The sequence below is a fragment of the Alnus glutinosa genome, chromosome 11 (genome assembly GCF_958979055.1).
Source record: "Alnus glutinosa chromosome 11, dhAlnGlut1.1, whole genome shotgun sequence".
Lineage (NCBI taxonomy): Eukaryota > Viridiplantae > Streptophyta > Magnoliopsida > Fagales > Betulaceae > Alnus > Alnus glutinosa.
In genome coordinates, this window is record NC_084896.1 from 8,001,071 (window position 1) to 8,072,248 (window position 71,178).

Sequence of the window (71,178 nt, forward strand, 5' to 3'; positions counted from 1 at the left end):
TGAAAAATTGAAATGACTTCTAAAAGTAAAGTGTGTGCATAAGTGTCAACAAAAATTAAGGCACAGCGGAAAGTAAATGACACAAGGATTTTTGTTGACGAAGTGGAAACTCAGTTAAGAGAAAAACCACTCCGAGGCAGCCAAACCCAGGAATTCTACTATTCAGAAGACAAAGCTAAATACAAGATAGTAACACTCACATGTACCGATGCAGTGGTCGTACCTTGATCTCTGACATGTAACCCAACACGAACGCTTCCCAACCAGGTTCACCTACCTGAATGGGTCTTCAATAGAACTCCTTACCTTAGAGCCAACCTCTAAAATAGACTTCGATTTATAGCGCAGCACACTTGAAAAACGGCTTTAGAGGAAATAACACGTCTCTAAGCTCTAATGGAATTCACACCGAATTCTTGCAGCTCTAAGTGCCCAAGGACCCCTATTTATAGTCTGGGGGTCAGAATGAGCGTCAGGCAAAATAAGCCTGTGAGCCGTCCGGACGGTGGTCCATGACCGTCCGGACGGACAACTATGCGACAGGATTTTTTGAAATTTCCGCGGAGAAATCTTTCCTGTATAAGAACATCGTTCGGACGGGATGGCTCGATCGTCCGGACGGACGCACATCCGCTGCAAGTAATTTCCATAATAGGCTTCGTGCGTCCGGACCAAAGGGCAGGAGCGTCTGGACGGCTAAACTTTAGCACGCAATTTCCATATCTGATGCGTGTGCATCCGAACCATAAGGGGGAGACGTCCGGACGGCTAAACTTCAGCACGCAATTTCCATATCTGATGCGTGTGCGTCCGAACCATAAGGGGGAGACATCCGGACGGCTAAACTTCAGCACGCAATTTCCATATCTGATGCGTGTGCGTCCGGACCATAAGGGGGAGACGTCCAGACGGTTAAAGTCGAATCGTCAGTTACCATATACGATGCACCAGCGTCCAGACCACAGCTATCAAATGTCCGGACGGTTCATTTTGAACTGCGATTCTTGCCTTACGGAGATACACGTCCGGACGGTATACCACATCATCCGGACGGTTGATTGATCTTCCCTTTCTTGGAACTTGGAAAGAATCAGTGAACCGTTCGAGAACTGATAGGCGTCTGGACGTGCTGCTGAAACGTCCAGACAGAGCAAGCTGGCACAGAAGCTTCTCGATACAGTGAAGTGTCTGGACGGAAGAAGCACGTCGTCCGGACGGATGATGCTGGAGTGTCTGGCGTCCGGACGGGATGACACATCGTCCGGACGGCTGATAGGGAACTTTGAAATTCTTCTGACTTCACTCTGAACAATGGAATCCCTGTTTGCAGCATCCTTACAAAAATAAGTGATTTTGTCCAAATACAGAATGAGGCCAAAATACTAACAAAAAAAAAAGGGAGGGGGGGTGGGGGGGGCTCAATGCAAAGTAATGTTTATGAATTCTAATCAAATTTTGGGTAATAAAAGTATTTGGATACTATACTCCAGTACTGCTTCCTGATATAGTGATATATATCAGCCAAAAATAGAATAAAATAAAAAATAAAGGTAAATATATGATAAATTCATGAGTCAACACGTGATTTTAAATCACTTCATCATTTTTTTTAAAATGAACTTTCACACCTTAAGTTTTTCACGTAGTTGAAATCACTCATTCCATGAGTTTTTCTTCAAATTGTTTACATCCGTTAGTGTCGCATCAACTTCCTTACAACATCACCTTAAAATAAAATATTTTTAGTATTTTATAAATGAAAATTTAAAATACAAATTTAAAAAATAAAATCTAAAAAATAAGGAAGAAAAGAAATCACTCACCCAAAGAGTATCCCCACCGCTGGCCACCCTAATAATTGTGGTGTCCCATGAGGGTGGCCTGCGAGCCTCTCCCAAAGGTAGTTGTGGATGGCTAGTGGCCACCCAATGGACAAGTGTGGCTCACGGGCCACCCTGCATCTCTCTCTCTCACAGAGAGAAAATTCAAGTTCTTATCAAAACATAAAGAAGAAAAGAGTAAGCTCCAACTGGCGTTTCCTCTCTCTTCAGATGCACACTACTTCCTCTTCTTCCTCTAGCTTAGAAGCAACACAACCCATGCCTTCCCTCGGTGAAGTTTGAGGTTTCTCTTGCTTCACTAGCTAGGAGGTGGGATTGAGGCTCCTTTTTAGAAAAATGGGCTAGGGAGAAAAGGTCTTCTTTTCTTCTTTTCTTTTCTTTTCTTTTTTTTTTTGTGTTTTTTTAAGAATTTATGTATTCTTTTCTCATAAAAATGGATGTCAAAAATTTTGACAAAAAACCCACAGAAAGAGTGATTTTAAATTTATAAAAGCACATTTGAGTGTTTGATTTTTTAAAATTTAAATTTATCTATAATTTAGTGTACGACTTTCAAGGCAAATAAAATTAAAAAAAATTATTTAAATATTTTGACTTTTTAAGATAAAATTAAAATAAAAAATACTATAAAATCAGATTTTTTTTTTGAAGAACTCAAACCCTGTACATTTTTCTTGTTTTCGTATCAGTGAAAGTTGTTACTGTTGACGATTTTCTTTTTGAAAATTCTCGCTAGTCAAATTCATGGCCGACAATAAAGTGGGAAAAAGTCACGCCATCTGAAAATATGAAGCCCGACTATGTTGACCAATGCTGGGCGGCCTTGAAATTTCAATATTTTTTTATTCGTAAAAAAAGAAACGAAGAAATCAATTTTGTAGCAAAATATTTATTTTATAAAATTAACTGGGTATACGATGTTAAATATATTATAATATTATTTAAAATAATATAATATTTTTTTCCCGTTAAATAAAATAAAATAAAATATAAATTATAAAGTAACACCTCTCTATTTATGTTACATCCCTAACCACATAACAGATAAATAGATAAATAAGAGTAGTTTAAAAAACCTTAATACTTTCAAAATCAGCTTAAGAACTGAATATTAATAATTTTTACTTATTTTATTCATCAACTCAATAAATTTATATAGAGTAACAAATAAATAAGATAAACATAAACTACTTTCATAAAGAAATATTATTTTACTAATACTTCGTAGAGATGTATCTTATAATTATCTTATCACTAACGACTATTAATAAAAATAATAATAAACATAATAATAAAGATAGTACACAAGTACTTATTCTTTCTTATTATTTACTACTAGAATCATAGTAGAAATAATACTCTCATTAGATAAATAACAATTCTTTATATATGAATGTAAACTCCTAACAATTTTGCTTAAATATTAATTATAAATTTTTAAATATAAAAAATTAAAATAAAAAAGCTTCTCAAAACACATTAAGAAAACCTCCTAATAATTTCTGACAGTTGCATTTTGCACTTAGAGATGCACTATTTTTTTTTATTATTTTTTTTTTTGTAGTTTTGTGCCTTTTCTTTCTTTTATCATTAATAAGTAACAATTTTCCCAGATCAAATATTATTGAAATAAAAAATAAAAGAAAATTAAGAATTCCGGATTGAAATTGTAATCTATGCAACTTCTTTAAACTGCAAGGGACCTTAATTCGAAGGATCCTTCCTAAAATATTGTAAAAGAAGGATGGATGAGCACTAGACTGGAAAATGAATGGCAGAATGCAAATTTGGCAAGCTTTTATGGGTGAATTCAATTTGCTAGTTGTAGGTTCATCGGCAAATTAATTAAATACGCAAATGGAAATTGAAAAAAAAAAAAAAAAAAAAAAAAAAAAAAAAAAAAGGGAAAATTAAAAACGAGAGGATGAGGATCTATTGGGACAGGACTTGTGGGTAGCTTATAGTTATACTCAATCACATTTTTAACGAGCCTATTAGATTCAATTCTTTCACATTCCACAATATTCTTTTTCAAATTACCCACAAATAAAGGGTGATTTAGGGATGATTTAGGTCCTACCTTCCACTGCATTCAAAAAGTTTTGAGAAATGGTATTCTGTACACTTATTTATCATATTTATTTTATATTAGTTAGCGTGATATGTTTGAAGTAGTTTTTTCTTTTCTCCTTTTTTCTTTTTAAATAGCTGATATAGAAAATCAATTATAACATATCATGTTATTTTATATGAAATTAGTGTAACAAATGAATATTAAGAGTAACATATATTATTTAAAAGTTTTTTTTCTTGGTTCAATAATCGCATGAGTGTTATTGTGTTAGTCCCGCGAAAAAAAGGATTAGGATCTTCTATAATTTTAAAGAAATTTTAGATTCTCAAATTATGTGAATTCAAGATGTTTTTTTACATCAAACGGCGTAAAAAAATGCTACCTATTAAAGATATGACATGTTAATTACCGAAACAACAAAAAAAAAAATATCATTTCAAAAAGTTTTTTCTTCACTTATGAAGAGACAATACTTTTTTACTAAACCAAAAGACAATTTTTTGCTAAAAGCTTTTCTATGATATAAAGTGTAAGAACCTGATAAAAATATACTCAATTCTCATTAGTAACATGTCACATTTTTAATACTTAGTATTTTTCATGTCGTTCTATGCATGAAGCGATCTAAATTCATATAATTGAATAATTTAAAATTTTTAAGAAATTTTAAGAAATTCTGATCCACATGTAATTAATTGTTCATCAACTTTTGCGTTATTAATTTGTTAATGTGAATCATATAAGGTTCCTGATGGGCTTCATTAAATTCCTCTTATGTGTTTCTTAACTCTACAATAATAGGAATTCTTTGAGCCCTTTTACAAGCTCTTACTTAATTTATCAATAATGACCGTTTATAAGAAGTACTATAGTAACTCAATTAATTGAGTTTGATTTTACCATCCGCCTGATGGGTTGGACTTCGCCAGACAATGGCCTTTGTGTTAATAGGGAAATAATCATTACACAAGAGAGTAGCCAAAAAATAAAACATATTGACAAGTGTGATAGGCTAGGGGTGGACAAAATATTCAATTACGGCATATCGATTGCAACCAAATTGCCACCAATCGCCTACTAACTTCCAATGGTTGTTTGCTGAAATAAAAAGATTGTTTCAACATCGGTTCGGTTCGGTAGGTAGTAAAATTTTTGTTTCACCAGTTAACCGAACCGAATCGACTTAATCGACTTTGATCCTCAATTTTTTTGCATTACTTATTTATCCCAAAAAACATGTCCAATAAACACTTTTTTAGCCCTCCAAAAAAAATTCATTTGCACCCAAACAACCTATTTTGGCCCATAAAAATAGGCTTGGCTCAATATTACAAGTTCACAAACGATCCGACTTAACCAATCGACATTTAACCGATTTTACCGAGTTAACTGGCCGACATTTAACCAACTTCACTGAGTTAACCGAGTTAACTGAAGTAGTAGAAATTTATTTTTGTTGGTATAAAGTCGGTTAATTAACCAACTTTTTCAGTTCAGTATGCAACAATACCCTAATTGTCACTGATTTAACCGATACCTAGCCCTATGATAAACCATGTATATGTTTGACCAACCAAGGTCAGAAAATCAGACCTAAGAGTTTAGGACTTTAGGATCTAAGTCAAGGTGATAAAACTCGAACCACAAGTCTGGACACTCTGAGCCACGAAGGCCAATTACGCAAAGGAATAGAACATATAATGGACAATAAGACCCAAGTAGGAGGAAAAATCCAAGTACCTCAGCCAATCATGTTTGCATAGCGTTTAATTTACTTAAAAGGATGTTGGGATTGTAACATTAAGAATAACCATCTCCGCCTGAATTTTGGCTAAGGCCATAACTTGTCGGTGAATGCAAAATTTGGCGAAGGCTATAACTGTGATGACCTAGTTCAATACATTTTTTTTTTTAAACGGATCATCACAGTAGCATGATTGCACGCCATGAACCTAATCATTACAATAACCTATATACACCTAATAACCTCTCATTACATGAGCATATCACATCAAAGATTATACATAACAGCGAAAAACTTCTAAACATATAATGTTGAGAAATGTATACAACACATAGAGCTGACATGAATGTCTATACCAAAAGTGAAGTCAGTTAAATGTCGGTTGGTTAAGTAGGTTGTGAGTGAAAAAGTGAAGAGCACATACCTCGAGTAACTATATTGGAATGGATCCAGAGTGGTCTTTAGAGAAAAGAAATGTTTCACGTGCTCATACTCCTAAATGCGCATTCTTTGACATGTTAGTAAAAATCACAATTAAATTTAAATATAATAGTGATTCATCTAAAATTTAATAATGATTTTTATTGACACGTAAAAAATGAAAGTGAACAGTTGAAAGTGTAGCATTTCTCTTTGGAGAAGCAATGGGAGACACTAATCCCAATTCATCATAACGGTATATTAAGATTTCATTAAAAAAAAAAAAAAAAAAAAAAAAAAAGGGGTCATACACGGCTACAAGCTGCGTTCTATGGACCGAAAGGCTTGTTAATTAAAACGGCATGTCGTGTATACGGCGGAAAGTTCCAATTCACTCGGATGTTTTAGCCCTTGGAGGCAGAACGACAGATTGAGCGATGAGCGTGTTCGGAGGAGATAGCTGGGCAAGAGAGGGGCAACAGAGGAAGCGAAGAGTGGAGGATCTGGCGCTGGAACAACTTGATGGGTCTTCCTACAAAAGGCTCCCCAGCGGCAAATACGCTTGCCTCATCTGCCCCAACTCTCCCATCATCGATTCCCCTCTCATGTTCTCCGTACGTATCCACCTTTCACCCTTGTTTTATTTGCTAGTTTTTTTTAGATGATGTGATCGTGTTGGGCGTGGTCTAAACATGTGGTTCTGCAATTGAAAAGGTCCATCAAGTTGCAAAAGCTAAATTGGGTGCCGGATTTTGTTATGTCTGAGAATAAATTGAAGAATTTCCTAGCATGAGCTTAGGCAAATTGAACTCACTGCCTGAATCAGCACAAATTTGGGGCTTTTGAGTCGCTTATGTTGTCACCATGTGTGAAAAAAATTGTGTGGTTGTTACGAGTACAATCTTAACTGTAGGGTGGTTGAGGGAAGGGACCACCTCTTCTTCCTTTGCAGTTTCAGCCGTAGGTTCTGGAGGCAAATTTTAAATCTTTGATTGATTTCTGATCCTGTTCTTAATTGGGATGATATTCTCTTATGGGGGGAGTTTGATTTGAAGGGTCATTCCTTAAAGGCTTCTCTTTGTAAACTCAGCCTTGGAGCTGTGGTTTATAATGTATGGAGGCACCGAAATGATATCAAGCATAGTAATCATATTAACGCACAACACACTCCTAACTCTTCTCTAACACATAAGAGTTCTAGTGAGTGTATTGATAAGACTTCCGGTAGTTCACAACTCCTAGTGACAACCGGTTCCTAGAGATAAGAGTCCTTCTTGTATTGAGTGAAAGAGTTTTACTTGTATTTAAGTTAGTTTTAGATTACTGATTACAGTTTGTATTAGATAAGACTTATCTCTAAGAGATAGTATTAGATCAGGAAGCTAGAAGCTAGAAGTTAGAAGTTATCTTGTATTCTATGTAATCTCTATATATATTGAATAGACGCTCACTAGATGAGCAAGCATTCAAAGCCAAATAATCTGTGTTTCTATATGGTATCAGAGCCACTATAGACTCACGTCTCCATTTTTTTTTCCCGTTCAATATCATGTCTGCTTCCAGGACTTCTTCCTCCAAGTCTGATTCATCCAACGCCCTGTTTACCGTCCCAAACATGAATCATACCCTGCAAATCAAACTCTCCAATGCCAATTTTCCTAGCTGGAGAACTCAGATCATGGCTTTTGTTAAAGCCCAAGACTCTTATGGCTTCCTGGATGGTACTTCCACACCTCCAGCCTAGACAATTCCAAATTCGAGCACTACTCCAAATGCTCCTGCCACCATAGCAAATCCAGAATTTTTAGCTTAGTGCCAACGTGATCAGATGCTACTCAGCGTGCTCATCTCCACACTTACTGAACCACTTGTTGTTCATGCTGTTGGTTGTGCTACCGCGCACCAACTTTGGACTACCTTAGTGTCCATGTTTGCCTCTCAAGCTCGGTCCCGGGTAATGCAGATTCATTATCAACTTGCTACCTCCAAGAAGGGTAGCGCATCAATCACGGAATATTTCCAAACGTTCAAGGCTTTATGTGACAACCTTGCTGCTGCCGGCCAACACCTCAACGACTTTGAACGAACATCCTATTTCCTAGCCGGTCTCGGGATAGATTACGATCCGTTTGTTACCTCCATCACTACACGGCTGGATCCTCTGACTCTCGATGAAATCTACGGTCATCTTCTGGCGCATGAGATGCGAATCGAACACCATCTCACTCCTTCTGAGACTGTCGTGCCCGCTGCAAACTTTTCATCACGAGGTGCACCTTCGCGCGGTCGGGGCTATCGCGGTCGTGGTCGCACCAACAATTCCCGTGGTCGAATTTTTCTCTCCTGGCCGCGGCAGAGGAACCTCCTCTTACCCTGACTCAGGCCAATCTTCAAGGCCCATCTGCCAGCTCTGTGGCAAAATTGGGCACACTGCCCCTAGATGCTATCAACGTCCTGACCCTGCACTTGCTGGACCTCCCTTAGCCCAGTACCAGCCTGCCCAAGCCTATTACTCTTCCCCTACTCTTCCTCCAGAAGAGAATTGGTACCCGGATACTGGTGCAACACACCACCTGACCAGCAACTTGCAGAATCTGAACATATCCTCTGAGGAGTACTCTGGTCAAGATCAAATCCGAATAGGTAATGGAATAGGTCTGTCTATCTCTCACTCTGGTTCTGCATCTCTTTCTTTATCTCGTCGACAATTTCTCCTCAAACAACTTCTTCGTGTTCCTCATATATGCAAGAATCTCCTCTCTGTTCGTCAATTTGCCCTTGACAATGATGTTTTCTTTGAGTTTCACTCTTCTTTTTTTACTATTAAGGATTGTAAGACCAAGCTCCTAGTTCATCACGGCCCGCTTAAGGATGGCCTTTATCACCTCTTTCTGTCGCCAGTGCATTCATCTCCAGTGCATTCATCTCAATCACAAGCACTCGTTGGTGAGAGGACTTCTCCACATAGTTGGCACCACCGTTTGGGACATCCCGCTCTTCGAATGGTCAACTTTGTTCTATCCAAATTTCAACTTCCTGTTTTATCCAATAAGGCAACAGTGCCCTGCCTGGTTTGTCCACAAGCAAAGGGTCATCAATTGCCCTTTTCAGTTTCTCAAACGTCTATTTGTAATTCGTTAGACTTAATTTATTCAGATGTCTGGGGTCCTTCCCCATCTATTTCAATTAATGGAAATCGATTTTGTGTCTCTTTTGTGGATGCTTTCAGTCGGTTTACTTGGGTCTACCCTATTTAGGCCAAATCTGATGTTATGCCAGTATTTATCAAATTTCAATCCATGGTCGAACGTCTTCTTAATGCTAAAATCAAATCTGTCCAAACTGATTGGGGGGGCGAATATCGCAACCTCCACCAATATTTTCAGTCCATTGGCATTCCACATCGTGTTTCTTGCCCTCACACTCATCAACAACAAGGGTGTGTGGAAAGGAAACATCGACACCTCATCGATACAACCTTGGCTATCCTAGCAACAAGCTCACTTCCAAAGAAATTCTGGGATGATGCGTGCTTAACTTCATGCTACCTCATAAACCGACTGCCGACTCCCCTACTCAAAAATCTTTCTCCTTTTGAGAAACTTTTCTCCCAAACTCCGAATTATAAGTTTCTTAAGGTGTTTGGTTGTCAGTGTTTTCCTAATCTTCGAGCATATAATTCACACAAATTCTCACTTAGATCCAAACCCTGTGTCTTCTTAGGATATAGCACAAGTCATAAGGGCTATAAATGCTACCACCCTGAAACTGGCCACATATTTATCTCTCGGGATGTCATCTTCCATGAAGATGTCTTTCCCTTCTCCACCACTACTTCAGCTCCAGTTCCTTCCTCTTCCAATTCTGTTTCTGTTTCATTAACTCCATCTATTCCCAACACCCTAGCACTCTCAACTCCACCCACCAACCCTGTTCTCAATACACTTTCTTCCCCTACTAGTGTCAGTATTTCTAGCTCTTCTATTTCTTCTGATTCATCTCTTGCAGAACCGGATGTGTCATCTATGCAGCAACCTCTCCGTGTACATCCTATGCGGACCCGATCTCAAAATAATGTTAGGACCATCAGACAGCTCACTGATGGGACAGTGCGCTACCCTCTACCTCGGGCATTACTTTCTGAAACTGCTCTTACAGAACCTACATGTTTCACCAATGCTATCAAGGTTAGTGAATGGCGCACCGCCATGCAAACTGAATTTAATGCCTTGCTCAAAAACAACACTTGGACACTTGTTCCTTCATCGGTTGCGAAGAATGTGGTTGGCTGCAAATGGATTTTTAAGCTTAAAAGGAAGGCAGATGGGTCTATAAAACGTCATAAGGCCCGATTGGTTGCAAAGGGTTCTCACCAACATGCGGGCATTGATTTTGGTGAGACATTCAGCCCTGTTGTCAAACCAACTACCATACAGACTGTGTTATCACATGCATATTCTGTTGGATGGTCTATGAAACAAATTGAAATCCAAAATGCATTTCTGCATGGTCTTTTATTCGAGGATGTCTATATGGAGCAACCTCCGGGGTTTATTCATCCTTCATATCCGTATCACATCTGCAAACTGAAAAAGGCTCTCTACGGCTTGAAGCAAGCACCACGAGCATGGTTTGCTCGCCTTAGTGGGAAATTGGTTGACCTTGGTTTTATTGGCTCAAAAGCAGATTCTTCTCTGTTTATCTATCATACCACAACAGTCACTATGTATTTACTTATTTACGTTGATGATATTATTATTGTTTCATCTGTTCCCACTGCCATTGATGAACTCTTACAGCTATTAAGCACTGATTTTGCTGTTAAAGACCTTGGAAAGTTACACTACTTCCTTGGAATTGAAGTTATACCAGTGAAAGATGGTCTCTTACTTTCCCAGCAGCGCTACATTCGGGATTTACTCTCCAAAACAAATATGACGGAAGCAAAACCAGTATCATCTCCCATGTCGTCTTCTGCAGCCTTATCCGCATTTACAGGTGATCCTATGGAAGAACCCTCCTTAAATAGAAGCACGGTGGGTTCACTTTAGTACTTATCTCTTACACGCCCAGATTTGGCGTTTGCGGTTAATCGTGTGTGCCAATTTATGCATCGTCCAACCAAACTTCATTGGCAAGCTGTCAAGCGAATCCTTAGATACCTCAAATGTACCATCACTCATGGTTTGCTGTTACAAAAGACCTCAACAACTTCTCTTCAAGCATACTCGGATACTGACTGGGCAGGATGCTCGGATGATCGACGTTCAACTGGTGCTTATTGTGTTTTTCTTGGCTCAAACTTGATTTCTTGGAGTTCTCGTAAGCAGCCTATTGTTTCTCGGTCTTCTACAGAATCTGAATACAAATCTGTTGCTAACACGGCTGCTGAGGTGATCTGGATCCGATCTCTACTCAAAGAACTTGGTCTTACACTTTCTACTCCACCGAAGATATGGTGTGACAACATTGGTGCAACTTATTTGTCAATTAATCCTATTTTTCATGCTCGCACCAAACATGTAGCCATTGACTTTCATTTTGTTCAAGAGCTGGTTGCGTCCAAAGACCTAGAGATTCTATTTGTTCCAAGTGAAGATCAACTTGCAGATGTTCTCACTAAGCCCCTGGTTTCAAGGAGATTCCATCATCTATCATACAAGCTCAACATCCGTGCACTCCCGTTGAACTTGAGGGAGGATATTAACGCACAACACACTCCTAACTCTTCTCTAACACATAAGAGTTCTAGTGAGTGTATTGATAGGACTTCCGGTAGTTCACAACTCCTAGTGACAACCGGTTCCTAGAGATAAGAGTCCTTCTTGTATTGAGTGAAAGAGTTTTACTTGTATTTAAGTTAGTTTTAGATTACTGATTACAGTTTGTATTAGATAAGACTTATCTCTAAGAGATAGTATTAGATCAGGAAGCTAAAAGCTAGAAGTTAGAAGTTATCTTGTATTCGATGTAATCTCTATATATATTGAATAGACACTCACTAGATGAGCAAGCATTCAAAGCCAAATAATCTGTGTTTCTATAAATCCCATTAAGACTGAGGATCGAATTGTTAAGAAAATCGTTTGGGAAGTCGGGACTCGAATTATGAGTTAATAGTCGTTTTGGGATGAGTAGAGAAAATGTGGCACTCTGCAACAATTGGAATTTGCCAAGAACTCTCCTTATGTGGTGGTTCTATAGTGCTATTTCCGTGTGTGTTTTGGTTGTGTATAGCTGTAAGGTGTTGATTGTAAGTTTTTCTTGTGTGCTTCCATTTCAGTTTAGCAGCTGTTTTGTTTCTGTGTTTGTCTGATCTGTAAGTCCTCTGTTGTTTGCAGAAGTTGGGTTTGGTGGTTGTTTGTTGCTGATTAGAAACCGTGTTCCAGTTTTGCCTGGAGTGTTTGTTGTATTGCTTTGTTTGGTTATAAAAGTTTGCTTATTCATCCAAAAAAAAAAAAAAATACAATCTTAAACGTGTATATAAATTCTTGGGCACCTTCTTTTGTAAGTCGGTTTTCAAGTGAATTCTACTGAGGTTTGTATTATTTGGTATCAGAGTCAACCACCATGTTGAGTATGGGATTGGACGCATTTTGTCAAGTACGGAATCGAATGGGTTGCAGCTTTGTGGTCGAGTCACGGAGGGAGTGACCTGTAGGCTGGATTAAAATGTATTAGTGCTATGTTTGGGCATAGTGTTAAGTCATTGATTACTAATAGATGAGTAGAGCCGCCAAAAGAGAAATGGCTACCATCGGGTCAGTGTCGCTAGAGTGGGCCGCCGTGGACATCAGCTGCCAAGCGTCGTGATATGTTACGATCTGAAGTATCCCACGTGACTTATATACAATACTAACCATGCTTATGAAAGCTCTTGGGCACTTTTTTTATTACAAGTCGGTTTTCAAAAATGAGTTCTACCTTGATATTTGTATTAGTGGTGAAACATGTTGTAGTTAATAGTTGTTGGGTTTATTAGCTTAATAATCGTATGGGAATCTTTTTGGATCCTTTTATAGTGAATGATTTTATCTTTATGTGCATATATCTCATATATACTGTTGAATTGCTCTGTTGAGGGCTTTTCTAGCATACATATATATGTATATATATAAGTATATATTGTTCCTTTTCTGCATAAAGTTGTCCCTAAGTGGAAAATCCATATTGCAGATGCATTGCAAGGGGTCAAGCCACCGCAATGCAGAGTTGAAGATAAAGGAACAAGAATTGATGAGACATGATGAGATAAATAAGCGAATAGCATTGTCAGGCTCTTCTACTGGCACCGCAAACTGTAATAGTCACCACCAAAATTTTAGGTCAGTTGATAAACCATTGATTGAACAGTCACGCAAGGTCGCTTCAGAGATACGTTGTGGCCAAACTACTCAGCCTCAGCAGAGTTCTAGTAATGCAAACCGTGATGTTCAACGAATTTTGGATCACATTACGAATAGGCATTCTAATCTTAGTCAACATAGCTCTTGTCCTGCAATTGAAGCAGCTGACAAGGTAGTCAAGCAGCAGCAGCAGCATTTGGATCTCCAGGAGCGTCGAGAGAGGGAACTAAAGTTTACAGCTGCAGGTTGGAAACGTGATGGTCATGGGAAGTGGTTCAGAGATGAAAATGTGAGTCTATGTTTTGAATGAATGGTTCAAACTCTGATAGCTATATATGCTGGCCAATTGGCAATATTATTGATACTGCTTGTGGGTCATGGATACTAGCTGTTTGGACATTAGGATATATTACTAAAACTGATTGATTCTTTTTCCTGATGTCAAGTGCAGTGATTTATGCCTATTAATATTTGCTTTCAGGTTGAGTTCGATTCTGATGAAGAAGATCCAAATACATGTCTTGGTTGAAAATATTTTGGAAGGCTGCAGCTGATACATGCAATTTGATCATGATCGAGAATGGCAGGCCGTGTTTGCTAACTTGGCATGCACACTGAGTGCTAGCTTTGTTACTGAACAACCTGGAACACGGATTTTTTCTACACTGATTTGCCTTGAAGGAGTTGATTAGCGGTGACTTTGCACAAATACAGGGAGCTGGTTTGGCATGTATGCACTTGCATGATGCACAGTCCCAAGAGAATTTTGGTTTGAAGGTGTTGCACCCAGTTATAATACTATGTACCACATCAATTCTGGCAGGTGTGCTGCTGTTTTTTATTCTTGAGGTCATAATGGGAGAAATATTTATCTGTGAAATGTTGTTGTCTTGACCTTTGGCAAGGTCTTCTGGTGCTGGTTTTACAGCAAATTTCTTGTAGTTTTTCAAACGTCTAGATATAATTTTACTCTCATTTTTTTAAATTTGCTGTAATTTTTTTACGGCTCCTAAGCGAGATAAGATAAGTATACCCGAAGAACAATTGAAGCACAAACCGGTTAAGAATGAATGAATGAATGAACCACAGAAGTGTCTTTTTCCATGAAATATCATTTTTCAAATCCCAAGTGTCCAATCTCAATAAATCTTTTTCGTTTGTTGGCTGTCGGGACATATAGATGGGACCATTTGTGATTATTGAAGACGGGGATAGAACTTGAATTTTGTGGCTAAGTTTTCTCTGCTCCTAGGCGGCGTTGCTGCGAGTGGTAAGGTTCCAACTTCCAACAAAACATTGCTCTATCAAAGTAGGTGTCACAGTATGAGAAACATCCACCATATGCAATGGATTTTGTTGCAAATTTAAAGCACATTGCAAATGGGCTTTGCATGTACCTTTCTTTCATCTCTTCGCTTCTGTTTCTATCTCACCCATCAACTCCTTCCCGTCTCTTTCCATGGAAATTGAATATATTTGCAAATCAGCAAATTGTGTACCCAAGCATATTGAAATGTCCGTAATGGCCTCATTATTAGGGATTTCGAAGGGGTTGTCTTGGCTGTGCCGGAGCACTACCAATAATTTTTTAGTTACACCTGAAGTGGCTGAAGCGTTGACAGCTTTCCATGCTTTGAAAACATGTAAAGAGATGGGCTTCCATGATATAATTCTAGAGGGAGATACTCTACAAATTGTCAATGCGATTACAAATGATGTTAATTAACCTAATCCTTATTTATGATAAAGATTTGGAAAAACTAGACATATTTTTCTCAAACTACCGCTCTATCGTCAATTTTCAATGAAATTTGGCAAATTATTGAATTATTATGTTGTGTATATTTTCTAGATTGCTTTTATTATAAAGTCGGAATAAATAAATTTCTTGTTAATTGCTGTGATGTGCGATTTACGCGGGGTTTGTGCATCACACGTATGTCCATCATTGAGGGGCCCCATTGGTGGACATTTTGAACGATGATCATCAAGTGGATGTGGACTGCTCTAGTTGTTCATTTGTGGAGGGAGAGGTGGTGGTTGTTTACTTGTTTTCCTCAAGCTCAAGTATCCATCAACCTTACCCCTCTTTAATTAATTATCCTTCTTTTTCTCCTGGTGTGTTAATGGTATACTTAAGAGAGATGACTGAGTCTTTCACAAAAATAAAAAGAAAAAAGAAAAAAAGAGAGACGACTGAGACCCCGAAAGCTCTCTTCGGTTAGATTCTGTCAAAAATTTTAAAATATTTTTGTTTTTTTACATAAAAAAAAAAAAAAAAAAAAAAAAAAAAAAATTAGGCATGAACATTTTTACAAATTCCGTTAAATCCTGACCAATGCCTAAATCCTTGCAATTTTATTTTCCTAAAAAATAAGAAGGGTATTTTGGAAATTTGACACCTTTTCATTAGAATTTAACGGACATTCCTAACGAATATGTAATATTAAAAAAAAAATATTAAAGATATATACACTAAATTGAGAGTTTTTAAGGGTCCGTTTGGGTTTACAATTTCAAAAAGTGCAATTTAAAATAATGATTTTAAAATGTACGATTTGAAAAAGTGAATTTTTAAAAAAACACAGTTAAGCGTTTGGAAAAATGGCAGATTAGCCTTTAAAATTCTGCGTTTTTAAAAAAGCATCATCTTACCTACAATTTGAAAAAACAAATTTTCTGTGTTTTCAAATTATAATTTTTAAAAATGCAGTTCCCAAACGATTTATGTTCTGCAATTTGATTTAAAATTGCACTTATTGCCTACGAAATCACAATCTCAAATGCACCATAAGTTTAGAGGCGTAATTGAAAATATGATAAAAATTCAGAAGAGTTAAGGCCACGTTTGAGATTGCGATTTCGTAGACAATAAATGCAATTTTTAAACGAAATCGCAAAACATAAATCGTTTGGAAACTGCGTTTTTAGAAATTGTGATTTGAAAACGCAGAAAATCTGTTTTTTCAAATCACATATATGAGGGTGCTTTTTTGAAAATGCGAAATTTTAAAGGCTAATTTGTGATTTTAAAGGGTAAACTGCGATTTCGTTTTTAAAAATCACTTTTTCAAATTACACATTTTAAAATCGTTATTTTAAATCGCACTTTTTGAAATCACAAACCCAAACTGACTCTAAATAAATGTTTACCAAACTTATATTTAAAGAAGTCCTCTAAATGGGATGGAACCAATAAGGCAACAACAAATATTTTACCTAGAGGCAAGAAATCATCGTTCTTTAACTAAGTGCTTTGATTAAGTACACCCACTATGGACGTAGGTCAAATTTGGGTAGAATATCAAAAACATATTGATGAGAAAGAGATTGTGTAAACCCTAAAAATGACGTTTAGTGGGGAACCCACTCATATACATATTGGTATACAATGATGATGGTACAAGGAAAAACATATTTTAACCTTGAATGAATAATTTTGAGGACCCTTTAAGAAACAAAAAGTGGTGGTAATTAAGAAGGGTGGGAAAGGAGGAGGGAAGAGGGGAAGATTAAAGGATGGTGGAGTTTTATGTGGAGAGTACTAGGTATTACATTGAATTTACTAAAAGTTCTAATCACCATTTAAGGACGTGGTTTAAAGGCTCAAGAAAATCTTAAAAGTGACTAGATATAATTAGGGCATGAATTCGAATTTGGCAATGAAAATCTTGATGCTTTTATGGGTTGAGTCAGACTATGGCTCGATCTCTTGAACTTGAAGGTAAAACTATACAGTTTTCACCGTTTAGACTCCTCCTAATCGCATTCAAAACCATAATTCTTTTTGGAGGTAGTGGTTCAATGGCTCAAGAAAATCTTAAAAGTAGTTAGGTATATATTAGGGCATGGATTCGAATCCGGCAATGAAAATCTTGATGCTCCAATGGTTTGGGTCAGGCTATGACTCCCTCGAACTTGAAGGTTTTTCTATACAGTTTTCACTGTCTAAACCTGTCCACTCAAAACCATGATTCTTTTCTGATTGAGATCAATTTTTGACCATTTGGATGGCACAGCTTCAACTATAGGGGGTGAAGTCTTGGGTGAAGTCTTTGTGTGAGTGCTTCCTGATGGTGCTACTAATGATCATTTTTTGGGGGGTGTTGATAATTGTGTTGGTCATATTATGTGCAGTGAAAAGGCACATTTGGTTTCTTTACATGTCCTTATTTGAGGGTCCTGGAGGCCTTTAATGCAGTGTAGGCCTGTGCCTTTAATTTGCCTGCAACCAATTTTGAGAAACAGTAACGTAACTCACCAGTCATGTACGTGTATCTCCACCCTAAAGCTTCTACTACTTTTTGAGACAGAAGCTTTTAACAGTTTTTGTTAGTGATTCAAACATTAAATGTGCAAGTGTCTTTGTAGGGTTTATCCGTCCCAATAGATTTCAGACAGCCCACCGACTTATATACTGAGGCAGATAGATCCCATAAAACTCTCTCATATTTGTTGCTCAGATTATTAACATTTCGGACAACAAACTAATAGGAATCAGACTCCTTACTTTGGGGCTTTGGCTTTGTAGTTGAGAAAGAAGAGTTCTTTGATCTTGGAGGGAAACTTTTTTTATTAAGAACGGTAGAAGATGATTCTTGTCCCACAATAGTGAAAGCAACTATATTATTCTACAATGTTTAGACCAAAAACAAAATAAAAGTTAAAAAAAAAAAAAAAAAAAAAAAAAAAAAAAAAAAAGACCAGTTCAAAAAATTAAAATGACCATTTTACCATTCTTAAAATACACTAATCGGCTCCTCTCCATTTCTAATGAAATGGAGAGAATTCGTTTCCAATTTGAGGAGTGTGTTTTGCTTTTGATTTGAAAAAAGTTTTTTAATGCGATATAAATGTGAAAATAATATTTTTATTTTAATAATTTTTTTTTTAATTAATGTTTTGAGTTTTTAATTATTATTTGTTAACGTGTTTGCCATAGGCAAAATAACTGCGACCAGAAGTGTTGTTAATGACTGCTTTGCACCGATAACTCCTACCATACTTGACAAAACGAAAGTTTGTGGGAATATCATCTCCTCCAATTTCAAGTTAAACGATGAGAATCTATTTTATGGTTCATACTTTGTTTAATTTATTGTATGGTTCATATTTTGTTTCATTTAATGAATAAGGATTTTTAGCAATTTGCTACCATTAGATACGGATTGGGATAGCAAGCAACTTGCTTTGGCAGCAAATGCGAAAGAATTCATATGGTAAGTAAGAATTCACATGGGACTTACTTGATTGATTAAGTGGTCAAACAATTCAAAATTTATTTGGACAAGTGAATTTCATATAAGCTTTCTCACAATGTGATGCGGATCACAACAAATTATTAAAAATCTCACTCTATAATATGTAACAGTGTAGATTAGAGGTGAAAATACGGGCGTATAATAACCGTCTGCATTTGCTATCCGTACATGTAGATGCGAATAACAGTTTCAGGGAATGCGGATGCGATTAATATCCGCATTCGCATTCGCATTCACATCCCTTTATATATATATATATATTAGGTTTTTTTTCATTGTCATCTCAAAGTTATACCTCATTGCATTTATTTATTTTATTTTCCTTGGTAATCCAAATCTCAATTACTCTATGAGACAATGACTTTCTATGACTTTTAATCTCAAATTATATAACAAGTTAAATCTTAATTAATTTAAGCTTGCATATAGTAATAACTACATTATTTAATTTTGTAAATAATTTAGATAATAATTCAAAATGCCAATTACTTCATCTGCGGATAGTGGATAACAATCGCATTTAATAACCGCACGGATGCGAATAGTAATCATATAATGCGGATGCAGATGTCTAAAAGTGATAATCACATTTTGCAGTTGTAGATGCAGATATTGTTAATAACCGAATCTGCATCCGCATTTTCACCGTTGGACTATAAATAATGCTATATTCATGACAACATATTCACTTTATACTATCATATAACATCACCATATAGTCTTTGAAATAACAAGTCCCAAAAAAAAAAAATAAATAAATAAATACTAGACTAGTGAAGGAATGGCTTAAAAGCCCAAGAGAAAGATTGAAGAATTGGAGTAAAATAATAGGTGTGGTTGTGTTTGGTCAAAATGTGCATTGGGATGCCAATTTGGTGCTCTTTATCCGCGTCCTTTTGTTTAGAAAGTTGGGGTGGGTTTTTTAATTCAATGATGTAATAAAGAATTGTGCATATCCTTTAATGCAAAAACTATAACTTTAATTTAATGCTTGATTTGTCAGGTTTAGTTATCAATCTCTAATTATCATATTTTTTTTTTTTTTAATTTACTGGACTAATGATTGAGATAAAGCATGTGTACAACTTTTAACATTATTTATTTTGAATTTGTCTCCTTCCCTCTTTTATAACCAATAAAGGGAAGAAAAAAAAACGAAAAAAGGGGAAAATATTGTCCGGCTCTTTGTCTTTTTAGGCTATATGTGGAGGCCCTAAAATTAATCCAAAAAATATAAAACTTTTTATTATTATTATTGGTTATTCAAGAGTTGTTTCTTATAAAAAAAAAAAAGAAAAAAAAAAAAGAGAAGGATAAATACGTGATAATGCTTAGAGAAGAAATTATGGTACCAAATGAAGATGCATTAGTAATAATTGTTGCAATCAAATATTTGTATATGAGCAAGTAGGCATTAGTAATAATTGTTGCAAATTATGGTACCAAATGAAGATGTATCTCATTCGTTTATGATCGAGATTAACCAAGGTTCAAAGCCATTGGGATCATTGCTAAATAAATGAAGATACAAATCTTTTACCATTGCTCTATTCTATGCACCTTGTTCTTGTAATTCTTCATATTGTATTCTTCTTATAGAACTTATAAAATAGGAAGAAAAAAAAACCGAAGAACTTACAATTAATGTTTAAGTTTTATGTTATACGGATGAAGTTAGGAGGAGATTAAAACTTGTGTTAAAGTAGAATTTTATTTAATAAAGATTATTAGTTATCAATTAAGATTAAGTTTAGTTTTATTTAAAGGCGTTGAAGGTCTCTATCCCGAATTTTTCGAGATAATCTCACATCCCACACCAGGGGCGGAGCTATCAAGGGATTAGGGGGGCTTGGGTCTCCCAAGACCCAAGATTATCCCGGTAATTTTAGTTTTGCCTCCCCAATTTTTTTTTTTTTTTTTCTCAAATGCTAGCTCCGCCCTTGTCCTACACGATATGAGATAAATCTCAAAAATACCAAGATAACCTCTTATCCCACACGATATGGGATAAGAGACTTGTTTGAATTCACTTGAAGACTAGTCCTATCCGAGCAGGACTTCCCAAGGAATAAGATCTAATCTCACACAGTCTTGGATTAGATCTCTAATTGAACTCTAATCAGAGCATACCTAGTGTACTAGAACTACATGCCTATAAATAAACCATTACCCCAGGTATCAAAACTCTCTGAAGTCTCTGAATTTGTGTGCTCTCATATTTTTCGAAATTTGTCTATAAGAATCTGACTTAGACATACCCGACAAGCTTTTTTGTCTTGTAGGTGTTGTGTTTAATCATTTTTTGTCTTGTAAATGGCAAAGAGAGCGCATTCTGAGATGTTGCGTCATCATACCGAAAACTGTATTAACAATTATTATTGTTATTGCTTTAAGACACCTCATGCTTCTTGACCAACAAAATTTGGAAAAAATGTGATATTTTAAATTTGGATTTTTTTTTTATAGCAAAGATCACGGATCATATATTTGGGTGGTAGATTTGAAAATGATGAGTGGAAGTAGGACAAACTTCACATTTAATTCCTAATTAGTGATTGTGTGGGTGGGAGAGGTTGGGTGGCACATGGGGTGGCCGTGCGTCAACACCGACTTGTTTATGGAAATAAATCTTAGGTTACGTGCATGTTAATTTTTTATTTTTTATTTTTTTTATTTTTTTATTTTTTTGAAGAATACGTGCATGTTAATTAAACTGCTGGATAATGGATATGACCCGTGCTGCCTTTTCATGTTCGAGATCCGTACACGTTGCTTCAATATTCGTATCATTAATTTGCTTCATAAAATCCCGTTTTGCATGGCTATGTATTAATCTGCAAAATAGAAACTTTAATCAATATTGCCTTAATTATGAGGGGTCCATGTTGAACAAACAAGAGTAATACTATATCCAATTAATCTATTTATCCCATAATAGTGACATGGCAGTCCTAATTATTTTTTTAAGAAAGACTGAAGACTGCTATCATGTTAACATTATAAGATAATTGTGGAATAAAAATGTGATTTCTAAGTGTTTCGGTATAGGGTTTCATACTATAACATGCCCAAAATAGTCATAAAATCGTCTAAAACAGGGCCAAAAAAGGTTGGGGTGGTTAGCTGTTTGGGCATAAATAACCGCTAATTGACAGTGAGGATAGTTGGTAACTGTTAGCCTTAGGATGACAATGCGGTTACTCAAAATTGTTAATTGCTTTAGGCGGTGCAGTTAGCGATTAGAAGTAATAACCGCTAACCACCACCGCATGTACGTACAACCATACTCCAAGTGCTTACTCTATAATGTGACAGTTATAGAAAGAGAATAAGTAGATGACATTAAAAAAAATATTGTTGTCGAAAGCTGATATGGCAACTACCACATTAAGGAGTAAACACTTGGAAGTGTAAGAATGAGAGTTCATGTAGCATTTCTCAATTTGCATTGCTTATATAACAACAGTAATGTTAGAAACCACATTTTATTTTACAATTATCTCACAATGCTAGCATGACAGTTCTAACCAACTCTTATATTAGTCATTATTAAATATATATATTCAAAAATAGGTTAAGACTGTTACAACAGTATTGTAGATTCTACAATAATTATAGAATAAAATGTAGTTTCTAGTGTTACTTTTAGTAATTCTTTTCATATAATTGTTGGTCGGTGCTTTTTTCTTTAGCTTCCTGACCTAATTATGTTGCTAAAAACTTACTAATTAATTTTCATATCAGAACTTAGAGTAACTCATGGAACTCTTCATTCACCATTTGTTTAAGAAATAATAGATGTCATCAAGTCTCTTGCTGTATTCCTAAGGGGAAAAAAAAAAAAAAAAAAATATTACTAATTTTTCTCTCTCTTTTTATGACCTGGGTTTTTATTCTATTTAATATATATATATATATATATATAAGTAAATTAATAATCAGACTCAAAAAAATTATTGCTAAAACCCCTTAAAAAAAAAATAAAAAATATTATTGCTAAAATGAGATTGGAAAGTATAGTAAACCAGTAACCACCAATAAATGATCTCACTCTGAATCGGATCCACCCCTACCCACTCAAAAGAACAGTAAAAGAGGAAGCTCACGTGCATGCCACGTGGCCAGTAAAATCGTACAGCTCACCATCATCTTCTTCAGTTCTTCTCTACTCTTTTTCAACAAAACCCGACACGCACTCCCTCATATACTACACCGTCAGAATGCCATAACCAAAGCAATCCCACCACTGAGCTTCTGACGCCACCATGGGCGGCTGCACCTCCAAGCCACAAAAGCCCAACCCCTACGCTTCCAGGGAAGACCCGAATGGCGAAAACGGCCCCTCCCACCACACCTCCAATTCACCGCCACCACAACTCCCTCCTCTCACCCCCGGAAACGACGCGGTCGCCGGCAAAAGGTCCCGGTTCTTCCCCTTCTACAGCCCCAGCCCCAGCCCCAGCCCGGCCCACTTCCTCAAGAGCGTGACCTCGACGCCGAGGCGGTTATTCCGGCGTCCGTTCCCGCCGCCGTCTCCAGCGAAGCACATAAAGTCCTTGCTCTTGCGGCGGCAGGGACTCAGAACGAAGGCCTCTGCGGATGCGATACCGGAGGAGGGGGATGAGGAGGGTGGTGGGGTGGAGCTGGACAAGCGGTTCGGGTTCTCCAAGGAGTTCACGAGTCGGTTGGAGGTCGGAGAAGAGGTTGGGAGAGGCCACTTTGGCTACACTTGCTCCGCCAGGTTCAAGAAGGGCGAGCTCAAGGGCCACCAGGTCGCTGTCAAGGTCATCCCCAAAGCCAAGGTCTGTTTCCTTAACTTGGATTCTTTGACTGTCTTAGTTCTTGAGTTGAGAGTTAATTTTGTAGCATTATTTGTATTCCATTTGTTTATGCTTGTTCTTGGTGGATGAATCCTTTTGCTGCAGTTATGGAAAGCTGTGTTTTCTGGCTCTTCTTGTTTTTATTTATTTAATTTTTCGGTAGCCTGATGTGTGAAAATCACTCTTAATATATTATATACAAATTAACCCTTTTAAAATCACGACATCGGAAGTAAGCACTTGGAAGTATCGCAGCATTTCTCCTGGTGGAATATCCTCTACAGCTTTAGTTTGAATGGGGGGTTGCGGGTTGAGGCGGATGTTGGGAGAATCGGTGCTTCGTTCAAAGCATTCACTTTTTTAGAGAAAAGGCTTCTAGAGTGGAATGATAGGCATAATTAGAATTTCTTTGGACTCCATTTGTTTTGAACTTCGAGTAGGAGACGCATAAAGTGACCAACTTTTTTTTTTTTCTCGGTCAATGGTAAGGAATGATCCCTTGGCCCACCAGAGTGGCCTTAGTTGTTTGTTACTATGCTAAGGGGACTTGATCGGGATATTTTATTTTTTTAAAATCGCATTTGGCCTTCAAAAGTACTCTTTTTCAATGGCCAAGCTATAATATACAGTGCGATGAGGAATGCAACTATAGGTTAATTTTTTTTTTTTCTCTTTTCGGTGGCTTCTTTCCATAGCAATTTGTCGATGCCTGAGATGTGACAGGTCCTATAAAGGATCAAGATAAGCCGGCTGCCAAATGGTTTTGGGAGGACCGAATCATTGAAAAGGGTCATGGTCTTGAATTGGGTCTTAAGAAGGGCCTACAGTTAAGATCGATCATGTGCACAATCAGTCAATGAATGGCCACCACCAGTCCATACTTACAGCTGCCATAAACTGGCCATAGCTGGTATCTGGATCACACACATGAACTGGAGTAGATACATGGTTAGGCTTGTAAGTGTCAGTTAGCAACTAGACCCCTTTGTGGTGATTTGAACCTTCTCCAAAAGGAGAGAAACATTGTATCAAAGCTTGAATCGTGTATGATCTGATCGATGTGAAAGATGAGGTGGTTACAAATAATTGGGAATATTATTGTATAAACAAAGAGTTAGCCTAAATTAAAGGACAAAAAGCTTTATATCAAGGGAGAAAATCAGTTAACTGACCCATTTAATTGGTGTCAACCACATGTTTCATGGTGTTGTCATGATCCAATGAAAAAATGAAAAATCTTTGAGGGAGTATTATCTGCACATTGTACAGCTAAAATTTCTGGAATAAAGCACACAATACAGTTCCTAGAATGGGACATTTTATTATTGTCCTTTTCTTATAAAGAGTTATCTTTAATAGACATGCATGTGTTTGAGGAATTTCCTTTGATATACCTGATTGCAATGGTTTTAGATTAGCATTATGGGTTTATGGATTCTTTGTGGCTATATTATAAAGCAGATATTATTGTTCTGTTGATCTGATTTCTAAATTGATGTTTCATTCTTTTCAATTCAATTCACTTATAAAAAAAATTATTTTCAATTCAATTCGGAATTAACAAGCCACATATTGCAATTAGTTTACAATGGTTAGACAAAAATGTACATAACTATATAAGATATTTTGATGCACTTTCCAAATTATGCTCTTGATTTTGATCGTTTGCCATGTCTTCCTCTCTTAAACCATTGAAGATTAGTTTGTGTTAATAGGAAAAGAATTTATCCAGAATAATTATATGTTTGACATGGTTATTCCCTCCTTCATTGATAATGATGTTTCTGGGGCAACTAGACTACCCAAAGAGCAGCTTACTGGACCATGCCAATGTTAATGGAATTTAAGGAGGAAAAACTTCAATCCACAATTTTAATGCTACATGCCAACGCAAATGCAAATGGGTGATCTGACTGACAATTCTCTGGAGTTGACCTTCTTTGTTTTAGGTTTCTGTTATAAGCTATTCTGAATCAGAGATGTCAGTTTGCAATTTTTTTATAATCAGGAGATAGATTTTTCATTTGAATTAGTGTAGTTTTGATTTAGTCAGATATTTATTTTGGCTAGTCAATGTAAGAATGAAAATAGGGAGCTGGTAAGCATAGCTGATACACAAGATTGTTAATGTAAAGAGAGTGGTATAAGAACTTTATATTTGATATTTATCAAAAAAAAAAAAAAAAGAACTTTATATTTGATGATGAGCTCATTCGGGAATAATGTATTTACGTGGTAGTAGAGAGCTGATCTTTTTGTTTAGGTTGACAGAGTTGGAATTCCAAGTAATCCTTGAGGCTCTCCATTGAACATAGTTTAGCTCTTATGGTGAAATTTCATAAATAGAGGACAGCCCCTTGAATCTATTGGTACACTAGGACCTCATTTTTATGAGTGCTGAAACATAATTTTTTTTTGATAAGTAAGAAAACTTTATTAAAAAAGTGAAAAGCGCCCCTAAGTACACAGGAAGTATACACAGGAACAACCCAGCTAACCCACAGAAGAAAACCCACAAAGACCTACGCACACACAATACCCAAAGCCCCCAAAAACCCAAAATCCAGAAGATACTCCCATAAAGCCCAAACTACAAAAAAAATACCCCACCCAAAATTCATGAAAACACCCCCAAAACCTTAAACCCGAAATACAAGCAAACCCAAAATACAGAGGGAAAAACCCAAGAACAACAACCCTCAAAAGATCCCAAGCAAAAACGAGTGTTGAAACATAAATGAAAGCAAAAGAAGAGATGCATGATCCTGTTGGCTGAAAATGAAGTCCAAGTGAGACCTGATAGCATCTGATGGAATTCTAAACAGCAAATGACTTTAAGGTCCTGCTTGAATAAAATTAAAAAGGAATAGAAGATGTGATGCACTTGAAGCAGTACAGAAGGATGTGGAAACAGTGTATTGTTCTGATATGATGTGTCTTTTAGAATTTCTAATGACCTTTTCTTTAGTGGATAAGTAAAGTGTTTCTTATAACCTTTTGGACTGCTTTGGTTCTTTACATCTTGGTTAGCTTCTAAAATTGTATTCATATGGTCTTTTTTTTTTCTTTTTCTTTTTTTTTTCTTTCAATTTAGTAAATATCTAGACATTTGGAAGTTCGTGGATAACTGGATGTTTGACATATTTAACAAAATTTTATATTGCCGATTTATGGGTTGTTCATTGTTATTTTTTCATGTTCTAATCCTTGTTGCCAGATGACATCAGCAATTGCGATTGAGGATGTGCGAAGGGAGGTGAAAATATTGCGAGCCTTGACGGGACATGACAATCTAGTACAATTCTATGATGTATTTGAAGACCAAGATAATGTCTACATAGTAATGGAGTAAGCTTGGAACACACTGCTTATTGAAATCAAATACTGTTTTGCTGCTACTCATATAAATAATAACTGGTTGAAATGAATGATGCATTTATGTTTCCTGGATGGTTCATGAGGGTTTTTAACAATTTTTTAATATATTTACAATGCCAATATTCTTGTGCCTCTCTCAAATACAAGCATATAGTCTCTGTAATTATGGTTGTCTAAATGTGATTTTCTAACATAGAAGTCCCTGGAATGATTGCTCACTGCGTTGTACTAGACCTTTGACCGTATGGAATTTAACTCTTATTGTGAATATTTCAGGTTATGTGAAGGAGGGGAGCTTCTAGACAGAATACTTTCAAGGTAGTGATTTGTTTTATTTCTTTTATTTTATAGATTTGTTCTCTGGGGCTTTCATATTTGCATCACTGTAGCCATCAACTAGTTATTCTATTACTTTTGTAGGGGTGGAAAATACTCAGAAGATGAGGCAAAGGCTGTCATGGTACAGATACTGAATGTGGTTGCATTTTGTCATCTTCAGGGTGTGGTGCATCGAGATCTTAAACCAGAGGTGAACACTTCCCATTCTTTTCCTTTTCATGCAATTATATCATGAGATGCATACTGGAAGGTTGTATGGAATGCAAGTATTGACGGAGTTACTGATGTGAGAGTTTTAGACTAAGAATTGGCCTGATGAAGGGGCTGTTTGGATATTTCTGGTGGTGTACTAGATGTTTCCACTCTCAGTCATTGCATCATTTGCTTTGAGATAAGTTAAGATTTGTTTTTTAGTGCAACACAATTTTGCCAGAATTATTAACTTTCAAACAGCATGCTTACCTTTACCAAACTAAGATAATCAAAAGCTGCTGCTGGTCAGTGCATGTTCAGCTGACAATGTTTTTGGGATTTTCAAAAAGCCGCTAAATGAGTTCGAACATTCAAGTTGTTGTTACTTGCATGTTCTCTTCAAATTATATGCTTGATATCATCTTCGCTTGATACTGAACATCAGTGATGTGTCACGTGACTTACCCCTCACTGGCTGCTCCCATCTCTTTCTTGGTCTATTATAAACTAGTTGACAGGCCTTGTGATTTAGCAGTTAATATGTACCTTGGTGTATAATTGAAACACTTAAGTAATTTTATATTTTGGATTTTGTATTACCATGATAATCAAAGCTTAGCCAAAGTCATGTAACCTTGGACCTGCCAAAGAAAATTCTGTCTGCCTACCCCTGTCAAATATAGAAAAGTGAACTACCTGTTTTTACTCATGATTTGACCATTGTGACAAATTTTGCTGCTGATTTGTTCTCACTAATACAATAGAGTTGGACTTGTGTTTATGCCATATAAGTTTGAAACTGCATAAACGTGGGCTGAGATATATAAGTGGTATTAAGTTTCCACTATTAGACTTAGTATTGTTAGTACTGTGACTAGCTTGTTTTGGAATGAATGTATAAAAAGAATGAGAAAAGAACATGATGTACTTGCTTGTTTCAAATTATATTTTATGCAGCATGCTCGATTTCTGCAGAGCATTCCGAACTACAGGGAAGATCCTATACTGCTGTCTTAGAAAATTGATATATTCCATATTCTAATTCTCAAAGCCATAGAGATTTAATGATTGGAGTTTTTATTTATCCTTTATTGCTCCAAGTGCCTGTTTAATTCACTTTTACAGTTGAGTTAGTCATCGTCTTAAATTGAGCAGCTTGACAATCTTATGAATCAATTTTAACTTGCTCTTACTTGCATGATTATTGGATCTGCCTTGTGTCATTCTTCTTGATATATCATTTAGCTAAAAATTGAGAAGCAAGCAAAAATCCATGCATGTTGTTACTCTCCACTAGAATGACGTAGCTAATTTACTCTATTATGCTGCTGAAAAAGGATATCAAAAGAGATCATCCTGCCTGGCCATATAACATAATATACAATTCCTTTTCATGGTAGATAATCGATAACTGGATCTGGACAGATAAACTTTGATCTGTTTTTGGTTTTTTGTTTTTTATTTGTATTTTTATATTTTCATCTAAACATGGCTTTTTCCTGGATCAGAATTTTTTGTATACTTCTAAGGATGAGAACTCCAAGTTGAAAGCCATAGACTTTGGCTTATCAGATTTTGTTAAGCCAGGTTTGTCAATTCCTATGAATCCCTATTTACTACCAATCTTCCAGTCCTGAGAATTTCAATGGAGTTTTAATGTTTATGGTGGCTTACAGATGAAAGGCTTAATGACATTGTCGGAAGTGCATATTACGTTGCGCCTGAAGTCCTACATAGGTCTTATAGTACAGAGGCTGATGTATGGAGCATAGGCGTAATAGCTTATATTCTATTATGCGGTAGTCGGCCATTTTGGGCTAGGACTGAATCTGGAATTTTTCGGGCGGTCTTGAAAGCTGATCCAAGTTTTGATGAAGCACCTTGGCCTTCTTTATCTTCAGAAGCAAAGGACTTTGTCAAGCGCCTGTTAAATAAGGACCCGAGAAAACGAATGACAGCTGCTCAGGCGCTAAGTGAGTTTTCATTTGAACTAAAATCATTAGGTTTTTATTTTCTAGCATCATCTTCATGACCATAATCTTTCTTTCTCTCATTTCTTCCCTTTTCTGTGTGCAGGTCATCCTTGGATCCGAACTTATAGTGATGTAAAAGTCCCTCTTGACATATTAATATTTAGGCTTATGAAGGTTTATATGCGATCGTCACCCTTGCGTAAGGCTGCTTTAAGGGTGTGTATATGTTTATACTGATGAAAAAATAAAAACCTTATTTTCTTAAGGTCATTCCCCTGCTGGAATGAAAGTACTTCATGCTTAAATTTCTTACCAAATTGATTGAATTAGTAATTTATCTTTTTCAAATGGATGGAGCTATTGTTTCTACAAGTCAAATTCTAGAATTAAAATCTTTGTTTCTTATATTTTGTTCCATTATAGTATTAATAGAATGCATAAGCACTCTCTTTAAATTGTGTTTTTGTCATTTAAGATGGTTATACACTACTGCTTTAAATTTGACAAGTTAAATTATTGACAACTACTTGGACAGCATTCTAAACTTGCGTAAGCTCTTATCCCTCTTATCTTAATCTTGTAGAAGAATTGCTCTTATTTTGTAATGCTGAATTAGGTTAAAACCTTAACGACATCCAACATGATCAAGGAAGATGTTCTGTCTCTCCTTTTAACATGAACTACAAAAATAATCATGTCAAACTTGGTTGCTCACCACTACCAAATCGAAGAGAGTATCGGGAACAAGTAGGAGAGCTACCTATATATGCATTGTATGTATATATATTCCTCTGGTCTCAAAATAGATAATGTGGTCTAAAAGTACACGATAACTAATGAAAAGGTAAAATATATTGTTGTTCCTAAAATGTTATTTACTATATTTTAAAGCTGGCATGACTGGTTTACTCTTTGAAAAAAAAAATTATCTTTTTTGGGATGGAGGGACTATTCACATACCTATGAAATGTTAGTGTTAACGTTTTTGTAGACTTCTAGAGTTCTGAAACCAGGGCCTTATGTAATGCATAAGAACATTTTTTATAATTAATACATTAGAACATGTTTTAATATTCGAAGTTCTGGATTTTGATTGCATACATTTTAACAAACCTTTACCATCTATCCTTGTCCCTCTTGCAGGCCTTGTCTAAGACATTGACTGTAGATGAACTATTTTATCTGAAGGAGCAATTTGCTCTATTGGAGCGGAACAAAAATGGCACCATAACCTTAGACAATATTAGGACGGTCAGTCTCTCTCTCTCTCTCTGTCTCTCTCTCTCTCACACACACACACACACACACACAGCAGATTGAATAACCAGATAGTTGAAGTGTTTGTTGGTCAATTGTTCTGGACAGGCCTTGATGAAAAATGCAACAGATGCAATGAAGGAGTCTCGCATCACTGATTTTCTTCCATCGGTAATAATCCAGTTGCTAATTGTTTGTGTAGATGCTCAATGATCTCTTATGGTTTATATGCTCATAGCTTATATAAGTTCCTACTTTTGAATTTGTATGCCATGACAGCTGAATGCACTTCAATACAGAAGAATGGATTTTGAAGAGTTTTGTGCAGCTGCATCAAGTGTGCATCAGCTGGAGGCACTTGATCGCTGGGAACAGCGTGCCCGTTGTGCATACGAACTTTTCGACAAGGATGGTAACAGGGCGATTGTCATTGAAGAACTTGCTTCAGTAAGTTGGTATTTTCTTTGTTAAGTTATTAATCTTGAAAGGATTGAGAGCCCATCAAGAAAGTAATATAATTAAACATCTTCTCTTTGATTGAAAAGCTTTGTGAAGTTCCATAGATGTAACTATGACCACCGTTTCAGGAGCTTGGCCTTGGTCCCTCCATTCCCGTTCATGCTGTTCTTAACGACTGGATTAGGCACACCGACGGGAAGTTAAGCTTTCTCGGGTTCGTCAAATTGCTGCACGGCGTATCTACCCGAACCCTTGCAAAGGCTCAATGAAGACATAACACTCCACGGGAAGGACGGATTTTCTCTATGCATGCTTTTGCAGCCAAATGAAATGCATGCGATTTGGCATACGTATACACACTTCAGCTGTTTGATTAAATCTGGAAGGTTTAGATTTCAGGCGACCCTCATGGGCAGAGATTACGAGCCTTCTATCTTGTGAGTATTCTTGGAGAGGAGTTTTATACCCTGTAGAAACTGCAGGCGCTTTTTATTGGTTAATTTCTAAAGCCATGCGAGTTACCGTTGGTATGAATCAGTGTAAAGTTGTAGTTAGTTTGCCTAAACAGGCGACGATATTGTCTTATAATTTCTTACTGATGATTTATATTTTATACATGCTTCATTTATCACATCTCAAACTTTTGCTTTTCTGATTTGCCTTCAAAACATGATGGATTCCTGTTTGCCTCCATGTTTTTTAACTGGAAAATAAATATTTTATTCTTCTTCTTCTTTTTTCTTGTCTTTTTTCTTCTTATTTTTATAACTAGGAGAAATCCATTTAATCTAATGCATTTATTGATGCAAATTGATTTCATGATTAACAACTTTTTTTTTTAATCTTAATGAAATCCAATGTTGATAGTAAGGCTGATAATTTTTTTACACAATTTGCGAATTTGACATGAATTTAACACGAAATTAGTAAGTTAAGATTGATGAGTTTGACCTGTTTAATTAAATGGTTTGGGTTATGGTTGACTTATATAATTTTATAATTATGTATCAACATGATTTGAATCTGATACGCGACATAAGGGTTGATTTTTTATCTTACACGCAATCTCGATATGAACTGAATACGACATTAATGGGTTAAAGTTGAGGGTTTGATTTGTCCAATTAAATATGTCCGGTTAAAATTGATTTATATAGTCTTATACTTATGTTTCGACGTGACTTAAATTCAAGACATAAACACAAATTGTCATCGATATTTGACAGCTCTCTCCCCACTCCGCAACACCACGCCCCCACCCCCCCCAAAAAAAAAAAAAAAAATTGATGAGCATTCACAATGAACTCCCTGTTTCTAGCTTTTTTCTAAAATTTTAGCAAAACATACAAAATACATCATTTAACAAACTCTTTACTCGCTACTTATTTCTCCAAAGGCGTTCTTTCTAGAGAGAGAACGTCTGAAGCTTCTAGAGAGAGAGCTTAGTGTGAGATGTTTTCGCCGGAGGGGGAGGCGTGAAGCGCTGGTTTTACTCCTAGCCTCCGTGGGCTAGGATGGCTTTTGTCCCCTTAGCTTGTTTCCAGCGGTGGTTTTTGTCCCCTCGGAGTTAGATCTGGTGGTGGTTGTTGGTTTTTTCTTTATTTTTGTTGTTGTGTGTTGGTGCAAATAAGAGGTTTTTTGGTCCAGGTCCATGGAGAACGACGGGTGTTGGTGGCTTCCGACAAAGATGTTGTCAAAGCTAGATCTACAAGAATCGACTGAAATTTCTTCGACAATGACCTTTTTGTTGCGGTCGCTGGCCTTCTCCGGTCATGGTGGTCATTCGATGAGTCCGTGTGGTTCGCTCCTGTTCGGCGCATGACCAGCACGCGCCGGGGGTTATCTCTCCCTGGTCTTGCATGTGTGGGTCACCATTTGCTTCTAGGTGACGATTTGGACTTCTGAAGGTCGCTTGGCGCAAGGGGGGTTCCCGGAGAAGGAGCATGCTCTACAGGAGCCGGCTCCGGCGGCGGTTTTTCATGTGCTTGTTTCTGAGGGTTTTCTGTTTGTATTTGGTTGTATATTCTTGTCTTTGATCACAGTCTACCATAATGGTAGCTACTTTAAACTAGGTTTTTTAGCTTTGTGGGTAGAGAATCTCTTTCTGACTTTCTCTAATCACTCCTATGGCCTTTGGGCTTTGTTGTTATTCTCCAATGGGCGTTTATAGCCTTGTATTTTCCAAATTGTATTACCCCTTTGAGGTGAATTCTCAGTAACGAAGATGGCACTATATTAAAAAATAAAAAATAAAAATAAAAAACTTACTCAATGTTAAATTTAAATCTCGTAAATGTAAATAGTCTAAAAGTAAAAGTTATAGGGGTTTTTAATACTGTTTCTTTTTTCTTTTTCTTTTTTGTACTTTTTTCTTCTCTTCACTCAATTAAAGTAAATTTTTAATACAAAAATTGGTTTCATCAATAAAATAAAATAAAATATTTAAAAAGTTTGATGTTTAATGATTTTGAAAAATGGCAAGTTAAATTTAGAAAAAATTAGGAGAGTTAATGTGAATGCTCTTCGAAGAGTCCTTAAGGTTGTCTCCTATGTATTTCAGCTCAGTGTCCGTCTCTGATAAACCCCTACGCCAGCTTCTCCGATTCCGAAATGCCCTTCCTGAAACCCCAAATTCACCGTGCACTCTCTTCACGCTGCTCTGCCTCCGACGCCCTCCTCGCTGACAAAGCGATCACGTACCTCAAACGCCACACCCACCAACTCAACTCTCTCTCTTCCCATTTCACCCCTGAAGCGGCCTCCTATTTACTCCTCAAGGCCCAGTTCGACCAAACCCTAACCCTGAATTTCCTCAACTGGGCCAAACCCCACTGCTTCTTCAGCTTCCATTGCAAGTGCCTCTCCCTCCACATTCTCACCCGCTTCAAGCTCTACAAGACCGCCCAGACCCTCGCCGAGGACGTAGCCGTTAATACCGTCGACGACACTGGCGATTTGGTCTTTCACTGCCTGAAGGACTCGTACCATTCCTGCAACTCCAGCTCGGCGGTCTTCGACTTGGTGGTAAAGTCCTATTCCCGCGTGAATTTGATTGATAAGGCTTTGAACATTGTCAATTTAGCGAAAAGTCACGGTTTTATGCCCGGTACTTTGTCGTATAATGCAATTCTCGATGCAGTCATTAGGGCAAAACGGTCGGTTAAGTTTGCAGAGGAGGTGTTTGTTGAAATGATTAGGTTGGGAGTGTCGCCGAATGTGTATACTTTTAATATTTTGATTAGAGGTTTTTGTGGGGCGGGGAATTTGGAAATGGGTTTAAGATTTTTCAGCGAAATGGAGAGGAATGGGTGTTTGCCGAATGTGGTTACGTATAATACGTTGATTGATGCGTATTGCAAGTTGGGAAGGGTTGATGAGGCGTTCCAGTTGTTAAGGTCGATGGCATTGAAGGGCTTGGAGCCAAATTTGATTTCATATAATGTGGTGATCAATGGGTTGTGTAGAGAGGGGAGGATGAAGGAGACGAGTCAGGTTCTTGAGGAGATGAGTAAGAAGGGTTTAGTTTGCGACGAGGTGACATTTAATACACTTATCAATGGTTATTGCAAGGAAGGTAATTTTCACCAAGCACTTGTTCTGCATGCGGAGATGGTGAGGAATGGATTGTCTCCAAATGTTGTTACTTATACAGCATTGATTAATAATATGTGTAAGGCTAAGAATTTAAATCGGGCAATGGAGTTTTTTGATCAGATGCATGTTAGAGGACTTAGACCAAATGAGAGGACATATACGACATTGATTGATGGGTTCTCCCAGGAGGGCTTCTTAAGTGAAGCTTACCGGGTTCTAGATGAAATGACCAAGAGAGGATTCTCACCTTCGATTGTGACTTACAATGCCCTTATTAATGGACACTGCATTTTGGGGAGTATGGACGAGGCCCGAGGAGTGATAGAAGATATGGTGGAGAAAGGGTTGGCTCCAGATGTGGTAAGTTATAGTACTATCATATCTGGCTTTTGCCGACATGGGGAGGTAGAGAAGGCATTTCAAATGAAGCTGGAGATGGTTGAGAAGGGTCTTTTACCTGATTCCATTACCTACTCAACACTTATTCAAGGTCTCTGCCAGCAAAGGAGACTGGTTGAAGCTTGTGATCTTTACCAAGATATGTTGAATATGGGTCCACGCCCTGATGAATTTACTTATACAACTTTGATAAATGCTTATTGTGTAGAAGGGGACTTACACAAGGCACTTCATTTGCACGATGAGATGATACAAAAGGGCTTTCTACCTGATGCTGTTAGCTACAGCGTGCTTATTAATGGACTTAACAAGCAGGCTCGGACAAGGGAAGCAAAAAGGCTTCTGCTCAAGTTGTTCTATGAGGAGTCTGTCCCAAATGATGTCACATATGATACTCTGATAGAGAACTGTAGTAACATTGAATTTAAGGGTGTGGTAGGTCTTGTTAAGGGATTTTGTACGAAGGGTATGATGAATGAAGCAGATCAAGTTTTTCAGTCAATGCTTCAGAAGAACCATAAGCCTGACGAAGCAGTTTATAATGTTATTATACATGGGCATTCTAGAAGTGGAAATGTTCAGAAGGCATATAATCTGTACAAGGAAATGTTGAATTCTGGTTTTGTTCCTCATACTGTGACTGTTATTGCTCTGGTTAAAGCGCTTTTCATGCAAGGAATGAATGAGGAGTTGAGTCAGGTCATAGTGAACATATTGAGAAGTTGTAGGCTCACTGATGCTGAACTTGCGAAAGTACTTGTTGAAATTAACCTTAAAGAAGGGAACATGGATGCAGTATTTAATGTGCTTACTGAGATGGCTAAGGATGGCCTCCTTCCAAATGGTGGGAGAACCGCTTATGCTGGGGGTTGAAATAAGTTTTAGGGCGAGATGACTGAGCACATGTTTTATGTTTAGTAGAAGACATGATGAAAGAAGCAAGCTGAAGCGCACGGTCCCTTTAACTTCAAGTTTAATTCTTCAACGAGCTTGGAAGAGCTATGTCAAGGGAACCTTCTCTCTTTCATTGCATTCTTCCTCAGGGTTCTGCCAGAATTGCTTCAAATGCCATTTCCACTACTTATTTGTGACTGCGTTTGCCTTTTCTTGGCGGCAACTCATCTGAAAAGTAAGTGGCAATATGAACTTTACTTGCCTAGGTAGTACGTACAAAACCTGCCGTGGGTTTACTGGGTTTAGTCAAATTTAATTTTGAGAAAAATGCAAAATAAGTCCCTGCGATTTCACTGAGTTTTATTAGTTATCTCTCTCTGCTGTTTGTTATATTTATCTTGTTTTCTGTCATCAGTTTTCTTGATTTGCTGATGTAAGTCTATTAATCTTTGTAGGTCTTATTTCTATAGATATTCGATTGACATGTTATACGATCGGCATTCAGTTTGAGTTAAAGACTAACTTTAGCAATTGGTATCATCATGTCGTAATTGAATGCCACTCATTTCATCCCAAGAAGGCTATATTGATGGGAATGCAGCATTAAGAAGGGTATGAGATGATGGTCAGCAACACGAATATGAAAAGCTCAATGTTGGAAGAGCTACTAGAAAGAGTTATAATCAAGTGGCCAGCAAGCTCTGCATGTGTAGAAGCTGAAATTGAAGTTCTTATTCGCTTGCCTGTGCTTGTTGAAGCTGTTGTATATATGTGAATACAATGACTTATATGGCAGACCAGAGAGAGGATACTGTGCACTTTAGCTGTTATATACGTGAATACGATGACATTTTTTTTTTTTTAAAATGTAAACCTAAATAATCTATATGCAATCCAATTGCAGTTTCTTCATTACAATATACTTCTTTTCCTCTTGAAAGGGGGAAATAAGGGTTTAACAGGAAGGCAGTATAGAAAGATCTAGCTTCAATAATATATCAGTGAAGAGTATCACACTGCAACAAAAGCAATGCTAGGAATGCATAAGAAGCTCAGCAACAAGAAAAAGACCGGCAAACCTTACTAAATTTTGGACGAGTTTAAAATGGTATTCTTGGAGAAAACTCCTCTTTAAGCTATTCCAAAGTATCAACAGATCTGACGACCTTTGCCAATATAAACATTGGAATCAGAGTGCAAGACTAATAACCCTCAACATATGATATCAGCATACTGGATTGATTCCTTCTGAAAATTGCTGGAGAGTCATTCTTCAGTTTCAACATATAATTATTAAAGTTCTCTTGAAAATTATGAAGCATGCACTAATAACATAAGCATGTTAGAACTAGTTAAAAATCTATTAGAATGGAGCCATTACATTTGAATTTAACTTATCTAAAAATCTACTTCTAGTGCTGACTAAAAAGGGGGAAAAGGCAACAAAGAGAACAAACAAAATATCATAAGCTTGTTAGAACTAGATAAAAAGTACAACATCCTCGTAGAGAAGCAAAGGTGTTACAATACATCCATTTTTTCCAGACATCTAATGTCCTATCTTGAAGAAAGCCTTTGGTGCAAATCATCAGCCAATGCCTGCCTCAAGCTCTCCCCGTGATAGTAAAATGACTTCTCACTGTCAAGCACCCTCGGCGGAGACCCGCTCTCGTCCGGCTCCTTCCAAGGCTCCTGCTCCGGCTCGGGCTCCCTCGCAATCTGACACAAATTATGCAACACACAACAAGCAACAATCATCTGCGGTGCATGATTAAGTCCAACGTTCAAATCCTGAAGAATCTTCCACCTGCCCTTAAGCAGCCCAATTGCTTCGACCACCACGGACCGCCCCTTCATGAGCATTCCGTCAAACAAGTTCTGAGCGGGCGTGCCCATTCCATTTGGCGAGAAGGGCGTGAGCAAAAATGACATCAACGGATAGCACCAGTCCCCAACGATATACGGCCGAACATTGTGACCCCTTACATTGATAACCTTATCCCACACAACGTCCCCGGAAGCAAGCCTTTTATACAAAAGACTATCCCTGAAATGCGTCGGGTCATCGGTCGCACCGGGCGCCTTGACGCACACATCCCAGAAGATTTTCTTGTGATCAGCCACAACCTGAAGCTGAACCGAGGGATACCCATATCGGCATTTGTACTTTGCACCCAAATTGGGGTCGCTGGGGAGGCTATGGAGCTTGATGGGGCTCCCATCGATGGCTCCACACATGTTGGGAAGCGAGGTAAGCTCTTCGAAAGCCTGCGTGGTCTCGACTAACCGTCTACGACTAACAGGGATCTTGATGAATTCTGGGTAAAGCTTGGTGGCCAAGAGGCGGGTGACCATGTTGGTGATCTTGGAGATGAGATAAGGCTCGAGCGAGTAGCGGGCAGCGAGGGTTTTTGCAGAGAAACCATGGGCGAGGCGGGAGAGGACCATGGCCACGGCATAATCAGAAGGGAGAGAGAGATTGGATTGTGCAATATGGGGCTTGAGCTTTTCCACGACGGTGGTGAAGACCGGGTAGGAGAGCCCATAGAGAGACCGCCACTGGGCGTCGCGGAGCGGCGCCTCGAGAGACCAGATGTGCTCCGTGGAGAGAGCCCTAAACGCCGAGACGGAGAAATCTGCAGCGGAGGATGACTGGGGCCTAGCAGGAGGACGAGGGGAAGAGCGATTGGGAGAGGAGGGTGAAGGGTTTTTAGGGCGAGACGAGGCGAGGAAGGAGAGCACGGAGGCGATGGTGAAGAAGAGGAGAGGCGCGGCGGAGGAGGAGGTCGAGAGCAGCGAGGTCGGGGAGCCGGAGGATCCGGGGGAGGTGGCAGGGGCGGTGGTGGCGGCGGTGGCGGAGGAGGAGGAAGAGGAGGAGAGCGTGGAGGAGAGGAAGGAGGTGGTTGGGTCCAGGGAGTTCTGGAGATGCAGTAGATTCGATAGCATCAACAAGAATGACTGATCCATCTGAATCCAACGTCTGAGATCTGCTCCTCTTAAAGTCTTTAACTTTGAGAGAGATATTAAGAGCAGGGCATCGCCAAGTCCTTCTTTCAGAGGAAGAAGCAGTTCGGTTGCGATTTGCTGCAGCGGCTGAAGAAAGAAGTAAGGAAGGAAGTGAGGCGCTTTTGGGAGGAGAAAGGGATGCCGCCGTGCCAGAGAGGGGTTTGAGCTTTTACTGATTTGATTGATTGTAAACGGCTTGAATTGAGTCGATTCCGGTGGGCCGGCTGTAACGCGCGGGCAAAGTCATTGCCCCTTTTTAGGGGGTGAGTGGCGGATCCACTGACGATTTCCAATATTTTCAGACCATTTCAGAATTATAAAAAAGAAAGAAGAGGGAGTTTAAATGTTTGTAAAATTAAGCACTTCCCATAAAAACGAATTTAAAATGAACACTAATGGTGAGTTATTTAAGTTGAGTGTGTTGAATCAACTTAATTAAATGAGAATTAGACTTAGGTACCGTAAATAAATTATAGCATATGTGATCTAGTTTTTATAATGGCCAAAATTTATTTATTTTTTTATTTTTTTATAAAACACTTTAAACTAGATCTTGACCATTGAAAATCAACACTAATACTGTAATTTTTTTTACCGCACTTAAGCAAAATGAAACTTATCTCATTCTTTTTTTTAGATTGACATTGTGTTCAAAGAATTTGTTTTTGACCTGATGCTATTTGTAGATAATATTTCTCCTAGGAATGCTCATTTAATTTTCTTTCCAAATGTAATTTGTTTATATCACATAAGTCATGTCCACAAAATCATTTTTGTATTTACTGCTTTTTCTTTTTCTTTATTTTTTTGGGGGGGGTGATTACCGTGATTTACACTTACTCTTTAGTGGCATATTCAGACTATAATTCATTGCAACTCAAACATATAAATTATCAAAATATTTTGAGTTATCTCCTTTATCAAATTTGTACTGTAGTTTGCATGGAAAAATGTCACAAGTGACTAGCACATTCACCTATGTTATACACGCGCCTTTTCATTAGCTTTCTCGTCCCAAGAGCCACCGTCAACCTGCCCCTCCAACGGCGCGTGGCCTCATGCGCTGCCCACTCCACCGACGCATGAGGAACACATGTTGTCCCCTCTAATGGTGTTCAATTCCAGCTCTTCTCTCTTCAAGATCATCACCACCTACTTTTTTTTAAAAAAAAGTGTGATTTATTATTTCTTTTATTCGAAATTGTTGCATAGCATGTTCATTTGTACATAGAAGCAAGAAAGTAGATCTTCATCAACCGCCGTGGCCCTCTCCGCCACCATTTGGTCAAGAAACTATGAGACCGAATTTGTTTATATTCATTTTTTCGTTTTAATTTTAGTCTTAGTTTCTAGCACTATAATAACCATTTTGGAGTGTTTGTTAGGATCCCCACCCCTCCTCTTGTAGCTTTGTTTTGTTAATGTAATAGTTATCTTAGTTAGAAAACAAATAAAAGAATTTTCAAAATTAATGTTTTTGATATTGGAGGGAAGAAACCAATTAAAGTAGAATTATAACTTTCTTCGAAACTGCCTAAATATACTAAATGCGAGGTCTATACTCTATACCCATACCTCGACAAAACGCTCTCAATTTAATATATATATATATATATATATATATATATATATATATATATATATATATATATATATATATATAATGTGAAAAGTCTTTATGAGACATATCTATCTTAATATGTGGGTGGACTGCTTTAGACTTGCTCGAACATGTGAGCTTCATATAGACTCTCTTACATTTGTTGCCTATATTACCAGCAATCTGAGCAACAAAAGAATTATGAAATGATGAATGTAGGAAAGAATGGACCAATAGTTGAAAATAAAACACCAGAAGAACTAACTGTAATGCAAGACCATAAATTTGAAAGAAATGTAATTGCGAAAGATTAAAAAAATTCCTCTTTTTTTTTCTTTTTTTTTTTTTTTCCCCCTTTTTGTATCTGTTTTTGTTTTTGGACATAAGTGAAATTAGTTTTAAATTTTGTTTTTAAAATCTAACATATTATGCCTTACACGTGGTCTCTCGTTGTTGGTATGAATTGTAAAAATTTTACATATGGCAAAATTCTGTTGAAAATGGGATGGAAGGCTCAATTTGGCAGGAGACAGCAACAAGATCCTTAATTCGTGAAATTGAGAATAAAAATATCATATATCACATTTTTGTGGTACAATTATCTCATAATGCTGATGTAATAGTTTTAATCAACTCTTGAATCAATCATTATTATAAATAATAACAATAAAAAAAAAATCAAAGGTTAATTAGAACTGTCGCATTAAAATTGTAGAATTAAAATGTAATTTTTAGCCTCACTCAATTAAGAATGCAAATCCTAATTTGTCAAATTGCATGAACTCTTTTGGGACTAATTTCACTTAGACCGACCCATCTAAAGAATCATGGGCTTTCAAATTAGTACCGGCTCAAGGAGAATTAGCAGCCGTAAAGCCGAGACACCAAGACTCTCGTGTAGTCTTATCCTAAAAGATAGACATCAAGTAGTCATTCCTGTAAAATCTATTCCCGAAAAATATACGACAGGAGGTACATCTTGATTAAATCACGGGAATGTAGACATCTCGGAACCAAGAGTCAACTCAGTTAGCCAAGGCCTGGAATAAACATGTCCCAGAAACTCAGGTCTCAGTCAATCTCATCCCAAAAAATCTGGATTAGAACCCTACTCTAAGTTGAATTGAGGTAGGAGTTACAATCCGAGTCCAATAAATCCAGTCAACAATCCTATTCCCAATAGAATTGGGATAGGACTCCCAGTCCAAATCTAATCTCTAAAGATCCGGGAATCCTTGAATATCCGGACCAGATCTTACATCTAATAAGAAATCGAAGTCCAAATAAAACTCTTACGGTACTTCTAGGTCAAGAAGGAGCTAGAAACCTAGTTTAGGTTGACCTTTATCTATTTGCCTATAAAAAGGCTCATACCCAAAATATAAACGACAGACTGATTATTTTATGTATTGAGCATACTTTTATCTCATAAGCTAATTTAGGCATCGGAGCGAGACCTTTGGAAGGGTCTCTTAATTTTAATTATTTTGCATGTAAAACATTGAAAAACGTACAGTTCACACCGTACTGAAAACTACCCAAATAAACTCAACCAGAAATTTTTGGTAATTTTATTTTTCTCTTTTTGCATATTCGGCGTAGTAATCTGTAATCGAAAGTCCGAACCAACCTAATTATTTTGGGCTTGTTTGGTAAGGGCAATAAAATTTTTTCTTCCCCTCTTCATTTATCCCAAAAACAATCAACTTCAAAACATTCAAACTTTATATTATATCAATAATTTTTTATTATTATTTAAATAAAAAAAAATCACTACAAAACAAAATTTTTTCACTTTTCTATACAAATTCTTTCTACTTTATATCATATCTATCACTTTTAACTTTTGCTACCAATTATGATAAAAAAAAAAAAAAAAAAAAACCCTTTCACTACCAATTCACAATCCCTTACCAAACAAGGCCTTTGGTCTTGATAAAAACCGGGCCACTTTAGAATTAAGGGCCGGCCCAATAGTACTACGAGCTCTCCTTGAGGTGATAATAGAAATTATTAAAACAAAAAGACCAAAAAAGCAAAAACAAAAAGCAAGAACCCTCCGGCTTCCACTCCCGGACCCGAGAGAGGAAGAAGAGATTGGAGTTTAGTTTGTGTTGAACCGAAACCAATCCTACGTGATTGTTTTCAAATTGAACAAGTAATGAATTAGGGCTGCCCATTCTACAATTTGAATTCTCTGCATGCTCGATCAGGCAAGCGTTTAGCCCTAATTAGGGTTCGGACATTTCCAATTCTCTCCTATCACCTTCACCAACTCCAATTCGCAGCTATGACTGAGGTATAATGTGTTTGCTTTGCTTACATCCTTTTTGGTTTACTTGTCAATTGTTTTAGTAGTAGTAATTGTACTGTGTCTTGCTTGTAATGCAATTCTAGAACATTGATTGGGAAAACAAACTGTGAGATTTTGGATTACGAGTATGAAGTTTGTGTTTTTTTTCTTTTTTTTGGGTTTCTTCCCAGGGGATTTAATTTTTGTATGATGCTTTCAGACGTGGTTATTATCATTATTTCTAACACTTTAATGATTATACTCCTCAACAAGAAACATCCCTTGTATATTTATTGTCAAGTTTGTGTCTTTCTTCTATTTGTTTTCAAATTTAACTTTAATGTTTTATCAATGCTTTTTTCGTTTCATTTATCTGAGAATACTGCTTTTCTGTCTGTGTTTTTTCCCTTCTGTTTTCGCTAATTTTTTTAAAGCTTGGACTATACATTTTGATATAAGACTGCCTGGCTGACACTAACATTTCAATTTTATTTTTTGTTTCTTCTTTTATTTCCAGTATTGGGTTAGCCAGGGCAACAAATGGTGCGACTTCTGCAAAATCTACATATCAAACAATCCATCCAGCATTAGAAATCATGATCTTGGTCAACGTCACAAGGATAATGTTGCCAAGAGGCTTGATTCTATGCGAAAAGAGGGCGTTGCAAAGGAAAAGGCCCAAAAAGAAGCAGCCCAAGCCATTGAGCAAATCGAAGCCGTGAGTATTAGGAACACCATTTGCTTTCATTGATAAGTACTGATGTGTGTGTGTGTGTGTGTGTGTATATATATATATACACATTTCTTTGGATGGTGGTGGTTATTGGTTCGGTATTTATGGTAATTCATATGCTGCCAATGTTGCTGATTGTTTTACTTTCATCCTGAATGTCTGCAGAAAGCAAAACGTAGCTATCAAAAGGATATAGCAAATTTCCAAGAGGCCAGAGAATCTCATGCCCAAGCATTAAATGCTCAAGATGAAGGTAATAAGAGTATAGTTGAGGTGTTGGATTTTAGTCTAGTATTGTTGCAATTTTTGGTGTAAGATGATGTGATTACTCCTCATCAACATGATAGGGAATTTACTAACTTAGGAGAACCCCTGCCTGTGAAGATGTCATTTAAAAGGTCTGCTTTTGAGTCATTAGCTGTTGAGTTGTATGGTCCTGAATACTTTTAGTTGGGTGGGGCTTTTAAATGAACTAAGCTGCTCATAGACAACCCAACTACTTGAGCTTAACTCACAATAAAGCTGCTTAGGCAGGTATTGTGATTAGGCAAGATGAGATAAGCTAGAGCAATGGGCTTGTTTGTTTAACAAGCCAACCATGAGAAGTACTAGTTTCATCCTGATTAGGATCCTGGATCATTGATGCATGCTTCATGCAGTTGTAATGGCATAATACCATAGTCCTATAAGACAGTTAACCATAGAAAATACTTTAACAGAGCATTATCGATATGATTCATTATTAAGCCGGTAAGACCCTGGACTGTGTTCTATAACTATTTCGCGCTAAGAAGTATAGGAACTCTAGATTCTACAGTAAAAATCTGATTACAGGCTCATTTAGACTGGGAAGCCAGATTAGAGTTTTATTTGATCAATGGTCCAATCTTGGCATTATCTCAAATGCGAACAAGTTGAGATAGAGCAGCCTATTTCTCGGCTTGCCTCAACCGTAGGTGGTTATACTGATTTTTTCTCTTCTTGGGTAGGTTAGCAACCATAAGTGCTATTCAGGAGAGCGAACATTCAACCAGCGATGTCTACTTATGTGAAATAAATAGAGAACAAGTCTTAAATATGAGAAATACTAGAAATTACATGTTTAACCCACTTTGCTGATGTGACACTGTTAATTGGCCTTTGTTAAAAAAAATTAAAAATTAAAAATTCAAGGCTTGATAGGCAATTCTACATCATTAAAGTGGGATAAAATTGTGGTGTATAACATTACTTGTTTCATATTTAAGACCTGTTCTTTTATCACCCCTCAAAAAGCCAGCAAGATCATGATTAACTTTCCAGTTGCTATATGATGAGTGGGCCAAATACATATGTTCCAAATTACCAAATAGGCCTTAGTTGTCCTTTTCCTTTTCTTAGAACAAGCACGGTTATTTTAGTAGTTCATTAATCATTCTTTTCTTGATTGTGGCACTGTTTCAAACTGATACAGCTGTGAATGATGACAGAATGGGAGTTTGATAGCACTTCAGGCTACTATTACAACCAAAGCAATGATTTCTACTATGACCCAAACTCAGGCTTTTACTATTCTGATGCAATAGGTACGGAGTCATAGAATTGAATTCTTTACTTAGTGCTTTGTTCTTCTCCTCTCTTATAAAGATATCTGTTAAGGACGTATGTTGTTAGTGATATACTAACAAAGAGAGAATGTAACAGGCAAGTGGGTGACACAGGAAGAGGCATATGCCACGCCTCAGCTTTCGTCAAATTCTAAACATAGAGTACCCACTTCAAAAAAGCCACCGGCAGCTTCTGTGGCAGGATCCATTACAGAAAATAAAGGTGCTGCTAAAGTTCAAAATGGGCCAGCACCTGGGCCTGTTGTTTCAGCTTCTTTAAACCCCATGAGATCTGTTAAAGGTGCTCCATCATCGCTTGCTGTTGGCAAGAGAAAGAGGCAAGATATGAAGCCGAAGGCTATATCCAAAGAAGAAGCAGCTGCACTTAAAGCAAGGGAGGCTGCAAAAAAGAGAGTTGAAGATAGAGAGAAACCATTGCTTGGTCTCTACAAGCCTCTTTGATTTGGACACTGAAGCAATATCCTCTGCTTGATTCAAGGGGTATGCTTTCATATTTTCTTTTCAGCCATATTTTCATCTCAATTTAAATTCTAACATATAAGTGGACATGCTACTCCAGGCGGTAGATAAAATAACCAGAATTTTTTTCTCTCAATTACATCTTTCCCTCCTGGTAATCATCCTCCCATACAATCATGTTTTCATGATTATGGGTTTGATAATGCATTGTGGGCCTTAATTGTAGCAATTGGTTAGTAGTCAAAATAAGAAAACTGTGTTTCTATTTCTCGCGCCACTTAACCACTATTAATTGACTCAATATAAATGTTGTGGGCGCTGAAATATAATTAGCAAATGAAATGGCCTGAGTGGAAAAAAGGGAAATTCCACTGGCTAATAGAACTCACAAGATAAATGTTGGGGGGGCAATTAAATTAGGGGAGGGATGTGTCCAATAGAATTCACCAGAGACATGGTTGAGATGGAGAGAATTTATGCTGTAAGGTGCATGTGCATTTTGTGTGCCTTCCCCATAGCTCTATATCACAGAGTTAGCCATTTGACTTGTATCACAATTTCAAAAATCAAATCTACAAATATTTATCTGGATGGTAAAATGCAGCACTGAGATTACATTGTTGGGATTTGGTGGCAACAACTTTGCATAGTTTTAATGGGGATTGGCTACAAAAATGTCCTTAACAGGAAAGCAGGGGCTTTTGTAACAAATGACATATTCCATGATTTATATTTGGAAAATTCATTTGTAGAAATTTCCTTTCAACGCATTTTTCTAATTGAAATTGAATCTCCAAACCAGTTGGTCTTAAAATTATCATTTCTGCATTTTATTTGCAGGTACTTGAATTTGTTTGAAGACGTCATTTTGACAAAAGAAGGGCATATTCAACCCAGTTTTTTTTTTCCTACAAAACGTGGCCCAAAGTGTCGACTTCTGATCCGGTTTCTCTCATCCTAACTCTTATTAATGAAAACTGCTTTTTATTTGGTGGTGATGTGGTGAATGAAGAAACCCAATATAATAATCTGTATTATTGGTATGAACTGATTGGCAGCTTTTGTCATGTATATGTTCATAGTTTTTCTCTGTCAAATGATGGGTTCCAGGTTGTACACTTTGGGCGAAAATAACCTCATACCATTCGCATTTTTCCCCCCTTTTTCCTTTGTGCTTCTTGTCTCTCTGAATCTGACTGATGGAATTTTAGTTACATTTCAGTAAGAAAGTGGAGCAGTTCATCCTTCAGTACCATCATAATTCATATGAAAAGATTTATGAGCTGGTATGCGGTTTTAGGTGTGCTGTGATTATGTTAGTCTTTGTCGATTGTCTATCTCTGTTTTTTTTTTAAAAAAAAATAATTTAGAAAAAAAAAAAAAAACTCTGATTTTTGGATGTACGAAAGTATACTAATCATTTTGAGAATCATCTGGATTTGCTTTATTTGCATGGATGATGGCTTTTCTACTCAACAAATTCTTTTCTTTCCTGTGTTTCTGCTCAAGATGTCCTTTATAAGCTATAACCACATGAAATGATAATCATAATATCTTGTTCACTGCTTCTGAATGTGTTTCATTAACCCCTCGTGTTGTAAGGAGTTTGAAATATCACCCAACTAGCTTGTTTCATAAACTTCATTGTAAATACATGTTAGGATTGCATTCTTTGACACCTGGTTATGGCGGTGTGTTCGTGAGAGTTTGGAGCTATATAGCGCGGCCTGATCTTATGGGAATCATTTCTCTAGGAGTATAATTTGATAATGTGACAATAAAAATTCGTCCTTGGATTTACACCTCTGAAAAATAATTATATATTATCAAGAGTTGATTTTTACTGCCACGTTATTTCAGTCATATAACAGTTTATTAACTAGAATTACTCTAGTTCTAACTATGTCGTTACCGTCTTTAACAGCTGTTGGTGTATTCCTGTTTACGATCAAGATGAACTTGCCGAGTAAACAATATATATTTGCTTGGAAACTCCTTGACCATGATAGATCATAACACCATCCCGACTTTTAACACCCTACAGAATACTTCCGAGGTCAAAGAAACTGAATGATGAACTGCAGAGAAACAGAGATGCAAATATGAGCTCCAAAACTCATCTTGATTTGGGTTTCGAGGAGCAAGAAGATGCTTAGAAGAGAAATAATTGTTCTCTCTTGCTCTTTCTCTCTATTTTGTTTTGTTTTTTGTTTTTTTCCTTTTTCTTTTATAACTTTAGTTACTTGCGGAGTTTTGAATCTAAAATCAAATTTTCTAAAATATTTGTCCCAAGGAAATCCCTTTTGGACAGTTTTTCTGCTATGCCATTTTTGCTACATTAGCTATTCACTTTCACTATTTTATTTAAATATTTATTTTCAATGATTTCTTTATTCTTTTTCTAAGAAGAGAGAGTGTTATATATATATCTATATATATTTTATTATTATTATTTAAAAAAAAAAACAAAGCATTTGGTGAAGGCCGTAACAACCCACTAAATGTTTCAGCATTTTGTTATATTTTAATATCTTGACTAGCCAAAATTGTTATTTTGACTAGTCAATGAAAATGCTCTATAGAGTTTCCAACAGTGGTTTTAGACACATGAAAGTAAGTCACTTTATGTGGAACAGACCGCGTTACTTGGAGAAGACGACATCATTGTGGGAATTTTCAGAGAAAAAACTCCTTTTTTGTGCAACAAAAACTCTATTATCACACTCATGCGATCAACAAGATTCACTCACAAAAAGCAGCTCATCGAATAAAACTAGTTCCCTAGAGACTTTGAGATCAAATCTTCAAGATTTGATAGAATTTGATTTAAGGTTTTGAAATTTTATAATGCCTTAGACGAATCCATTGGATTTGTTTTAGCAATATCGTGTCAATTAATTCGAATTTAAATGACAACTCCTCTTGTAAGAACAGGTAGAGAATGAGATTGTGAGTTTAAAATGCTTGTGGAACTAGCAAATTTTTTTTTTTTTCCCTAGTCTTTAGATATTTAATAGCGCTTTCCTATTGGCGTTGTTTGCTTGTTTCACTTTTAGATTTACATTATTTGTTTGGATATGTTGAAGCGGACTTTTGCACGGTCGGACCAGATAATAAGTCACCTGCAAAATAATAAGAAAGTCACAGAAAAAAGTTGGCTCTAGGGATCGAAGAGCCTCTGATGCTTAAGTCAGTAATAACTTTGAGAATAAAACTGAATGAAGAGAATTTCAAGAAAAATATGACAATGTGACAATGTCTATTTTTTTAGGGTGAAAATCCCTTTTAATGTGAGGTTCCCTCCAAGCAGTCATCAGTAGAGTAGAGTTGCCTGATTATTTACCACTTGGCGAATCTTTAGCCATGCACTAACTAGCAAAGATTCTATATTATGTAGTGAGCTGTTTGAGTGGGGCGGACAATCGGGCATGATAATTTATATCCATATCGTTATGTATTTATTAGTGAAGTAGAATCTAGAAGTTTCAACCCAATTCCATGACATTTGAACATAGTTTTTGTTCAAACATGATGTGTCTAAAATTCTCTCCAATCATAAATGGATCACCATTCCCTGGCAAGACACGAGCCACGACCATACCACGATGCCAATATATGAGTAGTTTGATAAATTTAATGCATGCTCATTGTATTTCATCACAGGACATACGCCATAAATTAAATAAAAATAAAAACTAATTAATTGGACCACTCTTGAAATGGAGACGATCAAAATTTTATTTTGTTACATTTAAAGATGTAGATGATGTTACATTATTTAAAAAATTTAACTAGCATATCAATATTCCTCTTCTTCTTCTTTTTATTTTCTTTTATTTTTTTTAAATGAACATAATCACCATTAAATCTATAAAATTTAGTTTGATCATAAAATAAATCTTCTCCGTCTAAGGACCCTGAAGGATAGTAATAGGAACCATTAGAATTGTTGGTTATAAACAGAAATGTAGATATAATAATTACGTAGAGTAATACTACATACTCAATTCTCATCTTACTTTTATACAATTAGGTTATCTCATAAACCATTTGATCAACCTTTATTAAAAAATGAAAAAAAATCTATTGCATTAACCTTTATGACATTAATGATAGACAACAATTTACTAAAAATCTTTATGCAAACAATATTTTTCATTGAATAATTCTATTTAGTGGACTCTTTCATAGAGTAATGCTTAGGACCACTTTTTATTTGTATTTACAGATAAAAAAAGTGTTCCCTCGCAATAAGTGGAAGCGGGTACCACTACAATAAGTGGTCCTCACAAAAATGCGAAGGGAAAACATTTTTATCCCGATTTCAAAAAAAGTGTTCCCAAGCATTATTCTTTCTGTATAAATCAACCATTGAATCAGCACTTATAAGAATAACTGATTTAAGGGTCGGTTTTTACTATCATATTATGCAATTGTATAACAATTATACAAAAATATATTAAATAGCAATACTCTCTTTTGTTGTAAGTTATACATACCTCTATCTTATAAATATCAATTGATTCAATTTGTAAATTTTCTTATCATCAAGCAAAAGAGACTCGGGATCAAATCAAATTTACAATAACCAGAGATTCTAAAGGCTCGTTTGTGTGTAATTATTTTTCAAAAATTGTGAATATTGAAATAATTTGTTTTTTGAAATTGAAAATAAAAAAATTGAATAAAATAATAAAATTAAAAAAAAAAAGTATATAAAAAATATTTTCTGCCATTAAAAATGAAAATACTCTGCCTCCAATTGTATAGCCACTAGCTCAACACATTTCACTCATTTTTATGAGAACGATTTTCCAGTCGGCAAATTATATGGATGTTGACTTTTTTGACCAGCCACTTAAAATCGGACAAATTTTGGGACCATCATCCCCGGCGGCCGTCCGACCACCACCACATGTCACATGATTGTAGCTTAGCTAGGTACGCAGTTAGAAAGAGCTCAAGTGTGTGTAGCACGTGCAGCTTCCGGTACTATTGACCGACTTGGTCGCTCCTTTGACTTGCGTAGTCAAAGTTATCGGCTTTGGCAGAAGAAAAGCAATTAAACAAGAGAATGACGTCTGTGGGCTCTGGCCCGTGGTTTGACTATGTGGCGCACGGCTATTGGGCCTTTTTTGGATTACACGTATGGTGTTGGACTTTTGCTGGACATCTCATGTCACTGGTTTCAAATGGTGTCAGACCGTTTAGATCGGTGTGCACTCCACCGGCACACCTTATCGGACAAAACAAAAAAGAAAATAATAATAATAATAATAATGTTCCTTAATTATGAAAAAGTGTCAGCGTGACTATTTTATTTTCAGTCCTTTAATTTCATTTATTCATTATAATTGTTTTTGTTAATTAGATCTTAATGAAGGATGTTAAAATGATTAAAAAAAAAAAACTTTTGTCTATGATTTTTAGTTATTTATTTTCTTTAGAAAAGTGAACATTTGCTAATCCACGTGGCCATGGGTCTGAGGACACACGAGTAGTTGTAGTTTTTTTTTTTTTTTTTTTTTTTCTTTAATTTTTTATTAAGATAACTTTTATTTTTATAAATTTTACAGAGTATAAGAGACATTTTATCTATTAGCTCTCTGAGTTAAAACAAAACCCAAACGATATGAGTGAAATTAGAAAGGACTGAAAAATGAAATATTCACATTTTAAAATCCATGATACATTGGGAGGATAAGTGAAGTTTTCTAATAATAATAGAGAAAATGTAGTAGAAATTGCAATCACTTTTTTTCTCTTCATTTCTTTTCTTTTCATGAGTGGATCACAATTTTTAAGGAGGGCTTTACTTATAACTCATGATCTTTTATCACTTTTACAATCAATTACTCAAATTTTAAAAAGTATCAATTTAGGGTATTCATTTTTTTTTTTTTTTCACTTTCAACAATCTATTAGAATTTTTCGTTAAATCCTGTCAAAATTTTCAAAATACCCCTCATTTTTTTTAGGAAAAAAAAAAAGATAAAAAATTGTATGAATTTAGATGTTGGTCAGAATTTAACGAAATTTACAAAAATACTCATTTTTGAATCTTTGAAATTTTTTTTATTATTTTTTTTTTAAAAAAAAAAAAAAGTTATTTTATGAATTTTGATAGGATTTAACGGAAAATTCTAACGAAAGGTTGAAATTGAAAAAAATTGAAAGATGAATACTCTAAATTAACACTTTTTAAAGTTTGAGTAATTAATTGCAAAAGTAATAAAATATCAAGAGTTATAAGTGAAGTTTTTGACAATAATAAAACCAACTTTTAATAGTGGTATGTGACCTTGGCATGTGAAAAACAAATATTTTTTTAATTGCATGCGTTTCTCACATGTGTTTTTAGCAGCTTAAAGGGCATATGTCGCTTTTACAGATTGATTTGTATGAGTTTCCTACAAACCAATTTATGAGAAATTAACGTTCATAAGTAATATGATGTTTTATTTGCTTAAATGACCAAGTAAACCACATTTATCTAAAAAGAAGAATAGGAGAAGGAGGAGAAAAGAAAAAGAAAAATCAAGCAACATATTAGGGGTAGCTTCTCCTATGTTAGTGCCTGGATTTGTACATTAAGGGTCCTCACCATTTTGACTATGCTTGGCCTTACAAGGACACCATCATGACCATCTTCAACAGCCCTCTAATACATGGACTTTGTGGCTTTTATTCAATTCAGTATCGGCTTGTTAGGAAAAGATGTTCAAAATCTTATATATAAATGTTAGGATTTCACTTAACCAATGTGGGACATGATTCTTAGAGAATCGTAACAATAACATTCCAGTCCCAATGTTTCAATTTAAGTTTCTCACTCTAAATTCAGTTCCTCGAGCATGGAAATCGTTAGCCTTTCTATGGTTACTGTGCACAACAATGATGAATAATATGAAATTGAAAAGAGCAAGAGAAAATCAAAATACAAATTTATGTGGTTCGGCAATGTGCCTACGTCCACAGGAGTGCGACTATATTATATTCAATGATCATTTAGGGTTACAACATAACATATTTATAACAAAATCCTACTATATATACAGACAGATATGAAAAACCTCAAAATACTGGCCGGTACTCTCGTATTACTCTATATGCTCAAGAGAATATGAACCACTTGTTCTTACTCTTTCCACCATGTCCAAAAAGACACCAACAAGATTAGATCAAGGGAACATTTTCAGAGAAAAACCATGACTTGGTTTATACTTTATATATATTCTACTTGGTTTTTTACATGGCAACTTCCATCCATGAAGCTCGACGCCTGCCTGCCAATTATATATATATCTGAGTGGCAAGAGACTTACGGGTGGTTGTTTCTTCATATATCTTTTTCTTTGTTTTCTTTAATTTATATATATGGAGTGAGTACTTTTGACTTGCCTTCGTTACTTTGTAAAATCATGTCCTTGTCTCGAATGCTTTACTCTCAAGCACATCAATACATTATTTATTAGTTATCTAAAGAAAATCTCAAAGGAATCGGTCAAAGGCCGGCCTGCATTCCAAGCTAATCAATCAAGGAAATTGAGTATAAATCATGGATTAGGTAAACTTATAAATTGTTAGTAAAGTATAAGCAAATTAATTATGCCTTTCTTTTTCAACCAAGAATTAATTAAGGTGCTTCCATGTATACGCTCAAGAACAATAACAGTTTTTAAATAATAAAAAAAAATATATATTTATGTGAAAAGCGGAAGCTAAAAGAGAGAAAAAGAACACAGCCTACCTCTGAGAAGAATCCGATGGAAGATCATCTTTATTGAATGACATTGTCAAAACGTGGTATGTGATCGATGTAAGCTTAGAAAAAAAAAAAATCTTAAAAATCTGATTACTCACAAACAACAATGGTAAATACCTATAAAAACATGTCAAAGATTCTAACAAAGAGAACATTAAAAAAAAAATGGTTCCGCATCGGCCATCTCGAATTGAGATCTTATCAAATTTTTGTCTGACAGCAATTGTGATAGTGTTCATATAAGATTCATCTATTCAAATAAATTTTGGACTACCTAGCTATTTACTGGCCGAACATATAGGTCTCATGAAGTCTCTCTCACATGTTCCATATATCATAATTGCCGAGAAAAATTGCTGTGATCTCTATTTTCATGGATGTCACCTATAAAGTATAAAGTTGATCTAAAATTCAAATATCCGGTAAGTAGTTTTACCTAGCTTGGGATTCTCCCATTTTTACCACTTCCAAAAATTACTTCATGTACGCACTAATCTACTCTTGCTTGTACAGTTAACAGTTTTCTGCATTTTTGGATCTTTCTTGGAAAGGATTTGTAGTGCTGAACCATATCTGTGCATACAAATTATATTTATTATATATATATATATATATATAGCCGTACAAGCACAAAGAACACTGAGCCGGCCGGCCGGCCGGGAAGCTAGCTAGCTCTGTATTTCCATATGCTTTAATGCTTTCTGCCCATTAAAAAAATGATTTATTTTTTAAAATGAAAATTGAAAAACCCGTGAAGAAAATGAGTGGGTCATATGTGAAATATATATATTTTTCCTGCAGCCGGAATAAGATTATTAAACCACACATGCATGCACTCATCATAATTATCGCCAAAAACCAGGCAATATATACGGCTGCTGTTTGTAAACAACACATCGCTAGCTATGGCATCATGATTATCATTGTCATGATGATCATGATAATTATGATCATCACATAAATGAGACAAACTTTTTGTGTACATATAATTATAATGCTTTTCAAGCATCAAGCTAGCCTGTAGTTAATTGTATGATCGATGTATCTGAAAACCGATCCAAAGAATAAAGGAGATCGAGATAAATAAGGCCGGTGACACAATTACTAGTTTCACGTGGGTCTCCTCTATTATCGACAAAGCTAGCCTTTACATAAAGCTACTTCTCCATGCATGGCTACTCGTCCCTTCTTTTCCTTTTCCGTACAGGAATATATATATATGAGCATTCAATTAAAGCACAACGCATGATGCAATGAATCCGTATTATAATTAGCGGATTAAAATTAAAGGGTTTGACTGTTTAAATCAATGTGTCAAATTAAGATTAACATATTTAATTTTATATTCATACTTCGACATAATTTGAATTTTATATACAAATACGAATTGTCACTTCTAACTAAAAACCCAACAAAATTGAGGATAAATAAATTTGAGGGAAAATCATATTTAACCTATATGTTTTCATCTGATTTGAATTTAGTTATTGAATTTTCAGTTTTAAGAATAATAAGGTTCTTAGGTTTTACTCAAGTTTTAAATTGGTCTCTCTAGCTATTACTTTACCGTCAAAGTCAACGATTTTATATTTGTCACGTGTGTCTCATTTGACACGTCGGGATCTATCTCAATATCAAAGTTAATAGTTTTTTTTTTTTTTTTTTTTTTTTTCTTCTTCTTCTAATGATGATACAAATTAATCTAGAAGATTAAGATGACAAAGAATACGATTTTTGTTTTTGGAGTAGGGATTTTTTTTTTTTTTTTGATGATTTAGTGCTTAATGATATGACATTGATATTAGCTAGCTATGGATGTTGATATGAACGCTAGCGTGTTAATTGAGACACATCTAACATATGACAAACCATTCATTATGACGAAAAAGTAATAGAGAGACCTATTTAAAATCTGGGCAAAACTTAATAGTCCGTTTGGGTGTTTGATTTTTTAAATCAGAATTTAATTCTTATTTGATGTACGAATTTTGAGGCTTGACTTTGTTAGATAAAATTAGAAAAAGATAAATAAAATATTGATTTGTTTAAAAAAAAGTTGAATAAAACATGATTTGTTTTTAAAAAAAAACAAATATTGTAGCAAAAAGTTGAATAAAATAAGAATTCAACTCTTGCATTCAAATAGACCTAAGAGACTATATTCTTGAAATTAGAAATTCAAGTACTAAATTCAATCAATAAAAACCTAGAGACTAAAATTATGCTTAGAACAATTAATGCACGTACATAATGATATTATCCAAAATTTCCATCTAAATAGAAAGACATTTTAAACTTTTAGTGATAGATATATATCATCAAGATTATATCACGATATATAATAGCAAAATTAAGTAGGTCTGAAGGTCATCAGTGCACGGTTGATCTAGATCATAAAGTGGTAATAAATCAATCGGTTCAAAGGCTAATTAAGGTGCTTAAGTAGTGATTATTGTTACTGTAATCATATCTAGCTTTGAAGGTTCAAATTAACCCCATGAAATAAATAATTATCACCTAGCTAGTTCAACTTTGTTACATTTGATTGACTAGCTTTTGATGATTCAAATTAAAACTAAATTTTATCTGATTTCTTTTTCTTGATATATATTTAAGGATATATACTTGATATTAATCCCTCCATTCCTCAACTAGATTTTTTTTTTTTTTTTAAAGAATGTCACTATATATATATATTTTAAAAGATGGTTTAAGATAGAGAGAGTACTATACCCAATTGCATAAATTGGTTTGGGATAATTTCATTTAAGGGTATCAAACTTCCAACTTTTTGAAAGAACATACTTGAACTTCAAAACATTTCAATTTAGGATATCTATTTTGCGGAAAGTCTCAATTAGGGGTCCTCCATTAAGATTTTCCGTTAAATCTTATCAAAAATTTCAAAATACTCTTCATTTTTTTAGGTAAAAAAAAAATTGTTAGGATTTAGGTATTGGTTAAAATTTGTAAAAATACCCATGCCTCAATCTTTGAAAAAATTTATAATTTTTTTAAAAAAATAAACACAGGGGTATTTTAAAAATTTTGATAAGATTTAACTGAAAATTTCAACGAATAACCCCCAAATGAGACTTTCCAAAAAATAAATACAGTAAATTAAAAAGTTTTGAAATTCAAGGCTTTCAAGCCCCTTTCAAAAATAGTAAAAGTTCATTCAAGTTATCCCAATTGATTTTTATTTGAAATTCCGTTGTCTACTTTTTACCTTTCTCTTTCTTTTCGCCTTTTTCTTATTATTTGCAACTTTAAAGTACAAATATTAAGACACTACACATGGTTTGGGGCAAACACATTTCAAATTACAGCTGTTGTTTGTACAACCGGTCGTTAATCATTGCAATTTGGAGGAATATCGATGGACGAACATGGTCCCTATTGGCAGCAAAAGGTTAATTTTGTTTAATTGTTTAATTCTCTTTTTCTAAATTTTGAAATCACTCCACTATTGTTGCCAACAACCCAATCACACAACTTTCTACTGTACAACGTACATCATTACCCCCCCCCCCCCCCCCCCCCCCCTAATGATCATTTCTCTTAAACTTTCCTTCCCTTGCATGTGATATGCTAATTAATCCCCCTTTTCCTTTCCCTAATCTCTTTTTATATTTTTATGTCAAATCCATATAGAGCTATCATTCTCTATGTTGAGATTAGAACACGCGTCTTTTTTAATCCCGTTCCAGCAAGATCCGAACCGAATTGATGATGGAGGAGATGATGAGCAAAATTATATATAGTTTTCAAAGTGTGATTAATTAATTAATGGGACAAATTAGCAATTTAATTGAGTCAGTTTAGGTGATAAGATTGACAGGTTTTGTTTACTTGCACCTCACCACAAGGAAAAGAAAGCGTTTACTTTGAGCTTAACAAACGCAATCGGTCAATTAATTAAACACTCTCTGTACGTAATCCCTGATGTCTTTCTGTACCAATTTTCATACATTTTCAGTCCCTTTCATGGGTGGAGACACAAATCAGATAACAAATATACCAAGCTGCCCATAAAAATTACAAACCCTAGACATAATTAATTACTATATATATATATATATATATATATATATATATATTAATTAAGGGACCAGGCCAGATGAGAGATCTGGATCGTCCACGTGTCAAAAGCCCAGACCCTTGGAAATCTCTTGGACGCCAGGGTTGAACCCCAGGCAACCCAGCAGGCCCTGCTTGTAAGGCAAGAAAGTCTTCTTCTTCATCTCCTCCGAAACCGCCCGGTTCACCGTGTAATGATATTCATGGGCCGAAAGCGGTCCTCTCCTCCGGCTCGACGCCGAGCCGGAACTGTCCGTGGACCGGAAGCTCGAGTTCTTGACGTCTTCAGTCGTCGTCTTGTTCTTGGACAAAACCGCATACTTCGTCAGTGGATCTTTGCCCGTTGCACGGCCCTCCGATGCGCTCCGGAATAGCAGAAAATCTCTGAGCCTCCATTTTCTGTAACCTTTGGAGAAAGAAATGGATGACAGAATTGAAGAATATGTTGAAGAAGTGGGGGAAGTGGAAGGTTTAGTGTTGGCTGCTGTTGTTGAAGGATCTAGTTTCGCCTGTGGATTCTCTTCGCCTTCAAACACAATGTCAGAGACCCTCAGAGGAGACAGAGATCTTGTTCCTTTACGTAGAAAACTTGATGAAGATGACATTCCTCTCCCCCGCTTTTTCTCATATTCTCGGCCTTCTTTTTTGCGGTTTTCCTCTATCGCCGCGGCGAATGGATCGAAATCTTTCTTGTGACGCGGCGATAGCGCTTCTTGGACCATTTTCTTTCCCTGTGAAATTCTTGATCTGGGAGATCTCGGAGACTTTGGAGACCTCGGAGAGGAAACGTTGGACGCCGAGCCATTAGCTCCGGCGCCGACGTGTAGGCGAGGCGGTAGCTTTAGAGGCCTAATCTTGCCGCCATCAAAGAGCTCATCGGCGGACAAAGAAGTTCGCTCTAGTTGGCCGCTAAAATTGAACTCAAAATCCTCACCGTAGCCGTCGCTGTCACCGTCACCGTTATCGCTATCGTTATTTTTTTCGCCATTGTTGGTGGGTTTGGATTTGGGAATCCCGGGCTTTTCTTCCCAGTTGAAGGGCACCGAGGAGGCTGAGTTTCTGGGCATCATGTCGTGGAGAGAGAGTTCGTTGAGCTCGCGGTAGAAGGCGGAGGCGCGGGAAGGGCTGGTGGGAGCGCTTAAGAAGAAGCTGCCGAATCGTTGAGGGCTGGAAGGAGCTGTCATGTATGGAGAGGAGCAGGCGCTGTCGAAGTTGAAGTCCACCGGCGGGACTGGAACCACCACTTCCATCTCCATGATTGGATTCAGCTTTTTGTGTTTTCTATCGAGAAGTGAGGGATTGCTCAACTGTGAGGATTTATAGCGTGCGTGAGCGCGCGCGAGCGAGAGAGATCAGAGAGAGAGAGAAGTTGGGAGGAAGGACACCAGAAGGAGGGTGTGGATTTTGACTAGGAGACTACAAAGAGAACTGGTCATGAAAAGCTGCCTTTTTTATAAATCTTTCTTCTCTCCACGTTATTCTTTCTTTCTTTCTTTCTTTCTTTCTTTATTTTATTTTTTTATTTTTTAGTCTATCGGAATATTTCCAATTATAAGATATAGATATTGTGTATTTGAATTTTGGATAATTGATTAGAGAAATGTTTAATTGTACACTCTCATCCCATTCTTATTTTACCTTTGTCTACGTGGACCAATAATATTGTTAAAAAAATAGGGTCTCACTATACTCTCTCTACTATCTCTCACATTATTGGTCCAAGTACACAATGGTGGGATAGGAGTGGGATGAGAGTGTACAACCAAGCATTTCTCAATTGATTATGAGAAATGCTTGGTTGTACACTCTCATCCCACTCCTAGCCCACCCTTGTCTACGTGGACCAATAATGTTGTTAAAACTCATTTTATAATGAGATAGGATACGTTTATAATTTTTTGTACAAATTTTATATAACTCTAATAATTTTTTTTAAAATCAACTGTTGACATGTAAGAAAACAGATCCAATAATTAATTAATTTTTTTAATAATAATCAATCTATCATTTTACACTGTCTGCTTTTAAGATTTTTTTCATTCGAGTTAACTAGATAAAATAATTAATTTTTATGTATAAACTTATGAAAATTAATTTCACCAACCTTGTATTTATAATAAACCATATATAATTTTTATCATGAAATAAACTATTTATCAATTTATATTTTTGTTTGATTTTTTTTTTTTTGTCTGGACTTGCTTGGGGTGGAGGCAGCCAGGTTGAACGAGAGAGACCACATAAGTTTTGCCGACAGGATTTAAAACCTTTGTCAATTGTCACGAAAGAATTTTGACTTTTTTGTTACCTTTATTTGTTGTGGCAGAATGGAGTGAATCACTTGCTGTCATTTACACATGAGGTCCCTACAATTTCCTTAACCAGTCACTTCTTACAAAAAAACTATTACCTCACCCCTTTTTTTTTTTTCTTTTTTAAACGAAATATGTGAGGGGGACTTCTTTATCCAAATTTAGTCAATTAATATCCCTACCCATGAATTAAGTCATAAATATTAAAATTGAATTAAAAAAAAAAAAAAAAAATTAAGAAACCCTTTTCAAGAAAGTGAACGGTATTGTTTTATTTTTATTTTATTTTTAACAAAAGTCGAAACTTTTATTAAAAATCATCAAATCAGCTCGGGACATGAATATTCCTACCTACAATATCACAAAGACAAGTTGGAGTTTCTTTAATCCAAATCTTATCTATACACACAAAATAGCCTCTCAGACTAAGAAATGAGTAGTTACATTCCCACTCCTCTTGATGTGTGTTAAGCTCCACGATCTTAACTGGGGCAATATTCCCTTTTTAATTGTATCAATTATATGACCAAATTTACTTGGGTTATAAGGAAGTGGACGGCTACTCTTCACTTTTTGAACATATAATTAATTATTTCAAAAAATAAATAAAAATCGTTCATTTTGAAAGAATTGCCTAAGAAAATTAGATGGACCTCAATCGCCTTATGTAAGATGTTGATTAATTATCTCTAGCCAATGTCACGATAATGACAAATAAGAGCATTATCTCTTATTAAAAAACTTAAACTTTACTCTTTCAATGTTTCACCTTCTTTTCAATCTTATCTCTAAAGTAAAAAAAAAATTACAATGCACCCTAACTAAGTTTTAAAACTTTTTTAATGTTGCTCATCTGTTACTTAAGTCCGTCTTTTTCTACAAAAATAGACCCACGTCATCTTTGTGAAATATTTATATGGTATGTAGCATTACTCTTTTTTAATTTATGTAAACTCTCTGCCTGTACACTGCGCACGAGAAAAGAAAAAACAAAGGACCGAGAAAAACACACAAAATTAAAACAAATCAAAACCGGCTAGTTTAATTTTTAAAAAATATGAGTTCACGACACGTATCGCAATTCTAAAACACCTCTAAAGAAAGAATATATATATATAACTGAAATAAAAACTTGGTATAGATTGTCAGCCTAAACATGGATTTATTTAAAACGTTGCTCATTGACATGCCATCATTTTTTTCACTTGTAAATTATAGCGAGAGTGACATTTGTCAACTTGAGAAAACCATTTATTATTAATATAAATTATAATATCTAGAACCCACTGTGGATATATAATCGGTTTCAAACATTCTAGACCAATTTAATTATACAAGAACTCAAGAAGGATCTGCCTGCCTGCCTGTTCATGATGTTTGGCACATGCAAGTTGGCAGCCCAAAATATCTGGAAAATGTGGAAGGAACACATCAAATGTGATGACTAATTGTCTCTGCCTTCTAGACAAAACAATCTGGTCTATCATGATCAACCAGGAGTAACACTGCGACGTGTCTTATTAGCTAGCTTTTCCAAATTACATTGTTTAATTTCAAGACCCTTCCTGCCACGTGTTTGAAAAGTCACGGTAACGTATATGAATATCAAGTTCGTAACGAAGTAGTTTATGATAGGTTCTTAGAGGAACCTAAACTTCCGTTAAACATGAAACGGAATAATCTTTATATATATAGACTTTACATCCACCAATTAAACACCAAATATAAGACAACCTACAATCAAAGACTCTCCTACTCTTAACCCATTGTAGCATCTCAAAAGATGATCTTTATTTGACAATTACTAATCTTAATGAACTTAAAATACTCGAGACCCGGTACAAAAAACTAGAGGTAAAACGATTATTGCTTTTAACCTTAATCATAACCATAATCGCCTTCTATTTTTAAAACTGCAATTGCTCTTCTTTATGCAGTTAACGGTTATTTAAAGATATAACCGCTTTTAAGTTTGAGCTAATTAAGTGTTTTGTCTTTGTTTTTCATTTTTTTAGGCCGGATGTATGGTGTCTTGTAAAACTATATATGAAACGACGTCGGTTAGCAAACGATTATGAACCGCCTGCCTTTTTACCTCTAACTAAACCGCTACTCGTCAAAAGATTCTAGAAACATGATCTTTGATGACCGAACGTCTAATCCTAAGCAGTAAATTAGCATTGATATATAGATACGTCTGAGCCTGAGGCGCTCATCAAATCACCAGCTAATTGAATAGTCATAATTGATTAAAATGCAAGAGGTGGCTGCATCGTGAGGGTGATGTTTGAGTTTGTGATTTGGACATTTTTCTAAGTAATATGAAGAAGAAGAAGAAGAGCACAAAAGCAAAGTTAGATACGCCGCACTTAGAAAACATTGTAAAATGGTATAGAAAATTAATTTTTCAAATACTCGTGTAGAATATGCATGCGCTCGATCTTAACTTCTTCTGTAATGGCGCAATTACAACCATTTTACTATTTTATCCTTTTCTCTTATTTGACTTTTCAAAATGGTGGGCGGGCTAGCTAGCTCTATAAATAATTAATTATATATAATTTGTTAATTTACATGGCACTAATCCACCAATGATGATTGATGACGCTTAGTCGGCATATATATTTGCATATAATCATCCGATTTTATCCAACGAAAAGTATTTTTTATATCCATTTAAAACATGTGTCTCATTTTATTATACGTCTTTCCTAAGACTTTCTCATGTCAATTAACTGCATATATATATATATATATATACACCTCACATTTGTTGTTTAAAATACAGCACCAAATTCATAACTATTTTCATCCTTTCGTAAGCGTAAGCCGTAGAGTAGAGGTGGCAATTCGTGTTCATATTAGGTTTATGTTAAACGGGTCAAACTCCTTAATTCTAATTCACTTATTTCATTTGAAATTTGTATCAAGTTCGCAAGTCGTGTAAAAAATTGACAACTTAAATGTTGCGTGTCGGATTCGAGGCATGTATGAGTGTAAGACTATATATGTTAATTGTAACCTGATCCATTTAATTAAACCGGTTAGATCCTCTTTAATCTTAATCCGGTCGTTAATTGTGTTGAATTCGTGAGTAGTGTCAAAAATTTGTCTTAACACTAACTAATGTCATAATTGCTTACCCTTTCCGGATAACTCCGGTATGTACTCGGCTACGCCTACAAATAATTAAGGAATTAATGTACCACGTGGGATATATAAAAATAGGGCGTTAATATAAGAAAAGATGTAGATTTTGGTTCAACTTTTCAAGATTCGTCGTCTCAACAATATCTGAAACACTGACCAGGATCTCTTTAGTCTGAACTGATTTGGTCGCTATCCGGCCCGTTGAAATAAATTCCGGCTGTCTTAGCATTAAATATTATGACACATGAATAGTAAATTTGATATGGGAATGGGGGTTTATCATTTATGGTTTGTTTGTTAAAAGTTAAAAAAAGAGAGAGAAATCATAGAAGGTAACTTGAAGGGGGAAGAGATTCGGTTGATAATGGATGTTGTTGCTCGGAGTTGGTCCGACGACTGGAGCTAGAAATTAACCAGACATTAATTTGCTTGAAGATCGATGTCGTGGGACGTCGTTAATGGTTACTTGTTGTCTTGTATAATGTATGTATTGTTTTTATTTATGTCAAACTACCTTTCAATTTCCATCATTGAAGAGCAGTAATAAATGTGTAAATTATTGCAGGTTTTTGTCTGCTTAAACATTATTATTATTATTATTTAAAATCATCGTTTTTTTCTATTTTTTTTTTTTCAAAAAATAAAAAATAAAGGAAAACCTATAATCTAAGTTTTTATATCCAATAAAATTGTCAGAAAAGTTCATAGAATTCACTCTTTCTTTCTAAGAGATTTTTAATTTCAAATGGAAAATACATTACTCTACACCCTTTTACAAACTTACACATGCAATTTAGAATTATCATTTGCGACACTTTAAACTATCGTTTAATTGTAAAAAAGAACCTCCTCATTAGTGGTTGGTATGATGATATTAAAACGAACAGAAAACAATGCACGTGAAATAGACTCTGCATATTTTGAACTTAAAATGTTCAGAGCAGTAAGGTTAGATCTTTAATCTTTTATTTGTTGTATTGAATCTATTGATTACTGTTAGAATATAATATAATGATTTATATTTCCTAGTTTAGGTTGATTTATGTTTTTTTTATATAAGTCAATTTAGGTTTACTTGTATAGTCAATTTATTCAACTATAAATAAAGACTTATGTATTGTAAACAAAAAGTTATTGAGCACAATATAGCTCTTTGAGCTTTAACCTGTAGACATAGGTCATAGACTGAACCACATAAATTATATTTATTTTCTCTCTCTTGCTTTCGTTATTATTTTACTTTTATTCTATTTTAAATTTATACATAAATCTACACATTGGTGGTTCATTATATACCCTCAGGATTGGACTATAAAACATTTTGGCAAGGCTATTCCATGAAAATAAACAATAATCACTATATACAATTCAGTAACAACTAAAATTTACCTCATACTAATTTAAATTCAACATTTATATTTTACTTCTTGTTTGGCTCCAAGCCTCCAAGGTCTTTTCTTCTTCTTCTTCTTCTTCTTTTTTAATTGAATAAGAAAAAAGGTTACAATGGATGATCATTTCCACTTCTGATGCAAAAGGAAAAAAAAAGTAAACGATCATTGTTGTGAGTTTTAAATAATACTCGCAAGCACACGAATCGTTCGCAATATAGTGTGTGCAAGTGTGAGGTCGAATCCACAGGGAAATGGTCAAACATTAGTGTCTTGTTTAATCAACCTCATTTTAACCTAGTTCAAAGAGTTTGAGGGTTAAACATGCACAAAAAATACTAAGTAAAGAGGAAGAAATGAAATATGTAAAAAGGGACTAAGGCTAAGGAATTCACCAAACCATCTCCAACAACTCACACTCTTAGTTTTCACTTGAACATCCAAAGAACATTAAGCTTAGGGTGTCATTCAAGTCTCTTAACCATCAACCTTAGAACCATTAAATGAATCCAACTCAAAGATAAATCACAAAGAATACTCATTTGAAATCAAATTATCAATTGTATCCATTCAAAGAATAAATCACAATGGATATCATCTTTCAAACCGATAAAACAATGTATCCATCGATTGAAACACATTAAATGTCCTATTTCAACCACTAACCACATTCATTGCAAAAGATAAAGCATTAAATGAATGGAACTTGAATAACATAATGATATAGCATTAAATGTGCAAGTAGGACTACAAGAGTGTGAGTGTCATCAATGGAGAGGTTTCATCATCAACCTTAGTTGAGAGTTTTAGCCTCCCATGACTAAGAACACCACAAAAACTTAAAGAACAAACATGAAAATTGAAGAAAAACTTTACAAAGACAAATGTCTAAAGAAAAGAGCTACTGAAATAAACTACAAAATGCACGAAATTAAACATATCTACTGCTCTCAGAACTCTCTCCAACAAGGAGGCATGGCTATGGCTTTATAGAAGGAAATTAGGGTTAGAAACCCATGTAAAATGACTTCTCTAACCCCCTCTAGGATTCCTCTCTTGCTAGAGACAACCAAGGTCACGAAACCAGCGTGTTCTGCTGCGAAAATTAGAGGGAGAACTGCTTTTTGTCATGGAGAAGCTCCTGATTGGGTGTTCTGGCGCGCTTCTGCAAAAGTAAGTTCTGGAAAATTTCGATCGATCGACTTCGGGCAAAATTTCAATCGATCGACTTTTCAAGACTTCCAAATTTCCAAGCATTTTCACATAAAATTTTGCCATTCCTCTCTCATTGACCTATAAAACACAAAAACACAAAAACTAACAAAAACATCAGAAAATAGCAAGGCTAAAGGTCTAACTAATGTAAATCAAGGGGTCCAAATATACAATATTTGGTACTCATCAATCATATTAATGAAAAATTGGTGGACTCCCCAATAGTAGCTAGATCAAAACCAAACTAAAATAGCGCTAAAATAATTACAAAGTTTAGGAAATAGATCAAACAAATTACTCGGTCCTCGGTCCTGTGAAAGGGCCGCGCAAAGCGGATTGAAAAGCTAAAGGAGAGCAAATTAGGACAAACCTTTCTGCACCCCCACTTGGAAACAACTACATCCACCAGAAGATGACTGAAGCAGTAAACGCATTGTTAAAGTCTGAAAGTCAGACTGCAAATAAGAGATGGACCAACACATATTCAAATACAGTAGTTTCCTTTAAAGGAAAACAATAACCTAAGTAACATAAAAAAAAAACAATAGCAAAAATAACAACACAGCTCCGGTTGAAAATATGGGCTAGGAGTGGCCAGTGGGGATGTGTGAAGACCACGTGCCACTACTAGAAGACCTCTCTCTAGCGGTGATCGTAGGGGGTGGGGGAAGGATGGAGGGAGAAACGTGACGGTATCAACAACTGTAGGGTTTATTTTGTGTTCAATAAGGGATTTTCCCAGTTTGGCAAGTATCTGGTTATTAGGCAAGTATTCGTTATTTATTTTTGTGTTCAATAAGGGATTTTCCCAGTTTGGCAAGTATTGGGTTATTAGGCAAGTATCTGTTATTTTTATGTCAAATTCAATAAGGGGGGCGGCTAATAGTAAAATGTGTGGGCAGCAAGTAAGTCCATTAGGGTAAGATGAGGGTTTTATTCTAATCCTATTTAATTCCCTTGTTGTATTCGGTTGAGGACAGATTATGATAGAATAAAAAATATGTTGTTGTTTTCTTGAGATGCGATTTCTCTTCTTTTTGGTGGTGAGGCGCTGCTAATACCAGTGAGACTCTGATTCAACCTATCATCTTTGTTATTTTGGTGAAATTTTAAATTAACGTAAATTTATTTTTATTCATGTTATTTTTCTATTCTCTGCTGCGTCAAAACGTGGTGACCACGAGCCGAAAAGGGAGAGAAACTCCTAGCGCGTGCATGCCACGCTATGATGCGTGGACATCAGGAGAGTTCGCGGCAAGCATCGGTGGAAGCAGAAGACGCCGGCAAACCCACTAGAGAGGCGTGTGTCGTGCAAAAGTTGACGGAAGAGCGTAGATCTAGATCCATAAATTTCGACTAAAAAACCTAACCAAAAGTCACAGAAGACACAATGGAGGAAGGAGATGATCAACGAGCACTGTGTTGAAGGGAAGGAAAGCAAGTAAAATACTTCAAATGAGGTAGATAAAGGTATAGCAAGCTCCAACAGGATAAAGGCCTCAGCAGAGGTGTTAATTGAGCGAAGAAAGAGAACGAGAGAATTAGAAAAATGAGAAGAGGAGGAAGGTGATTCCTTCCTTCCATGGTGTTTGGGCGGAAGGAGGTTTCAGATAAAAGAGTTCTAGTGAGAAGGAGGAGCGTCTTATATGTATGAAAAAAAAAAAAAAACATTTGGAACTAAGTGTTTGGCTTTGGCTAAGGTCATAAATCTATGAAGAAAGTATACATTTGTGGCAGTTATTACGAATTGGAAGCTTTGCTGAGATTCTTTCTTGGATAGTAATTGCAATGCTATAAGGCCTAATTACCTAATAAATGAAACACTTGAGTAAATTTCACAAAATCAAGAAATGAAAATGACTTTTGTCTGGTGAATGATTGTTCCCTTCTGTGGCGACGTCATGTACTTCAAACAGCCTATCTTAGAGAATGAAACAACTTTGAGAAAAATTTTCTACTCGATGAGCCATAATAATTTTAAATCCAGTTTGGTATAACTAACTAATTATATCGACCACGTTCAGGAAGACTTTGAGCTCCATGTTACTTGTAACATCTATCAAGGTCAACTCCTTTTACTCTTGGTTTGCTCGGGTGAATTTTCTTGAAAAAGTGTTTGGCGCACTTGGCTTTTTAAGGGCGGCCTTTTATACGAGGTTAGCGGCTCTTTGTAAGATCTTTACCCTGAATAATCTCAAAAAGCTACATGCTATTGTGATAAATAGATGTTATATGTGCAAAAAGACTGTTCGTGAATCACTCCTTCATTGCGACATGACTTTTGTTTTCTGGAGTACTCTCTTCGGTTGTTTTTTAAGATGTCTTGAGTTATGCTCAGACAAATTATCGACTTGCTTGTTTTTTGATAGTCCTCTGGAAGGCCAATGAGTTCTACGATGTGAAAAGTAACGCACATTTGCCTCTTTTTAATGTTTACGAAGGGAAATGAACAATAAAAGCTTCGAAAATTTGAAAGGTACCATTCAGAAATTTTATCCTCATTTTACCATATGTTTTATTTTTGGATTACGGCTTATATGCACCATTTGTTGTTTAGTTTTGATGACTTGCTCACTTTTCTTGTTCTACTTAGGTGTTTCCTATATATAGTCCCCATTGAGTAAAGGAACGCCTTACGTTTTTAATGAAAAAGAACATATATCATTCTCGTCAATAATCCAAGAGCTGATTTTTCACTGCTCACATCATCTCAATTGTATACTAACCGTATAACAGTTTACTAAATAGCATTACTCTTATTCTTTTATTAAGAAGAAATTAGATCAAAATAAAACCTCTAACAATCACAGGCAAGGGATACGACGACGTCGAAAGGGCCTTGGCGGGGAAGGCAAGAGTGAAAGCCCCCGACACTTGGGAACCGACTAGAGCATACGAATGGCAATTAGATGAATTTCTGAATAGCATATTTTTCCCTTTTCCACAAATTTCTCACTAGTTAAAGCTCAGAAGCAGACAGAAATGAATCTATCATTATCCATAAAAATGAATTAATTTTATGAAATGTGTAGTTAAGAGATGCAGTACATCTATGAGCTCTAAATCACCAATATTCAGTTTAAAGATCCTCACGTTTATGAACTGGTGTGCTCTCAAGCTGATTAATCAAACGAATAATACCATAAACACAATGATTTTCGAAAGCCTCACTCTTCTACTGATTTATGAGCCAGTAGGTGTTCAAAGTCATTCAACACTTCTCTCCCATTGAGTTTAATTCTGAACTCTTTCCCCAACAAAAGAAAAAAAAAAAATATTGAATCCATCAAGACATCCTTCCACCAAGACCCATAGTAAATAAAGTATTAGTACAATTTTAAAACATGACCAAGATATCAAAATTTAATCCAGCTACAGGAAGTGCAGCTAAAGCCATCCTAATTGTCTTTGGTTACTAAATTATAAAGCCACTCCTGTAGTTCAGAATACCTGCTGTTGGTAATAGCTACAACTTCTCAGGATTCAGGAAGCTCCATGAACTGCAGCTGTAGCATACATGCCTAGACCCTGAGTCTGTGGCACAGCATATCCGTACCCACCATAGCCTTGCCCTCTGTTATGCCCCCCATTCCACTGGTTACCGGAATCTGCTCTCCACTGCCAAGTCCCATTGAATTTAAGAAATCAGATGAGAAGGATGAACTGGTGAGAGGAACATTGACAGAAAAATAAAAAAAAAAAAAAAAGGAGCGGGAGGTGGTGCATCTGCTCTAGGTTTTATTGGTGGTTTCCAGCATGTTAACAAGTCACTCAAAACAAAGCTTATTCCAAAACTAGAAGAGAAATGGAACTACAAAAATTTCAACAAAACCAGGGTATAGAATTTGAAAAAGCTTCGGGTGCAGAAAAGAATAAGCATCAACAACTTATGATATAACTCAACTGAGAGAAATCACTCTTTGAACAAAATTAAGCAAGATTACCTGCTTGCTTGCTGGACTCCGGCCCCAAGAAAGACGAACCGTTTGCTTGCCAATGACTGTCCCATTCAAACTTTGTATCGCATCCTCAGCACTTTTTCTATGATCAGAGACAACAGCAGGGAATCATTACAAGGAATTGGTGAAGACTTAATATAGTGATGTTGTCATCTACATTCAAAGATCCTTATGAACTCCTTCAATCTTGTACATAAACTTGAGTATACTTACTCCTTAGTATATTCCCAGAACAACATAATGTGAAAAAAATTAATTAAGATAATTGACTTGATATTGGAAGGCTTTGTTTGATAACACTTTTTCCTTCTCCCTTTTGATTTCTCTTTTCAAAAGAAATACATTAGCAAACAGCTCAATATACAAAACACTCAAAACTATTTTCGCCTAATCACTTTTTCAAACAAAAAACAAAAAGCACCTTCTAAAAGCATTAACAAACAGATTTGTTATTATTCAATTCCAAAGACAAACTAAAAGACAAAAGCACCTGTTAGCAAATTGCCCAATTCCACACCCTTTCTCAACTGGTATTTTCACTGAGACCATCTCAGCTCAATATATAAAACACTCAAAAATATTTTCGCCTGATCACTTTTTCAAACAAAAAACAAAAAGCACCTTCTAAAAGCATTAACAAACAGATTTTTTATTATTCAATTCCAAAAACAAACTAAAAGACGAGCACCTGTTAGCAAATTGCACAAATCCACATCCTTTCCCAACTGGTATTTTCACCGAGACAATCTCACCAAATTGGGAAAATGGCTGCCTGAGATCTTCATCACTGGCATCAGAGTCTAGCCCTCCAACAAATATCTATAATAAAACATGGGTTAGTGATATACAAATATGGTTCAAGATAGTTCACACAGAAGTGTCTGAAATGGACTCACAGTTGTGTTATTTGAGTCACCATCAGATTGGGAACCTTGGGTGATGGCGCCATTTGATGCATGGCCACCAGCCAACACCAAAGCTATTTAATGCAACAAATCAAAATCCAATTTGAGAGTCAGATATGAAGCACATTATATTTTAATGATAATCTTATCAAGTTACAGTAGTAACTAAATCAGCAGATATGATGGCAAGAAGCAAGAAAACACACACAAAAAAAAAAAAAAAAAAACAAAACAAAACAAAAAAAAAAAAAAAAAAAAAAAGCACATGTTCATCTAGGGAGAGAACCGTTGACGTATATAACGCAACATTGACACATCTGAGGAAAGTAAAAGTAGCTGCGACAAAGTAATAAACATGAAGATATTCACGTGTAAGAAGTATGAAATAATACTATTGACCACCTTTGGAACACAATCTTAATTTGTACATGACAGGTCTAGTAGTTAGCTATAAATGATTTCACAAATATTATTGATGCCCCTTTGACTGAACAAGAAAAATTCAGCACTTACCATTTTTAGTAGCAGATGAGAATATTTCTCTAGATACTACTCTAGTAATAGATATTGGATAAGCCACAACCAATTTGTTTGATTATTTGTAGGAATAGGTTAGCATACAAGAAATAATTCCATAAAGAACAGGTAAAACAAATAAAAAACAAGGTATGAGGGCTTAAAAAATAAGATTATGAAGGCATTTGAATCCAAA

The 71,178-nt window shown here is 35.9% G+C and overlaps 7 protein-coding genes across 10 annotated transcripts in view; 4 read left to right on the top strand and 3 right to left on the bottom strand.

The window, feature by feature from the left end:
• The first annotated feature begins 6,464 nt into the window (after positions 1 to 6,464).
• Positions 6,465 to 14,410, top strand: LOC133882745 (uncharacterized). 2 transcript variants are annotated; one of them, XM_062321960.1, is made up of 4 exons: positions 6,568 to 6,693; positions 10,879 to 11,472; positions 13,256 to 13,714; positions 13,907 to 14,410. In XM_062321960.1, exons 2-4 carry the CDS (start codon positions 11,188 to 11,190, stop codon positions 13,952 to 13,954), a joined length of 792 nt encoding a protein of 263 aa, XP_062177944.1. In that variant the 5' UTR covers positions 6,568 to 6,693; positions 10,879 to 11,187; the 3' UTR covers positions 13,955 to 14,410. The 2 variants fall into 2 exon arrangements, with proteins under 2 accessions (XP_062177945.1, XP_062177944.1); XM_062321961.1 differs by lacking the exon at positions 10,879 to 11,472 and having other exon boundaries at positions 6,465 to 6,693.
• An 8,429-nt stretch (positions 14,411 to 22,839) lies between these two features.
• On the top strand, positions 22,840 to 31,737 carry LOC133881853 (CDPK-related protein kinase-like). Of its 2 annotated transcripts, none has more exons than XM_062320898.1 (11): positions 22,840 to 23,488; positions 26,724 to 26,854; positions 27,161 to 27,202; positions 27,305 to 27,413; positions 28,924 to 29,002; positions 29,092 to 29,388; positions 29,492 to 29,520; positions 30,532 to 30,639; positions 30,754 to 30,816; positions 30,925 to 31,092; positions 31,233 to 31,737. In XM_062320898.1, exons 1-11 carry the CDS (start codon positions 22,952 to 22,954, stop codon positions 31,371 to 31,373), a joined length of 1,704 nt encoding a protein of 567 aa, XP_062176882.1. In that variant the 5' UTR covers positions 22,840 to 22,951; the 3' UTR covers positions 31,374 to 31,737. The 2 variants fall into 2 exon arrangements, with proteins under 2 accessions (XP_062176882.1, XP_062176880.1); XM_062320896.1 differs by having other exon boundaries at positions 22,843 to 23,488; positions 29,492 to 29,604.
• A 1,900-nt stretch (positions 31,738 to 33,637) lies between these two features.
• On the top strand, positions 33,638 to 36,786 carry LOC133880854 (pentatricopeptide repeat-containing protein At5g39710). The gene is made up of 2 exons (XM_062319814.1): positions 33,638 to 36,226; positions 36,447 to 36,786. Exon 1 carries the CDS (start codon positions 33,715 to 33,717, stop codon positions 35,968 to 35,970), a length of 2,256 nt encoding a protein of 751 aa, XP_062175798.1. The 5' UTR covers positions 33,638 to 33,714; the 3' UTR covers positions 35,971 to 36,226; positions 36,447 to 36,786.
• Positions 36,787 to 37,331: 545 nt separating this feature from the next.
• Positions 37,332 to 39,240, bottom strand: LOC133882211 (protein ALP1-like). Its single transcript, XM_062321328.1, has one exon. It carries the CDS (start codon positions 38,956 to 38,958, stop codon positions 37,549 to 37,551), a length of 1,410 nt encoding a protein of 469 aa, XP_062177312.1. The 5' UTR covers positions 38,959 to 39,240; the 3' UTR covers positions 37,332 to 37,548.
• A 3,387-nt stretch (positions 39,241 to 42,627) lies between these two features.
• LOC133882923 (zinc finger protein ZOP1) lies at positions 42,628 to 47,926 on the top strand. 2 transcript variants are annotated; one of them, XR_009902754.1, is made up of 7 exons: positions 42,628 to 42,896; positions 43,408 to 43,608; positions 43,789 to 43,876; positions 45,093 to 45,188; positions 45,307 to 45,710; positions 46,530 to 46,634; positions 47,614 to 47,926. XR_009902754.1 is itself a non-coding variant. In XM_062322161.1 (6 exons), the coding sequence occupies exons 1-5, from the start codon at positions 42,888 to 42,890 to the stop codon at positions 45,669 to 45,671; spliced, it is 759 nt and encodes a 252-aa protein (XP_062178145.1). In that variant the 5' UTR covers positions 42,628 to 42,887; the 3' UTR covers positions 45,672 to 45,710; positions 46,530 to 46,841. The 2 variants fall into 2 exon arrangements, 1 of the variants encoding a protein (XP_062178145.1); XM_062322161.1 differs by lacking the exon at positions 47,614 to 47,926 and having other exon boundaries at positions 46,530 to 46,841.
• Positions 47,927 to 57,335: 9,409 nt separating this feature from the next.
• Positions 57,336 to 58,942, bottom strand: LOC133882414 (probable membrane-associated kinase regulator 3). Its single transcript, XM_062321580.1, has one exon. It carries the CDS (start codon positions 58,788 to 58,790, stop codon positions 57,600 to 57,602), a length of 1,191 nt encoding a protein of 396 aa, XP_062177564.1. The 5' UTR covers positions 58,791 to 58,942; the 3' UTR covers positions 57,336 to 57,599.
• A 9,815-nt stretch (positions 58,943 to 68,757) lies between these two features.
• LOC133881420 (polyadenylate-binding protein RBP47) overlaps positions 68,758 to 71,178 on the bottom strand; it is a 6,542-nt gene continuing 4,121 nt past the window's right edge. Inside the window, exons 3-6 of the mRNA XM_062320355.1 lie at positions 70,458 to 70,540; positions 70,250 to 70,380; positions 69,547 to 69,643; positions 68,758 to 69,220 (exon numbers count right to left, since the gene is read on the bottom strand). Coding sequence (XP_062176339.1) covers positions 69,086 to 69,220; positions 69,547 to 69,643; positions 70,250 to 70,380; positions 70,458 to 70,540 — 446 coding nt within the window. The 3' untranslated portion in view covers positions 68,758 to 69,085. The remainder of the gene's footprint in view (positions 69,221 to 69,546; positions 69,644 to 70,249; positions 70,381 to 70,457; positions 70,541 to 71,178) is intronic.

Coding starts and splice junctions, on each gene's coding strand:
- LOC133882745 (XM_062321960.1), top strand. CDS start 11,188: ATGCATCGTCCAACCAAACTTCATTGGCAAGCTGTCAAGCGAATCCTT. Junction 11,473..13,255: donor TTGCTAACACGGCTGCTGAG/GTGATCTGGATC, acceptor TCCATATTGCAG/ATGCATTGCAAGGGGTCAAG. Junction 13,715..13,906: donor AGTGGTTCAGAGATGAAAAT/GTGAGTCTATGT, acceptor ATTTGCTTTCAG/GTTGAGTTCGATTCTGATGA.
- LOC133881853 (XM_062320896.1), top strand. CDS start 22,952: ATGGGCGGCTGCACCTCCAAGCCACAAAAGCCCAACCCCTACGCTTCC. Junction 29,389..29,491: donor GACAGCTGCTCAGGCGCTAA/GTGAGTTTTCAT, acceptor TTCTGTGTGCAG/GTCATCCTTGGATCCGAACT. Junction 30,817..30,924: donor TCACTGATTTTCTTCCATCG/GTAATAATCCAG, acceptor ATGCCATGACAG/CTGAATGCACTTCAATACAG.
- LOC133880854 (XM_062319814.1), top strand. CDS start 33,715: ATGCCCTTCCTGAAACCCCAAATTCACCGTGCACTCTCTTCACGCTGC.
- LOC133882211 (XM_062321328.1), bottom strand. CDS start 38,958: ATGGATCAGTCATTCTTGTTGATGCTATCGAATCTACTGCATCTCCAG.
- LOC133882923 (XM_062322161.1), top strand. Junction 43,609..43,788: donor CCATTGAGCAAATCGAAGCC/GTGAGTATTAGG, acceptor GAATGTCTGCAG/AAAGCAAAACGTAGCTATCA. Junction 45,189..45,306: donor TTACTATTCTGATGCAATAG/GTACGGAGTCAT, acceptor AGAATGTAACAG/GCAAGTGGGTGACACAGGAA.
- LOC133882414 (XM_062321580.1), bottom strand. CDS start 58,790: ATGGAGATGGAAGTGGTGGTTCCAGTCCCGCCGGTGGACTTCAACTTC.